Source organism: Saccopteryx bilineata, chromosome 3, assembly GCF_036850765.1.
Source record: "Saccopteryx bilineata isolate mSacBil1 chromosome 3, mSacBil1_pri_phased_curated, whole genome shotgun sequence".
In the NCBI taxonomy this organism is placed as follows: domain Eukaryota; kingdom Metazoa; phylum Chordata; class Mammalia; order Chiroptera; family Emballonuridae; genus Saccopteryx; species Saccopteryx bilineata.
The window spans coordinates 311,004,353-311,060,886 of NC_089492.1; the positions used below are offsets into that span (position 1 = coordinate 311,004,353).

The 56,534-nt window shown below is 47.4% G+C and overlaps 2 protein-coding genes, 1 long non-coding RNA gene, 1 other non-coding gene and 1 pseudogene across 9 annotated transcripts in view; 2 read left to right on the top strand and 3 right to left on the bottom strand.

The window, feature by feature from the left end:
- Positions 1 to 4,327: 4,327 nt before the first annotated feature.
- Positions 4,328 to 18,028, top strand: CRX (cone-rod homeobox). 4 transcript variants are annotated; one of them, XM_066271674.1, is made up of 7 exons: positions 4,328 to 5,478; positions 5,777 to 6,007; positions 6,323 to 6,420; positions 7,770 to 7,861; positions 13,025 to 13,159; positions 13,994 to 14,145; positions 15,138 to 18,028. In XM_066271674.1, the coding sequence occupies exons 5-7, from the start codon at positions 13,060 to 13,062 to the stop codon at positions 15,783 to 15,785; spliced, it is 900 nt and encodes a 299-aa protein (XP_066127771.1). In that variant the 5' UTR covers positions 4,328 to 5,478; positions 5,777 to 6,007; positions 6,323 to 6,420; positions 7,770 to 7,861; positions 13,025 to 13,059; the 3' UTR covers positions 15,786 to 18,028. The 4 variants fall into 4 exon arrangements, with proteins under 4 accessions (XP_066127771.1, XP_066127770.1, XP_066127769.1 ...); XM_066271673.1 differs by lacking the exon at positions 6,323 to 6,420; XM_066271672.1 differs by lacking the exons at positions 5,777 to 6,007; positions 6,323 to 6,420 and having other exon boundaries at positions 12,983 to 13,159.
- On the bottom strand, positions 10,550 to 10,680 carry LOC136332606 (U4 spliceosomal RNA; annotated as a pseudogene).
- Positions 18,029 to 31,664: 13,636 nt separating the features above from the next.
- LOC136332680 (U6 spliceosomal RNA) lies at positions 31,665 to 31,771 on the bottom strand. The gene has a single exon (XR_010730846.1). It is a non-coding gene; the product is annotated as a U6 spliceosomal RNA (small nuclear RNA).
- A 1,901-nt stretch (positions 31,772 to 33,672) lies between these two features.
- LOC136330190 (tetrapeptide repeat homeobox protein 2-like) lies at positions 33,673 to 35,489 on the top strand. Its single transcript, XM_066266684.1, has 3 exons — positions 33,673 to 33,697; positions 34,271 to 34,440; positions 34,893 to 35,489. Exons 1-3 carry the CDS (start codon positions 33,673 to 33,675, stop codon positions 35,487 to 35,489), a joined length of 792 nt encoding a protein of 263 aa, XP_066122781.1.
- Positions 35,490 to 55,779: 20,290 nt separating this feature from the next.
- LOC136332229 (uncharacterized) overlaps positions 55,780 to 56,534 on the bottom strand; it is a 5,253-nt gene continuing 4,498 nt past the window's right edge. For all 3 annotated transcript variants that reach the window (XR_010730609.1, XR_010730608.1, XR_010730607.1), the window contains exon 6: positions 55,780 to 56,153. This is a non-coding gene — a long non-coding RNA (uncharacterized lncRNA). The remainder of the gene's footprint in view (positions 56,154 to 56,534) is intronic.

A 56,534-nucleotide genomic window follows, 5' to 3' on the forward strand; every position in this document is an offset into this window, starting at 1 on the left:
CCCAGTCAAGGCACATATGAGAAGCAACTACTACTATGAGTTGATGCTTCTGACTCCTCCCCTTCCCTCTTTCTCTCTCTCTCCTCTTTCTAAAAGTCAATAAATACAATCTTTAAGAAAAAAAGTTGTTTAGAGTTTTGATTGTCTCTGAAGGCAGAAAGTTAGTCTTTATTAAACATGTATGCTGCCAAAGCCAAGGTAGCTGCATAAGCCAAAGTCCGATTACTGTGGCTAGGTGCAGGTATTCTCTGTAGGGCCCTTGAACTATTTGTGGTTTGCTTGAGCCCAAGGTCACTGGCTTGAGTGAGGAATCACTGGCTTGAATGGAACCCCCTGGTCAAGGCACATATGAGAAGCAATCAATGAACAACTAAGGTGCCACACGATGAGTTGATATTTCTTATCTTTCTCCCTTCCTGTCTGTCTGTCCCTCCTCTAAAAAATAAACAAAACAATCGCTTCTCGACCTTTTGCCTAAGATCAAGTGTAAAAAATAAATAAACAAATAAATCACGATAAAGAGTGTAGCATTTTAAAGATAAAATGTTACTAGCACGATAAGCTAGTAACATTGTCATTTATTATTATCAAGTATTACCTACTGTACACAATTGTATGCCTTTACATGACTGATTGTGCAGTAGGCTTGTTTACACCGGCATCACCACAAACAGGTAAGGAGTTGCACTATCACGTTAAGAGGGCTACAATATTACTAGGTGATAGGAATTTTTCGCTCTTTTATAAGCTATGGGACCACTGTCTTATATGCAGATCATTGTTGACCGAAACATTGTTATAGGTACTATGCCTATACCTAGGACTGAAATTACTGGATCAACTTATAGAAATAATAGTTCAGCTTTACAGAAAAGAGCGAAGCAGTTCTCCAGAGTGATTGTACCATTGTATTCCCACCAGCAAGGTATGAAAATTCCAGTTGCTCCCCAATCTCACCAACATTTGTGATGTCAGAATTTTTTCAGCTTAATCATTTTGGTGGGCATATAGTGGTATCACGTTGTGGTTTTAATTAGTATTTCCCTAATAACAAATAATGTTGAATGGTTTGGGTTTTGTTGTGTGTGTGAGTATATTGGTTATTGTATATCTCTTGTGACATGTCTGTTCTCCAACTGTTTTATTATTGAGTTAAAGGATTTTTATGTATTCTGAATACAGGTATAGTATTTTGCAAATACAGTTTAACACACTGTGGCTAACATTTTTTTAACCTAATGGTGCTTCTTGAAAAGTAGAATTTTTCAATTTTGATCAAATCTGATTTAACAATTTTCTATTTCATGGTTATTGCTTTCTGTGTTCTAAGAAAACTTTGCTTACTCCCCAGTCAAGAAAAAATAAAAAATTTTTAGGGGCTACATACTTAGTTTTTCACATATAGGACTATAACATATCTCAAATTAAATTTTGTGTACTGTATGAGGGAGAGATTAAGGGGGTTTTATTGTCATGGTCGTTTTTCAACATGGCCGTCCAGTTGTTCAAGCACAATTTATTGAAAAGACCTCCCTGTTAACTTGCTTTGGTACTTTGGTCAAAAATCAGTTGACCATAACATTTTGGTCAATTTCTGAACTGTCTATTCTGTTCCACCAACCTATTTGTTCTTCTGTAATAACATGCTGTCTTGATTACTGTTGCAAAACAATAAGCCTTTTGTATATCAATAAGTCTTGAAGTCACGTAGTATAAGTTCTCCAACTTGGTTTTTTTAAAATTTTTATGTATTGATTTTAAAGAGAGGGAAAGAGGTGGGGAGAAAGAAACATCAACCCTTTGTAACCACTTACTTATGCATTCGTTATTGGTTGATCCTTGTACATGCCCTAACTGAGGATTGAACCCATAACCTTAGCATATCAGCACAACACTAACCAGCTGAGCTACCTGTCCAGGGCACTCCAACTTGTTTATTTTCTTAATTGTTTTTTTGGGTTTTTGTTTTTTTTTTAGAGAGAGAGGAGTGAGAGAGAGAGACAGAGAGAGAGAGAAGGGGGAGGAGCAGGAAGCATCAACTCCCATATATGCCTTGACCAGGCAAACCCAAGGTTTCGAACCGGCGACCTCAGTGTTCCAGGTCAACGCTTTATCCCACTGCGCCACCACAGGTCAGGCCTCTTAATTGTTTTTACTATTATCAATCCTTTGAATTTCTACATAAACATTTTTTTTTTTTGTATTTTTCTGAAGCTGGAAACGGGGAGAGACAGTCAGACAGACTCCCGCATGCACTCGACCGCGATCCACCCGGCATGCCCACCAGGGGGCGACGCTCTGCCCACCAGGGGGCGATGCTCTGCCCCTCCGGGGAGTCACTCTGTTGCAACCAGAGCCACTCTAGCGCCTGGGGCAGAGGCCAAGGAGCCATCCCCAGCGCCTGGGCCATCTTTGCTCCAATGGAGCCTCGCTGCGGGAGGGGAAGAGAGAGACAAAGAGGAAGGAGAGGGGGAGGGGTGGAGAAGCAGATGGGCGCTTCTCCTGTGTGCCCTGGCTGGGAATCGAACCTGAGACTTCTACACGCCAGGCTGACGCTCTACCACTGAGCCAACCGGCCAGGGCTCTACATAAACATTTTTATTTCCACATAGACTTTTTTTGTCAGAGATAAAGAGAGATAGAGAGAGGGACAGATAGAGACAGACAGACAGGAAGGGAGAAATGATAAGCACTAGTTCTTCATTGCAGCTCCTTAGTTGTCCATTGATTGCTTTCCCGTGTGTGCTTTGATGGGGGGGGGCTACAGCGGAGGGAGTGACCCTTTGCTCAAGCCAGTGACTTTGGATTCAAGCCAGAAACCTTGGGCTTCAAGTCAGCAACCATAGGACAATGTTTATTATCCCACACTCAAGCCAGCGACCTTGTGCTTAAGCCAGAAACATCAGAGTCTCGAACCTGGGTCCTCTGCATTCCAGTCCAACACTCTATCCACTGTGCCACCACCTGGTCAGGCTCCACATAGACTTTTGAATCAGCGTATCAATTTCTATAAAAATATCTTTCTGGGCCTAACCAGGCGGTGGCACAGTGTATACAGCGTCGAACTGGGATGCGGAGGACCCAGGTTCGAAACCCTGAGGTCGCCAGCTTGAGCGCAGGCTCATCTGGTTTGAGCAAGGCTCACCAGCTTGGAGCCGAGATTGCTGGCTTGAGCAGGGGGTTCTTGGTCTGCTGAAGGCCCATGGTCAGGGCACATATGAGAAGGCAATCCATGGACAGCTAGGGTGTCGCAGCGGAAAACTGATGATTGATGCTTCTCATCTCTCTTCGTTCCTGTCTGTCCCTATCTGTCCCTCTCTCTGACTCTCTGTCTCTGAAAAAAAAAAAAAAAAGAACAATAAAAATGTCTAAAGAAAATGCTTTAAAAAAAAAAAGAAAAAATATCTTTCTGGGATTTTGATTGGAATTGTAGTTAATCTAAAGATTAGTTTGAGAAGGATAAACATCTTAACAATTATCATTGAGTATTCCCATCCATGAACATGGTATATTTCATCATTGACTTGAGTCTTCTTTAATTTCTCCCAGCAGTGTTTTGTGGTTTTCAACAGGACCATTCTCTGAAAGAAGTGATGATAGGATTTAGGGTGGATTGGACATAGGAGGTGAGGAAAAAGTAGGGAGGGGAAAGTAAATGCCAAGATTTCTTCCTGAGTCACTGGGTATAGAGGAAAAAAATATTTGCTCCAGGGTACCCACCGGGGATTTGAACCTCAGGCTCTGATTGACCTCAGTCCACATGCATGACCTTGTGAAGCCCACCTTTCCACACCCTCCCACTCTGGGGGAACTCTGAGCCCCAGAGCCAATTAGTGCCAAAATTCCAGGAGGAGGCAATGCAGAGTAGCTGACACCTTCCCCCATGAGCCTGCAAGGACCTGTTTGCTCTCCCCTCTTCCTTCATGGCTGTCTTTCCTTCCCTGCTCTGATGGGCCAGGAGATCTGTTATAGGAAGGATTCTCCCAGCAAGTAGCCTCCTGACGGGTCACTGAGGGTCAGACAGCCCCTCCCTCTCTCCCTGTCACCCCTGGTTCTTCAAGCTAATGAGACCTGCCCTGATTCCCCGGCCAGGCTGCTGGCCTTAATCTCTCCTAGCAGGGGTTTGGGGGGAGGCCAAGAAAGAAAGGGCCCCTTATGGTGAGACACAAGGACCCAGCCACAAGGCAGGATTAGCATGATCTCATGCACACATGTGTGTGTGTGCGTGTGTGTGTGCAGGTGTGTGTTTGGGTATATGGAGAAGTAGAACAGGCCCATGTGGGGACCAGGAGCTCAGGGAGGTATTAATATTTAGAGAGAAAGAGAGAGAGAAGAAAACACAGAAGGCAAAAGAGCCAAGGACAATCCGAACAGAAGTACCTACATAGGGAGAAAGACATGAAGAGAAAGGTAGAGAGAGAGAGAGGAAGAAGCAGGGCAAAGAGAAAGAAACAGGAAGGGAGATTAGATGTTAGGAGGTTGGATAAAGAAGGACAGAGGTACTGAGGGTCAGCTGGAGTTACAGGGAGAGGTGGACAGACAAGGAGACAGGGACAGAGCGACGCAGAGGCTGAGAGAGACAGAGACACACAGATGCCAAAACCAAAGCACAGACAAACCGAGTCACGAAGAGAGAAAGAGAACGAGAGACAGAGAACTAGAGAGACCGAAACGGAAATACAGGTAACTCAGTCAATACAGGGACAGAGAGGAGCAGGGGCAGAGAATGAGAGAGGGGAACACAGGCAAATTGGCAGAAGGGGCATGATCTGAGGCCCAAAGAAAAGAGAAACTGAGGCATAGAAATCCCAAACAAAGACCAATGGCATGGAGAAAGAGAGAGAGAGAGAAGAGAGGAAGAAGTGTGAAAAGTTAATGTCCAAAGACAAAGACACAAGAAGGTCAGAAATGAGAGTGATGGAAGCTGAGGTCAAAAAAGAGAGAAAAAGGGAAACGGAGGCAGATGAGAGAACAAGGGGGCAGAGCAGAGATGAACTAATCGGCGGACAGACTGTTGGGTGGAGAAAGGGTGACCCAGGAGAGGGACTGCGAAAGCCCTGCTTCCTCATTTTTCAAGTGATCTCTCCAGGACACCCAGCATTTTCCTCCTTCCTCTTTCATGAGACAATAGCCAAAGCTGGAGGGATGCCAGTTAGACCTAAGGAAGAACTTCCATGAAGAGTGGCAGCTCCTGGTCAGAGACAGGAGCAGGGGCCTCCCTTCCCCATCAGCCCTAATTGCCAAGATGTCATGGTGGGGAGAGGAGGGGATTAGGCGGACAGATGCCCTGCCCCCTCCCAGCCAATGTCACCTCCTGGCGCCCAGTCCAGTCCCCCACCCGGGCCAGGATTACCCTCCGAGATCCAGGCCACACGGCAAATGACATCACTGGTGGCTGGGGCTTAAAATCTCCCCATGTGAAGGGACCCATTTCCTTCAGCCTCCGCCATCTGACAGCCCTGTCCCTCCTTCCTGAAGGTGAGTGTCTGCTGGGGCATTGAAGGGGATGGAAGGTGGGGAAGACGTGAGAGAGGGGACAGTAAGGGGCAGAAGTTGGGTTCATTTTTTTCAAGACTTCTCAGTGTCTGGCGCAGGGGCTAATGAGTGTGTGATGATTGCAGAACAATGCCACATGGAACAGAGGTTCCATGCTGACATCTGGGGACACTGCTGGGTTGTGACTGCAAAAGGAGAGAATGAGGGTAGACAGGCCCCCAGATAGGGGACCCTGGAGGATTCAGGGGCAGTGACGTGACCAAGCTCCCTCCGCTTCCAGGGCTGGGGCCTCTCAGCCGTTTGAAGGCACCTGGCACACCTCCCAGTGGATTTCCTTTAAAACTCATCACTGCCTGAAACCTTCTCATCATTTGTGTGTTTATTCACTAACTGCCCGTCTCCCCACTGAACCTTGACTTCCTCCCACGCCAGGCATGTAGTTGGAATGCCTAAATATTTGTTGAAAAGATGGATGGATGACAGAAATAGAATTGAGGCGACACGCATAGAGGTTTGTGGCTGCAGCAGGAGGGAGGGAGGGGAGGCTGAGAGATGCCCAAGGGGACAGAGAATTGGACAATTTGGGGATCACAATTCTGGCGAACTGCTTACATGGGAACTTCATTGCTCCTAGAGGCTCTGGCTTTCCCATGTCCCAGTGGCACCTGCATCTCAGACCCTTGTCCCCCTTGATGGAGGGGCCCATGGGGGCTGCAGAGATCTGAAAAGGAGGACCTTGAACGAGGCTGAGATGGGGCAGTCGTGCCAAGGCTGATGTGAGGCTGCCTGAATCTGGGTTTAAAGGCTGCCCTTTCTCACTGTGCAGCCTTGGTCCTTCATGTGACTTCTCTGGGCCTCAGTTTCCTCATCTGCAAAGTGTGGACAATGACAAGTTGCCACAATGACTCAGTCGGATGATCACAGGTAGATTTGAGGGTCAAGGGCAGGGCTGTGGGGCCTGAGATATTTGGGTTATATTCCTGGTTGTGCCACACACACCTCGTGTGACGTCAAGAACTGACAGAACCACACTCAGCCTCAGTTTCCTCATCTGAGAAATGGATGTCTTAGCTCTGTGGGGTCATGGAGGCATGTGGCTTGCTGATCAGGAAGGCACAGGCTCAGGGGACAGGTGCTAGCTCAGCCTTGGCTCTGCCACTGACATGCGGGATGGGACTGGGGACTCTCGGAGCCTCAGTTTCCTCCTCTGTGAAGTGGGATGGTAATAGGAAGTTTTCACTATGTTACTGTTCCCCAAGATATTATTCCCGAGGCCCTGGGTGCAGTGTCTGAGCACCTGGGGACTCCAACAGGGGGTCATGTCCTGGTTGTCAGCTGCCTGACCTCGGGCAGCACCATCCGCCCGACCCTCCGGCTCCATTTCCCCACCTGTCCAATGGGATGACCTCCCCAAGTACCCACAGGTGGGCGCGAGCCTTCCAGCCTCACCTGTCAGAGCACTTGCCCAGGCAGGAACCTGGAGCTCAGGGGTTAGCCCCCAGGGCAGGGACAGTGGTCTCCCTCTCCTTACTCCATGGGATCATGAAGCATCACAGCCTTGAAATGTGCCTGGCAGGATGCTAACAGGGTCGCTGTCAGGCTCATCATAAATGCTCAACAAAGGTAAACACTGTTGTCTACGCTCCTTCAGATCAGACACACGAAGCCTTTGACTGAGTGTCTGCTGAGGAAAGAAGTTCTAAGGTTCCGGTATCATGAGCTTCCCAATCTCGGTGCCCAACCTGGATGTCTGCTATTGTCTTGTTGTCTGCTCTTATCAGGAGTCTGAGGAGTGGAGGTCATTATCATTATCAGCTGCTTGATCTGGAGTGAGCTGCTTCCTCCCCTGAGGCTCAGATTCCCCACCTACAGGGTGGAATCACCCAGGGAGAGAGTTCTAGTCTTTCCAGAAGGCCAGGTTAACAGGATTACCTGGTGTGCGATGCCAGAGTGAAGACATCGGAAGTGGATACTTTTATTCTACGCTCTACAAATCGTCCCAAGCACACAATTCACGGTTCTCCGTTTCCACTCTCTCTAGAGGTTCCAATGGAACATCATCGCTCCCTGGAAGAAGAGAGAGAGGACACAGGGAGCCCCGCTGGGGGCTGGGAGAACAGGGTATCAGGAATTCTCCAGGGTTGGAATCCCCTGTCCCCACTCACAGCCGGTGTGTGTGTGACCCTGGGCAAATCACGGGGCCTGAGCCTGAAGATGTTGTCAGCTGTAAATTGGGAACATAATACATAGTAATATAGTTTCTGCCTCCCTAGGTTGTGCTGAGGACTTGGTGACATCCTGTACAGAGAAGGCTTGGCTGTGAGTTATCTATGACTGTGTAACAAATCACCCCCAAACTTTGAAGGTAAAAACAATAAGTCTTTATGATGGCATACAGTTTCTGAGGGACGAGAACCCAGGAGCTGTGTGACTGTATGATTCTGGCTCGGGGTGTTCAGATGTCAGCCAGGGCTGCAGTGATTTGAATTCTTGACTGGGGGGCTCATCCCCGTGGCTGGTGGCCAGAGGCCTCAGTTCCTCTGCATAGACCTCCCCATAGGATGGCTTGAGCGTCCCCAGAGAGAGAGCCAGCCTCGGAAGTCACACGGCTATTTCTATGATGTCTTGTTGGTCGCATGAGTCAGCCTGGCTCAGTGGGAAGGACAACGCAAGGGTACGAAGATTATTGGGCACTGCCTAGGATTCCAATAGATTCTTATAATATCATGGTGCTGTGGCTTTTATTATTATTATCAGCACTGAGCCTCCCCATGACTTTCCATCGGGTCCTACATAATCTTAGTCCACTTGGTCCTTGATTAGTTCCAGTCTCCCTGGACACCTTGTTTCTCCTTCAACGAGATAAACCCAATTCCAGCCTCCAGGCCTCTGCCCTTGCTGTTCCCTCTGCCTGGAAAAGCCTGGACCCTGAGATCTTGCCAATGCTGACACGGAATCCTTCCCTGGGCAGTTCCAGGGTCACCCCCTTCCTGAGAGCTCTTCCCTGATCTGAATTTGCTGCCTTGCTGTCACCCCACACCCCATCATTATCATAATACCCTTATTTAATTTCCTCAGAGGTGCTGAAACTCTCTGGAAGCAGTTTGATTTTCTAAGAAAATTCACTTTCACTGTTTCTCTGACCTGAACCTGGAAGTTCACTCCCATGAGAACAGAGATGCTGTGTGTCTTATTTCTTGTTATATCCCGAGTTCTCAGAGCAGGGTAAACTCTTGAAAAATATTTACCCAATAGACAGTAGAACCTCCACTTGTGATAAATAGAACTCTCCCGCCCAAATGAGAGACGAAAGGGACAAGGCAGAGAGGAAAGAATGGGGTAGGAGCTGAAATAAATGTCATCCATTTTTTTAATTAAAAAAATGTTTAATTGATTGTTTTTAGAGAGACAGAGAGAGGGAGGGAAAGAAAGAAAGAGAGAAGGAAGCATTCACTTGCTGTTCCACTTAGTTATGTATTCATTGGTCACTTCCCGTATGACTGGGGATGGAGTTTCAGGACAATGCTCTAACCCACCAAGCTAACCTGCCAGGACCTCCATTTTCTTTTTTTTTTTTTTTTTTTTGCATTTTTCTGAAGCTGGAAACGGGGAGAGACAGTCAGACAGACTCCCGCATGCGCCCGACCGGGATCCACCGGCACGCCCACCAGGGGGCGATGCTCTGCCCATCCTGGGCGTCGCCATGTTGCGACCAGAGCCACTCTAGCGCCTGGGGCAGAGGCCACAGAGCCATCCCCAGCGCCCGGGCCATCTTTGCTCCAATGGAGCCTTGGCTGCGGGAGGGGAAGAGAGAGACAGAGAGGAAGGCGCGGCGGAGGGGTGGAGAAGCAAGTGGGCGCTACTCCTGTGTGCCCTGGCCGGGAATCAAACCCGGGTCCTCCGCACACTAGGCCGACGCTCTACCGCTGAGCCAACCGGCCAGGGCCAGGACCTCCATTTTTAATTCATTTATTATTTTTATTTTTATTAAGTAAGAGGCAGGGAGGCAGAGACAGACTCCTACATGCGCTTCCACTGGGATCCACCTGGCAAGCCGCTACCAGGCAAGGCTCTGCCCGGCTGGGCCACAGCTCCACTGCTTGGCAACAGAGCTATTTTAGCGTCTAAGGCAAGACCGTGGAGCCATCCTCAGCACCCAGGGGCCAACTTTGCTCCAATCATTTGAGTAATGGCTGTAGGAGGGGAAGAGAAAGAGAGAGAGAGATTGGAGGGCGGGGAGAAGCACATGGTCGCTTCTCCTGTGTGCCCTGACCAGGAATCTAGTCTGGGATGCTCTACCGCTGAGCCAAACAGCCAGGGCCTTTATTCATTTAATTTTTCAAATATTTATTGGTGGTGCAGGAAGACATAGCAGGGACGGAAATATACATAGTCCCTGCACTCAGGAAGCTGACAGAGTTGGGGAAACAGACAGTAAACAAACTTATAAATGTGTTATATTCAAAGAGTAATGTCTTGAAAAACAGGAGAGAGAAAATGTGTGTGTGCGTGTGTGAGAGAGAGGAACATTCAGTTGAGGGTGTGGGATGGTGTCCCTGGGAAGTTATGTTTGGGCTGAAACCTGTGGCGGAGGAGTTCACTGGTGAGGGGACTTCAGGTGGGGGGCGCGGGCGACAAGCACTCCTGGCCCAGGAACAGCTGTGTGTGTGTCCGGAGCAGCTGCGAGTTTCTGAGGCATCTTAATGAAGGCCACGGCGACCCATGGAAAGGCTCTCATTTTTTTTAGAGTTTATTGTTGGTTTTACTTTTGAAAAGGTTACAGTATATATGGTTAAAAGTTATCCAAACTATAAAAACAGGGTATGAATACAGCACACCTCTCCAGAGGCAGCCATGTTTACCGTCTCTTGTGTCTTTCTTGGAAACATCCTATGCCTAGAACAGCATATATAATAATGATGGTGATGATGATGATATTAATAATAATAATAAAATCATTGCCTTGTTTTTACAATTGGAGCATTTTTAATTAAATTTTATTGGGTGGCATTGGTCATTGCCTTCTTTTAAAAATATAAATGCCTAGGCTATATACCTGAAAGTAATATATTGAATGTCAACTGTAAGTGAAAATTTTTTCAAGGTTGTTTTTTTTTTTTCAATTAGCAACTATAGGGCCTCAGATAAACCTGATTGACTGCAATACTGCCACTGCACAAAGATTTTATTCAATTGTTTTAAATAAAATAAAATAGTAAAAATTACAAATGGCAGCATGCTATGTGGACTGCTCAGCACCATATTTTCTTCTTTGAATATATAATACATGTGGCCCTGGCTGGTGGCTCAGTGGATAGAGCATCAGCCAAGTGTATGGACGTCCCCAGTTTGATTCCCAGTCAGGGCACACAGGAGAAGCAACCATCTGCTTCTCCCCCGCCCCCTGCCTCTTTCTCTCCTTCTTCCCCTCCCACAGCCAGTGGCTCCATTGGTTCCAGTGTGGCTCCATGTGCTGAAGATACCACCATTGAAGGGCATCAGTCTCAGGCACTAAAAATAGCTTGATACTCAAGCATCAGCCCCAAATGGGGTTGCTGGGTGGATCCCAGTCAGGGCACATGCAGGAGTCTGCCTCACTATCTCCCCTCCTCTCACCTAATATATTATATATATATAATATATTGAATATGTATGTATTACATAATTTATGTCATATATATTTTGGTAGTATATGGTCTCTCAAACATATACACACTCACACACCCCTGTTTTAAAATTGTAATTTTAAAATATTCAGAAACCTCTCAGACCATATATAACAAATACAGGTCAAAGATTTATTTAAGTCATTGGGAACCAGCCATTTCTGAGAGGAATTCAAGAAACAAAAATAAATACAGTTACGTGCCCATCTAATCACTCATACATACAATTACACAAACGTGCATAGACCCATCCCTAAGTCCCTTCATCTAATCATTCATACTGACACAGATACATTCATCTATCCAATCCAATATATACGTACAGCTCGATAGGACAAAAATGGGCATAGAGCCTGACCAGGCAGTGGCACAGTGAATAGAGCATCAGACTGGGATGCAGAAAACCCAGGTTCGAGACCCCGAGGTCGCCAGCTTAAGCAAGGGCTCATCTGGTTTGAGCATAAAGCTCACCAGCTTGAGCCCAAGCTCGCTGGCTCGAGCAAAGGGTTACTTGGTCTGCTGAAGGTCCACGGTCAAGGCACATATGAGAAAGTAATCAATGAACAATTGAGGTGTTGCAGCGCGCAATGAAAACTAATGATTGATGTCTCTCATCTCTCCATTCCTGTCTGTCTGTCCCTGTCTATCCCTCTCTCTGACTCTCTCTCTGTAAAAAAGTAAAGAAAGAAAGAAAGCAAGCAATCAGTGAACAACTAAGGTGCCGCAACAAAGAATTGATGCTTCTCATCCCTCTCCCTTCCTGTTTTTCTGTCCCTATCTGTCCCTCTCTCTGTCTCTGTCACACACACACACACACACACACACACACAAAAAAAAAAAATAATAATAATAATAATAAGCATAAAGAAAAGGTCATCAGGCTGCATGATTTGGGTCTGGAAGAATCCCCCGTGTATGCTGCCAGCTTAATGAATAAAACTCCTCAAAATTCAAAAAAAAAAAAGAAAGAAAGAAAAGGTCATCACTCAGACTGTTTTTTTTTTTTTTTTTTTTTGTTTTTTTTTTTGGATAGATTTTAGCAAGAAAGGCAGGGAGAGAGAGACGGGGACATCAATCTGTTCCTGTATGTGCCCTGACTGGGGATCAAACCAGCAACCTCTGAGCTTCCAGAAAGTGCTCTAACCAACCAAGCTATCCAGACAGGCCTCAGACGTTTTAATGTGAGCTTCCCTTAGGGTGACCAACCAGACTGGTATGTATGGGACTCTTCCAGGCTTGGCCCTGAAAGTTCCACGCGTCTAGAAATCCCTCCGTCCCAGGCCAACTCAGACAGCTGGTCACTCAACTCCCCCTGATTCTGCGAGAGACTGAACATCTTTCCCAGGGTCCTAGAAGCAAAGATTTTGGAGAGGGAAGTGGCAGAACTGGATTTTTGTGAGGGACAGAGCAGAAAGAATAGCTTTTACCGACGATGTCCATTACAGCCTCAGCTCTACTGTATAGACAGGCTCGGTGAAGCTGTCTATACAGTGGGCCATGTGTATAGGTGGAGAAACTGAGGCACAGAGTCCCAAGATCACATACCTTAGAAAAGATTGAGGCAAGGCCTAACCTATGGTGGCACAGTGGATAAAGTGTCAATCTGGAATGCTGAGGTCGGCAGTTCTAAACCCTGGGCTTGCCTGGTCAAGGCACATACAACAAACAACAAGCAAGCAATAAACAACTAAAGTGAAGCAACTGAGTTGATACTTCTCGCTCCCCGCCCCCTATCCTCTCTCTGTAAAATCAGTATGTAAAATCTTAAAAAAAAAAAGACAGAGGCGGGATTTGAACTTACGCCTTCCTGTCACCACCAGGTAGCGGGGGAGTGTGTGAACTGCATCCACCTTCTCTTGCAGGCCCACTGACCTGGGCCTCAGCGTCCCCGAAGATCATGATGGCGTATATGAACCCGGGGCCCCACTATTCCGTCAACGCCTTGGCTCTGAGCGGCCCCAGTGTCGATTTGATGCACCAAGCTGTGTCCTATCCAAGTGAGTACAGTCCTTCTCCCTGCCACCCAGGCTGGCCTCCACCTTTTGGGGCCTCTGGAGTCCCTTGCCCTCAGGAGGAAGGTGGAGGGATGACATCAGGGCCATACACAAATCCAAAACACTACTTCATGTCACTTGGAGGAAAGTATATGGATATTCATAGAAATTCAGGATTGTGGTTCTTTCTGGAGTGAAGGAGGGGGGACCCAGGAGGATCCCCATCTGTCAGCAATGCTGTATTTCTAAGAGAAGTGAGCTCTCCATTTTTTGTGTGTGGCATTATTATTTTTTTATTATTATTAGAGGAAAGGGAAGAGAAATAGAAAGAAGCATCAACTCACTGTTCCACCTAATTGTGTCATTGATTGCTTCTTATATGTGCCCTAACCAGGGCTCAAACGGGCACCCTCAGTGCTCCAGGGTGGGGCTCTAGCCATTGTGCCACCCACTAGGGCTGGTGACATTATTTTTTAGCTGTTTTAGTTTTTTTGTTACATTGAATATTATGAACCTACCACTTTGATAGGCTAGAAATGGTTAAATATCCACAATGTCATGTTTTAGTGCCTAAGAAATTGTGGAAAGGGGGCAAAAAAACCAAATTCGTACACCTCCTTAAAAGGCTAGGGCCAGTTCTCCTCAGGTGAAATGTGAGCCCTAAAATGACAGGCAAAAAGGGACCCACTCCCAGGGGCGCAGAGAAGTCTAGAGATCAGATCAGATGACCACCCAGGAAGGGCTTCCTGGGGTCCCATGCACCCTCAGGGCCTCACACCAATTGAAGAAGAGAATTGAAGGCCACCTGAGAGTCCCCTTTCCCTGTCCCCCACCCAGGCGCCCCGAGAAAGCAGCGGCGGGAGCGGACCACCTTCACCCGGAGCCAGCTGGAGGAGCTGGAGGCTCTGTTTGCCAAGACCCAGTACCCGGATGTGTACGCCCGCGAGGAGGTGGCGCTGAAGATCAATCTGCCTGAGTCCAGGGTTCAGGTGGGAGGTTCTGGTTCTTGGGCCACTCCCTTCCATCCTGGGGTCCAGAATGATGGGAGGAAGGAGAGGTCACAGAGTGACAGTGACAGCCAAAAAATGCCCTAAAAATCCTTCACACACACACACACACACACACACACACACACACACACCCTGAGCTTGTCTCTTACCACTCCCCCTACTCCAGCCAACTGGCCCCTGGTTCTACCTCTAACATGCCTGCCAAGCACACTCCTGCCTCAGGACCTTTGTATGCACTATTCCCCCTACATGGAATATTTATTCCTCATCATCTTGTTCAAGATCTTTACCAACCAATTAAGTCACCTTGTCAGTCAATGAGACCTACATCAACAGTCAAATTTATAGTTGCAGTCTTTCCCCTCCCAACTCTACTGCTCCCCCTTGTCCTGCCCAATCGATTCTTTCATAGTATTTATCACCTTCTAAAATACTATGTGATTTACTAGCTTATTGGTTATTTATAATTTGTCTCTCTCAACTCAAATGTCAGCTTCACTGATGGAGAAGACAGTTAATGTACAGTTATTATTAACAGAGTGAATGGATGAATGTATTTACATGTGTGCTTGTATGATTGTGTATATCTGATGATTAGATAGATAAATGTGTGCATGTATGTACAGTTATATATATATGTGTGTATGACTATGTATGTATTGAATGGGTGAATGTATATATGTGTATATGAATGATTTGATGATGGATGGGTATATGTGTGCTGGCATGAATGTGTATATGTACAATTGTATGTATGAATGATTGAATGAGTGGACAGATGGATGGATGGATGGGTGGGTGGGTGATGGGTGGACAAATGAATGGAGGAATGAATGGAGTGCTCCATAACGAACCACAAACAGAGAGGTGACCCCGGCCTGTCTCACCAGTAAGCAACATCATTCCTGAGTGCCATGCGGGCTCCCTGACCTCCTCCCCCCTCCCCCACCCGCTCTCTCCTCTTTCCCCAGGTCTGGTTCAAGAACCGCAGGGCTAAGTGTAGACAGCAGCGGCAGCAGCAGAAGCAGCAGCAGCAGCCCCCAGGGGCCCAAGCCAAGGCTCGTCCTGCCAAGAGGAAGGCAGGCACCTCTCCAAGGCCCTCCACTGATATCTGTGCAGACCCCCTGGGCATCTCAGATTCCTACAGCCCCCCTCTGCCCAGCCTCTCAGGCTCCCCTACCACAGCGGTGGCCACTGTGTCCATTTGGAGTCCAGCCTCAGAGTCCCCTTTGCCGGAGGCCCAGCGGGCTGGGCTGGTGGCCTCAGGGCCTTCTCTGACCTCGGCACCCTACGCCATGACCTACACCCCTGCCTCTGCTTTCTGCTCTTCCCCCTCTGCCTACGGGTCTCCCAGCTCCTACTTCAGTGGTCTGGATCCCTACCTGTCCCCCATGGTGCCCCAGTTGGGAGGCCCGGCTCTCAGCCCCCTGTCGGGTCCCTCCATGGGACCCTCCCTGGCCCAGTCCCCCACCTCCCTGTCAGGCCAGAGCTATGGCGCCTACAGCCCTGTGGACAGCTTGGAATTCAAAGACCCCACAGGCACCTGGAAATTCGCCTACAACCCCATGGATCCTCTGGACTACAAGGATCAGAGTGCCTGGAAGTTTCAGATCTTGTAGAAGCAAGTCTCCTCCATCTCCCTCCATCTCTTGCTAAAATCTGCCTCCCTGAAGCTTAGATAGGCGGCAGCTGTGAAGAAGCTGCAGGAGCCAGCCATCCTGCCAAAGGTTGCAGCCATTTCGGCTTCATGAGCAGCTTAGCTCAACACAGTCCCCCCATTTCCCCCGGGAGACGGCCTCCTCCCTCTCCTGGGGCGGCTGAGCGGGGCTCAGTGGTTCCCTCCACCCAGCTCCAGTTCACACCGACTCTGACTGGCACTTCCAACCATAAGCTCCAGACTCCAGGAACTGGTGCCAAGAGCTTGCCCTGGGATGAAAGGGTACCAAACTTGCCGTGGACTCGGGGGTGATGTTTGGGTCGGAACTGAGATGCCCTTGAACAAACCAGTAGGGAGGCTCGATTCCTTAACTTTCTATGTGGACGCTTCTTTAGCATGTGGCTAGAGATCCTTCTAGAACTTCCAAAGACAGACCTGAAGAATCCCCATCATGGAAACTTAGGCCAATTATACAGTTAAATCAAGGACAATTATTCGACAATTTTAACTGATTTCACAAATGTCCGGTTTACATGGTAGGCTTAGGGGCCTGTTTGCTTATATTTAGCATCTATTTGTTTTTAGTATCTTCTTAAAAACACTTCATTTTTCAACCACTCTTTCAGACAGTAGGAATGAACACATCTGGTAGAAGAATGGAGGCAACTTGCCTGTTCCACGTCTATTTCTTTTTTTCCTTTTGTTTTAGGGTTGTCTAAAGGTGAAGTTCATCCAAACATTGGAGGAATTGTGGTAGTTGCAAGGGGTGTATCATCTATAGTTGTGGGTATTTTAAAGAGAAGAGGGGGTGAACAAGCTTCCCACCTATAAATATAGAAAAGCCGGGGTGGGGGAGAAGAGAAACGAATTTGGAAGTAGGCCCACATTTCCACAGACAATCCCTCTTTTAGATTTTTTGCTTGCAGTTTCCATTGCGTGATTGAACAGCAGCGTTTGGCCTGAGGACATCTTCCTGGGGCAGCACCATATTGCTTTTAATACAGCTTGACCTGGCAGAGACAGCACTGTGAGAATTCTAAGGAGTCAGGCATTTTGATACCCTTGGAAGCTGGTGCGTTGGCCTCTGCCTCCTCAGCCTGACTTCTCCTTTCATTCCCAGCTTAGGAGAGGCAGGAGCCAGGAGTCTTTCACCTGTGGGTTTCACAAGGCACAGGTGAAAGAAAGTGGGGTGGGAAGGCAGTGGTGTGCTGGTAGATGGCTAATAAGTGGTTCCTCAGGAAGAGGAAGAGCCCTGATTTGTAGTGCTTGCCAATTTCCATGGTGTAAATACTCCCATTATGTCTAAATTCAAGGCACCAATCTGAGGTCACCAAACTTAGGGTTGGGAAGAGATGCATGTAATCTGTGCTTATAAGCCAGTAGGAGTTGGCTCCAGGACCCCAGAGAAGGGAAGGGGTCAGGAGGAAGCCACAGTGTGAAGAGAGGCTGAAAGGCATCAGATGATGTTTCTGGGTTCAGGCCAAGAAAGGTTCCCACATCCTGAACCCCGAGGGGCACAGTGTGATCAGTAGAGCCCACACAGATGGTTTACTCAACACACCACTTGGTCATCTCTTGTGAGCCTGAGTTTATGACATTAAACCCAAGAGAGGCCCAGAATCCAGAGTGGGACGCTGATAAACAGGAGTGCAGGATGGGGGATCCAGACAAAATTCACAGGGGAGGGTGGGCGGAGACAACACTGTGCTCTAGATGAGTGCCCAAGTTGGGACGCGAATGCGTTATTAGTTACTCATTTTGTAGACACTCCACACTCGGGGCTGGGGTCCCGAGTGTAAACAGGACTCCGGTTCCCCATCCACGGGGCAGGGCATGGCTGTGCAAGCGATTCAAAGGCAGTTTGATATAAGGGGTCCAGGGAGGGCTTGATCTTCTGAAGGACGGAAGGCAATAGAGGCTGAGGACACAAGGAACTCCTATCATGCGGTCTTCCAAGGCTGCTCGAGGAGTTTGAAAGAGAGAGGAACGGAATCTGTTCATGAAATTCCTGGAGTGGCCGCCTAACCAGCTGTCAATGAAGATGGCAAAGGGTCTACTTTCCAAAGCCAGGAGGAGTGACAAGGGAAGTGGGGACAAAAGGAAGGGGCCACAGACCTTCTGTCCTCCCCTATCCCCTCCCTGGAACTTCAGGTCCTCCTTCCCTGGCCTCCTTTGGACTGACAGTGATTAAAATGTTGAATCCTGCTTAACGTCTGGGTGATTGTTTTTATTTCCATAGATGGGCAGACAGGAAAGACGCACACAGGGATTGCCCTGTCCCTTCCCTCTGTCCTCACCTTCTGCACCTGGGGGTTTGGGCTCACTCACGTGCTTCCTCCATTTTCCTTGCTATCTCCCTAAAGCCAGTGAAGCAGCAACATGGGCTCCGGTGACCTGCCTCCACCCGCTGTGGCCTCGCTGCCTCAGTGGCCTCCATACTTCCTGCCTCAGTGGCCTCCATACTTCCTGCCTCAGTGGCCGTGTGAGGGTGGAGCCCCCCATCCATCTCTGCAGCTTCACCCTGCACCCTTTCTCCTTGCACCTCTCATCCTCGATCATATTCACTTCCCACCATTCCTCTCCAATCTCTTCTTTCTCTGTCTCTCTTCCTCTGGACTGTCCCTCAGGCTCCCAGGTCCCTGTGATTTTCTTCTGTATTTTTGTCTTTTTCTTTCTTTCTCCTCATTCCCTTTGCCTCTGAATGTCTATTTCTCCACTTCTAAGTCCCTGCTTCTGTCCCTCCCGATTGCAGGGATTGAGCACAGTACTGATGGGGTCAGACAGACTTCTCCACGCCTGGTGCAGCCACTGCTGGGCATATGACCTTGAGCCATTCATTTTCCCCTGCCTCAGTTTCCCCACATGGGGCATCGAGAAGGCTTGTTTTGAGAGAATTAAATGAGATTTTTATATTAAGTAAGTGGTTCTGAATACTGGTCCACATGAAGAGGTCAATATACATTTACTTCATTTTGTGATTAAAATACATATCTCATAAAATTTGCCATTTTTTTTACCATTTTACATAATGCCATTCAGTGGTACTAAGTACATTCAAAGAAGAAGTCAGACACAAAGGCCACACACTGTAGGTTCCCATTTCTCTGAAATGTCCAGAACAGGCAAACCCACAGGGACAGAAAGCAGATGAGTGGCTGCCAGGGGCTGGGAGAGGGGGATGCGAAGTGGCTGCTTAATGGGTCCAGGGGCTTCTATTCAGCTGACAAAAAAAGTTCTGAAATTAGATAGTGACCCAACAAGTCCACTCCTAAATATATACCCCAAAGAACTGAAAACAGATATTTAAACAAAAATTCGTACACTCACGTTCTGGCTGTGCTATTCACAGTAACCAAGAGATGAAAACAACCCAAATGCTCATCAACCGATGAACAGGTGGGCAAACGTGGGGGATCCGACAAAGGAATATTACTGAGCCTTTAAAAGAAATGAAGCTCTGACACCTGCTACAGCATGGTTGGCCTTTGAGGACACCATGCTAAACGTTTATCTTAACCTAATTTAAAAAATGTTTAGCCCTGGCCAGTTGGCTCAGTGGCAGAGCATTGGCCTGGCACGTGGAAGTCCCACGTTTGATTCCCCATCAGGGCACACAGGAGAAGCAACCATCTGCTTCTCCACCCCTCCTCCCTGCCCCCACTCTTCCCTTCCCACAGCCATGGCTGGAATGCTTCCAGCAAAGTTGACCCCAGGTGCTGAGATGGCTCCATGACTTCACCTCAGGTGCTGAAATAGCTTGGTTGCTGAGCTATGGAGCAGAGGCCCAGATGGGCAGAACATTGCCGGGTAAGGGGCTTGCTGGGTAGATCCAGGTCAGGGCGCATGTGGGAGTCTGTCTCTGCCTCCCCGCCTCTCTTGGTTGATTTTTTTTGAAAGAGAGAGAGACACATCGATTTGTTGTTCCACTTATCCATGCATTCATTGGTTGATTCTTGGATGTGCCCTGATTGAGGATTGAACCTCTAGCGTTGGTGGTGTATCAAGATGATGATTTTTTTTTTTACTGACCTTGTACTTGTGCCATTCATAGCAACTTTATTCATAATAGCCTCAGACTGGAGACTACCCAAATGTCCGTCAACACATAAATGGATACACAGATTGGGGTGCATCCAGACAATGGAATAAAGTCCCCAGCAATAAAAAGCAATGAGCGCTTGACCAGGCGGTGGCGCAGTGGATAGAGCATCAGACTGGGATGCCGAGGACCCAGGTTCGAGACCCCAACGTCACCAGCTTGAGAGCGGGCTCATCTGGTTTGAGCAAAAGCTCACCAGCTTGGACTCAAGGTCGCTGGCTTGAGCAAGGGGTTACTCGGTCTGCTGAAGGCCCGCAGTCAAGGCACATATGAGAAAGCAATCAATGAACAACTAAGGTGTCACAATGAAAAACTAATGATTGATGCTTCTCATCTCTCTCCGTTCCTGTCTGTCTGTCCCTGTCTATCCCTCTCTCTGACTCTCTCTCTGTCTCTGTAAAAAAAAAAAAAAAAGCAATGAGCTGGCAAACAGAGCATGGGCGACCAGCACAGTAACAAGAGAGAGAATCCTCCCTCACAGCGGCACACACCCTACAATTCCATGTATATGAAATTCTAGAAAAGTGGAGTTGTAGAGGCAGGGAGCGAACAGTGGTTGCCAGGAAGCGGGGTCAGTAGGCAGAAGTCACCACAAGGAAGTCCTCTGTATCTTGACTATGACGATGGTTCCATGACTGTGTACAATTGCTCAAACTCACCAAACTGTACACTCCAAGTGGGTGGATTGTATAGAACATATACCTCAATAAATCAAATGGGGGAAAAAGGAAGAAAAATTTACTAAGTAGGTGCTATTTGCCAAACACCTTTGAAAGCCAATTCTAATCCTTACTTCTCAGAACCCACCAGACACATGCTGCTATATTCAGATGGATGCTATTATTATTCCCATTTCCGAGATCACAAAACAGAGGCAGAGGAAGGTCAGGGAACCTGCCCAACGTCCACAACTAGGAAGAGGTGGAACTGGGGTTTCTGAGTATCTTGTTGGGATGCAGCGCCCGGACCACTCGGCGTGTCCCCCACCCCCCAACCCTCGGCCCCGCCCTTCAGTCTTGCTTCTCTCTCCAGGTTTCTCCTTTCCCTGACACGCGGGCACACAGAGGACGCAGGACGGAGTGTTTTTCCGTTCTCTTTTCCTCTCTCCATCTACCCCCTCACCCCCTTGTCTTCGTCCTCCCTCCTGTCCCTCCTGGTCTCTGAACCCTTCCCTGGCTGTTTTCTCTGTCCCTGAACAGGACTAATTTAGCAAATGCCCCAATCCTCTTACCCAGACGGCCCAGCCTCAGCAGAACCGCAGGGGAATTAGCGCGGATTAGGTTCGCACGCCTGACTCGCGGGGGAGGGGACTCCGCGGTCACGTCCGAGTTTTCACTGTGATGCCCTCCTATTCCCCTGCCCTCCACGTAAACTCATGCCCGGGGCACACAGTGATAACAAAATCACCGCCAAACTGCCTGGCAAGCCCTTATCAGGAGCCGGGCCCTGTAAGCACGACCCTTGTAATTTCGCCCTCTTTGAATATTCAGATCCCTGCCCCCTCACTCCGCCCACCCCGTTCTTGGTCAGGAGGGGTCCAGGCGCTTTCCCAAGACAATTCCGCCCCAGCTCTCCGGGGCATCTAGGGTTAACTATGAAGACACTGAGGCTGGGAGGTGAGAATGGAATGGCGGAATGGCCCTGGGGCCACCCAGCCTTGAGGGCAACTCCTGTTTGGTGACTTTAAAGATGAATTTCTCAGCACCTTCGAAATATGGAGGAGGAAAGAGAGAGGGGGACCTAGACAGGGTGAAAACAGAGAGAAAATAAATTCCAAAAAGGAGGAATAGGATTAGGTAGGTAAAGAAAAGAGTAAAGAGGCCCTGGCCAGTTAGCTCAATGGTAGAGGGTTGGGCATGTGGATGTCCTGGGTTTGATTCTGGGTCAGGGCACACAGGAGAAGCAATGATCTGCCTCTCCACCACCCACCTCCCCTTCTCTCTCTGTCTCTCTCTCTCTTCCCCTTCCAGCTCTTAGGCAGGGCAGGGCAGGGTGCTGAGGATGGCTCTGTGGAGACTTCGCCTCAGGCGCTAAAAATAGCTGGGTTGTGGCCCCAGATAGGCAGAGCATCAGCACCAGATGAGGGTTGCAGAGTGAATCCAGGAGTCTGTCCCTCTATATCCCCTCCTCTCAGTTGGAAAAGAAGGGGGGGGGATCTTAAGAAAAAAGAAAAGAAAAAGACAAGACGGTTGTTTGTAGCAAGGTCAACTGTGTATTTAACTTCTTGATCAGATATATAATTGTTCATCTTTTAAACTCTTTCAGAAAGTCTTATTTCTCAAGAAATTTGTCCATCTCCTCTAAGTTGTCAAATTTTTTGGCATACATTTGTTCATAATATTCCAACTTGAGTGTCATTTGTCTAGCAGTGGCAGTCAACATGGTCCCTACCGCCCACTAGTGGGCGTTCCAGCTTTCATGGTGGGTGGTAGCAGAGCAACCAAAGTATAAATAAAAAGATAGATTTAGCCTGACCTGTGGTGGCGCAATGGATAAAGCGTCGACCTGGAAATGCTGAGGTCGCCGGTTCAAAACCCTGGGCTTGCCTGGTCAAGGCACATATGGGAGTTGATGCTTCCTGCTCCTCTCCTTCTCTCTCTCTGTTTCTCTCTCTCTCTCTCTCCCTCCCTCTCTCCTTTCTAAAATTAATAAATAAAATAAAAATAATAAAAAAATAATGCTTTAAAGATAGATTTAACTATAGTAAGTTGTTTTATAAAGATTTATTCTGCCAAACAGCAAAAATCCAACAGAAAGTACTTGGTAAATAATTATTATTATATGCTTTAACTTGCTGTAACTCTGCTTTATAAATTTTATAAAGTAAAGTTACTTCCCTACTTTATAAATCACCATTACTGTGGAACTGGTAGGCAATTAGAAAATTTTACTACTAACAGAGATACAAAAGTGGGCAGTAGTTATAAAAAGGTTGACTACCCCTGGTCTAGAGCATTAAATGGTATATCAGCCTCAGGACCTGCTATATTGAGTAAGGACCCCCTGCCCTGGGGCAATTGACCAGACAGTAAAAGGTCACACCTGTAGAGCCAATGAATATTCTTTGGTGCCTGACCTGTGGTGGCACAGTGGATAAAGCGTCAACCTGGAAACAGTGAGGTTGCTGGTTCAAAACCCTGGCTTGCCTGGTCAAGGCACATATGGGAGTTGATGCTTCCTGCTCTTCCCCCTTCTCTCTCTATCTCTCTCTCCCCCCACTTCTCTCTAAAATGAATAAATAAAAAAATATATATTCTTTAGGATCCTCCCCTGTGACCTCTACTCTTTTTAATTGACTTTTTAAAGAGACAGAGCCAGGGAAGAAGAGAGAGACAGGGAGAGGGAAGCATTCATTTGTTGTTCCACTTAATTGTGCACTCATTTGTCACTTCTTTTTTTTTGTATTTTTCTGAAACTGGAAACGGGGAGAGACAGTCAGACAGACTCCCGCATGCGCCCTACCGGGATCCACCCAGCACGCCCACCAGGGGGCGATGCTCTGCCCCTGGGGGGGGGGGGTCGCTCTGCCGCAACCAGAGCACTCCAGCGCCTGGGGCAGAGGCCAAGGAGCCATCCCCAGCGCCTGGGCCATCCCTGCTCCAATGGAGCCCCGGCTGCGGGAGGGGAAGAGAGAGACAGAGAGGAAGGAGGGGGTAGGGTGGAGAAGCAAATGGGCGCCTCTCCCATGTGCCCTGGCCAGGAATCGAACCCGGGTCCCCCGCACACCAGGCCGACGCTCCACCGCTGAGCCAACCAGCCAGGGCCCATTTGTCACTTCTTGTATGTTCCCTTACTCAGGATCAAACCCACAACCTTGGTGCTATGGGAGGACACTCTGACAGACTGAACTAATGGCCACAGCATAAAATCTCCATTGTTAAAAGCCCATAGGATGCAGGACCTAGTACACTCTCCCTTATTTCCTGGAGCATTCTCAAGCCTTTTCCCTCCCCCTCTGCCCCCAAGAGCATTTCTCTCTCTCTCCAACCCCTTCCAAGTTCCTCTTCTTTGGCCTCCGTAATTTGTTACCTAAAGCCCATTTCTTCTACCTTGTGATTTTCTAAAAAAAACTTCTTATAAAGAAAAATGATATATCAGTTAAGGAGAAAGACTAAAATCAAACATTATAAACATCATCTCAAGAAATTAGAACAGAGGGAAGAAAAATCAAAGATGAGAACAGAAAATGGTAAATAAACTAAAAAAATATGCACAATAGAAAAAAACAACAAAGACATGTTTTGTTAAAAACTAATAAAATTGCCTGACCTGTGGTGGCACAGTGGTTAGAGTATCGACCCGGAATGCTGAGGTCGCCGGTTCGAAACCCCGGCTTGCTCCCTCAAGGCGCACACAAGAAGAAACTGTTACAAGTTGATGCTTCCCGCTCCTCCTCTGCTTTCTTTCTCTTTGTCCTCTCTCTAACATCAATAAATACAATAGTTAATTTTTTTTAAAAAAGACATTAAGGTTGGTAAGAGGATATTATGTACAATTTTATGTCAAGAAATTTGAAAATTTAGATGACAAATCCTTAGCAAAATACAGCTTATCAAGATACAATTAACCATGGCAAACATGCACACAAAATGGAAAAGCTATTGAAGAAGAGCCATTCATAATTAAAATTTTTCACACAAAGAACCCTACATGACCATTTGGCTTCCTCAGAGAATCTAATATAACAATTAAGAAAGGAATTACACAGATCTTATGCAAACTTTCAGGGCCCTGAAAGAGAGAAAACATTTCTCATTTTATTTCATGAGGCCTGCATAACCTTGATATCAAAAACCTGGCGCCTGACCAGGCAGTGGCACAGTGGATAGAGTGTCGGACTGGTATGCGGAGGACCCGGGTTCGAAACCCCGAAGTTGCCAGCTTGAGCGCAGGCTTATCTGGTTTGAGCTCAGGCTCACCAGCTTGAGCATAAGGTCGCTGGCTCGAGCAAGGGGTCACTTGGTCTGCTGTAGCCCCCCAGCCGAGGCACATATGAGAAAGCAATCAATGAACAACTAAGGAGCCACAACGAAGAATTGATGTTTCTCATCTCTCTCCCTTCCTGTCTGTCTGTCCCTATCTGTCCCTCTCTATGACTCTCTCTCTGTCTCTGCCACACACACACACACACACACACACACACACAAAAAAAAAAAAAACTTGGCAAGAACATTAGAGTCAAAGGAAATTATAGGGCATGAACTCAGATATCCAAGTCCCAGATAAAATATTACCAAATGGAATTGAGCATATCTGACCTACGGGAGGGTGATATATCCTGACCAGGTTGAGTTTATGTCAGAAATAAGATCTCAGGGATGCAAGAATGGTAATATTTAAAAACCAAGGAAGGTTACTTGTCATATTATTAATCATAAAGAGAAAATCATATCATCTTAGTATACGTAGGGGAAGCATTTAATAAAACTCAAAAATCAACTTTTGATTAAAAATAACAAACTTTTTTAAAATAACAAACTTAGAAATAAGGAAGAAAAGTGAATTCCTTAATTTGAGGAAGGATGTCTGCAGAATAATCCTACAGGGAACATCATGTTTGACGTTGGAATGTTGAAAGATTTTCTTCTGCTACTGGGACCACCTAGTACTCACACTTCCCCTCATCACTATACTGAAGGCCCATGCAATCGAGAAAGAGAAGGAAATAAAGGGTATAATGGTTTTGAAAGAAAGAAAACTATCATTTTTTACAGATGACATGACTGTTTAGGTATAAAATCCAAAAGAATTTATGGGTAATTATTTAACATTAATATGATAATTCCACAAGGTACTGGCTACAAGTCAGTAGAACAAGAACAGATTTTTTCTTTCTTTTTCTTTCTTTCTTTCTTTCTTTCTTTCTTTCTTTCCTAACTGAAAGGAGGGGAGATAGTGAGACAGACTCCCACATGTCTGGAGTCTACCCAGGATTGATGCTTAAACCAATGGAGCCACTGGCTGTGGGAGGAAAAGAGAAAGAGAAGGTAGGGGGAGGGAGGGGAAGAAAAGTGGATGGTCCCTTCTCATTTGTGCCCTGAGTGGGAATTGAACCCCGGACATTTGCACGCCAGGCCAACATTCTATCCATTGAGCAAACCAGCCAAGGCCATGGGTTATTTTTTTATATTTTTATTTTTTCCAGCCACAAACAATTAGGAAATAAATTTTAAATAAAAAACCTGATACAATTTACAATAATATCAAGTACTTTGGGGGAAAAATTTAACAAAATTTGTGTGTGATCTCTACATAGAAAACTCTATGATGTAACAGGAAACAAATTTTTTAATCGACCATAATGAATGAAAAAGGTGTTTAACTTCACTAGTCACAAGGAAAATACAAACACAATGATTTTCCGCTCCATAGCCATCAACGTGGTTAAAATTAGAAGATAGACAATGCTGAGTTTTGGTGAGGATATGAAAGCAACTTTGGAAATCTAGTAAGCATTATTTACTACATTTGAGCAAATGCCTCCTCTGTGGTCCAGAAATCCCACTCCTAGGAATAGGCAACAGAAATGCGTACATACGTGTGTCAGAAGACAGCCACAAGATGTTCATAGCATCATTGTTTATAATAATTCAAACCAGAACCAACCCAGATGCACACCAACCAATGAGACTGGCTAAATTCATGGTGCTTTATCATGTAACGGCAAACCTCATAGACATCAGAGCACAAATAGCACGTTGCTAAAGCAACAGGGTTGAGTCTCACGAACAACGATTAATGGAAGAGAGCGAACACAAAGGAAGACATGTTCTATTGATTCTACGCATGTAAAGTTCAGAAACAGGTGAAACAAGCCCGTAGTATTAGAAGGAAAGCAGGATAGTGATTACCTTTGTTGGGTTGGGGCTGGGGCAGCGTGAAGGAGCTTCAGCGTTGCTGGAAATACTGTTTCTCACTCTGGGAGGTGGACATGGGTGTGTTCACTTTGTGATAACTTGTTGATTAGTGCATTTTTCTCAGCCAATGTTATACTTCAGTGAAACGTTTCTTTTCCTTTTTAATGTTTCTCTGCAAATGAGACTGAAGCCCGTTTTCCCAGGGAGGACAGAAAGAGGCCCAGATAGGCCGGACATCTTTCAGAGAAAGCCCCACACCCAGAGCAGTAAATGGGTGGTGTCACTTCCCCTGAGTCCACCCGAGGCTCAGATCAACTGGGGGGGGGGGACTCCTCATTCCCAAAGGAAGGGAAAGAGGCCCAGAGGTTTCCCAAAAAGGAACCAACTTTTTAAAAAGACAATAGACCTCATTTTATTTCATATACATACATTTCCATCACAAATAACTGCACTGTGGGAAATTCGCGATGAAGGAGTGCCTTGCAGATCCTCCCAGCCCACAGCGCCCTTCCACGCACTGCCGCTCCTAGGAGCTTCTTGTGTGTTTTCCTAGGTGCAGGCTGTGCATATGGGAGCAAACAATAACCTTTGTCCTCTTTTCAGGTTTCTACATTTCCTTGCATCTCTTTCTGTTTCTCAAGTTTGGTTCAAGAAAACTGTTCTCAGAACTAGCTGGGATATAGATGATAGATAGATGGATGGATAGATAGATAGATAGATAGATAGCCAGGTGAGTAGATAATGCAAAAATACATGAATGGATGGATGGACAGAATGATATATAATCTTTAAAACAATATTGGAGCCTGACCAGTGGTGGCACAGAGGCCCTGGTTCCAGGTTCAAAAGCTGGTTGTCAGCTTGAGCACCAGCTTACCAGCTTGAGTGCAGGGTCGCCAGCGTGAGTGTGGGATCATAGACATGATCCCATGGTCACTGGCTTGAGCCCCAAGGTCGCTGGCTTGAGCAAGGGGGTCACTGGCTCAGCTGGAGCCCCCAGTCAAAGAACATGTGAGAAACAATCAATGATGCAACTACAAGTTGACGCTTCTCATCTCTCTCCCTTCCTGTCTGTCTGTCTCTCTCGAAAACAGACAATGTTGGAATGTGTAAAATGGATAATTGGGGGCAGGAGGTACAATTTTGGAAGGCACAAAAGTAGAGAGAAAATTTATATGGAATGGAATGATGGGGCCACCAAGAGTCTTCTGAGGGATAGACAACTGTGTCCTGTCTACCAAGCCTGTCATCACAGAGGCAGACACATGCAGGCTACAGAGTTTGTGCAGACAGAGGGAGGAACTAAGGGTAGAGAAATGCAGCCAGCTGAGACCCCTGTTAATAATTACAAAGCACTTAGAATAGTGCCTGGCACATAAGAAAAAAGTTTGAACCTCTCTCTTTCTCTTTCTCTTTCTCTTTCTCTCTCTCTTTTCCCCTTACTTTTTTTTCTCTCTTCCATTCCCTCTATCTAATTTACCTTTTTTGTGTTTGCCTTTGTTTCTCACATCTGTCTGTCTTGTAATAACCAACACTGGAGCCAACCCAGATGCACAGCAGCTGGAAACTGGCTGAGTTGGTGGGGACACACCACGTAACGGCAGACAGCACAGACATCGGCACGCAGACAGACCACTGCTTGGCTCTCTCTTATTTTCCCTCCCTCTTTATCTCTCTGTTTTCTAGGAATAACATTAGAGTTCTTACATGCCCTGCACAATCTGGCCCTGGTCCACCCCTCTATTGGTCCCCTCTGTCCAGTGGGCCTTTTCCAGCCCCTAAAACAGGGGTCCCCAAACTTTTTACACAGGGGGCCAGTTCACTGTCCCTCAGACCGTTGGAGGGCCGGACTATAAAAAAAACTATGAACAAATTCCTATGCACACTGCACATATCTTATTTTAAAGTAAAAAAACAAAACGAGAACAAATACAATATTTAAAATAAAGAACAAGTAAATTTAAATCAACAAACTGACCAGTATTTCAATGGGAACTATGCTCCTCTCACTGACCACCAATGAAAGAGGTGCCCCTTCCAGAAGTGCGGCGGGGGCCAGATAAATGGCCTCAGGGGGCCGCATGTGGCCCGCGGACCGTAGTTTGGGGACCCCTGCCCTAAAACAATCCAAGTTCTGGGGCCAAGGTGGGCGAGGTGAACTGTCACTTATAGCAGTGTGTAAGTCTCAAAGTGTGACACCCCATTTAGATCAGCAGTATCAGCATCACCTGTGAAGTAGTTAGAAATGCAAATTTGAAGGCTCCACCCGTGAATCTACTAAATCTGGGGGTGAGACCCAGTAATCTGGGTTTCAACCAACTCTCAGGGGTTCTGATAGCCACTGGGATGTGAAAATTGTGGGCCAGGGGGTGGTAGGGAGAGAGGCTGCTTTCCAGGAACAATGTTTGATCAGCATCCCCGACAGGGTGGAAACCAGGCAGAGCACCAGCAGTTTTGCCCTGGGACAAACCTTGGAGACAGGGTGGGTTTTCTCAGCTGTTGTGACAGTTTCTCTCCTGATCAGATGTCTATCTCCAGGTGGGTGTGAGGGAGAGATGACTTAATCCCATTAAATGGGTGGGGAAACCCAGGCCTGAGCGGGAGGAGGTTTCATCCAAGGTCAAACAGCTGACAGTGATTAAGGACCTCACTGTTCAAGGGAGTTTGCTAAACACAAGGAGAACAGCAGTCCAACAGCCAGGAACTGGCCAGACACTGGGGGGCCGAGCCTGGGTGCCCTCCTGCTGACTATGAACAATTCCACAAACACAAATGGACAGGGTCAGGCTTCCATCCTGCTGAAGCAACCTCCCAGTAATCATGTCTGAACAGAGAGAGAAACACATTGTTAAGGTGACCAATCGTCCTCCTTTAGGGAAGACAGTCCTTTTGTAAGTTCTGTCCTCCTTCAAAAAGTGTCCTCTACATGTCCTCCTTTTTGATATTGGGAGACTAATCTGTAAATGTCTGTATTTGATCGATGCAGAATCAACCCTGTGATGTGATGTATTTGTACTTTTTTCTAAATGAGTACTTTTTTCTTATAATAATTATTAAAAATTAATAGGCATATAAGCATAATTATAATATAAAATATTACAAATGTTTTTAATTTTTTAATTATTTTTATTTATTTATTCATTTTAGAGAAGAGAGACAGAGAGAGAAATGGGGGGGAGAAAGAGAGAAGGGGGAGGAGCAGGAAGCATCAACTCCCATATGTGCCTTGACCAGGCAAGCCCAGGGTTTTGAACCAGCGACCTCAGCGTTCCAGGTCTCCAGGTCGGCGCTTGATCCACTGTGCCACCACAGGTCACGCCAAATGTTTTTATTATGCATTTATCATATTATAGTATGTTATTGTTGCAATGAATAAAATATTTTATTTACAATATTGTTTTCTTCAATTTATTTTTGTCCTCCTTTCCATTGTAAAAAAGTTGGTTACCTTAACATTGTCCAAACCTCAAGAGTATGTCCCCCTTCCAGACTGACTCAAGTGACGCTTTCTATACAAACTACACTCTAGCCACACTCCGCTCTTCATTCTTCTCACCTTCCTGATGAGATACCCAATCATGGAACTACCCCCATTTCCTGATGACACTCAACCCAGAGCAGAGTCACCTTTTTTTATTTTATTTTTTATTTATTCATTTTAGAGAGGAGAAGGAGAGACAGAGAGAGAGAGAGAGGGAGAGAGAGGAGAGAAGCTGGAAGCATCAACTCCCACATGTGCACTGACCAGGCAAGCCCAGGGCTTCAAACCGGCGACCTCAGCACTTCCAGGTCGACGCCCCATCCACTGCGCCACCACAGGTCAGGCGAGTCACCTTTTTTTAAATTGGTGGTAAAACATACAGAACATGCAACGTACCATTTTGACCATTTCTAAGTGCACAGCTCAGTGGCATTAAGTATGTTCACACTGTTGCAGACCAGCCGCCTCCAGGACTTTCCCCCATCTCAAACTGCAGCTCTGTTTCCATTAAACACTAACTCCCACACCCTGCCCCGTGCCCCAGGCCCAGGGAACTTTAAAATCTCTTTTCTTTCTTCCTTTTTTTTTTTTTATTTTTTTAAGAATTTTTTTTATTTATTGATTTTTAGAGAGAGAGGAGTGAGAGAGAAAGAAAGAGAGAGAGAAGGGGGAGGAGCAGGAAGCATCAACTCCCATATGTGCCTTGACCAGGCAAGCCCAGGGTTTTGAACCGGCAACCTTAGTGTTCCAGGTCAATGCTTTATCCCACTGCGCCACCACAGGTCAGGCCTCTTTCTTCCTTTAAAAAAAAAAATTAAAAAAAAAAAAAAAATATATATATATATATATATATTTTAAGATTTTTATTTATTTATTTATTTTTATTTTAGAGGAGAGAAAGAGAGAAAAATGGGGTGGAGAGGACCCAGAAGCATCAACTCATAGTTGTTTCTCATATGTGTCTTGGCAAGGCAAGCCCGAGGTTTCGAACCAGTGACCTCAACATTCCAGGTTTACGCTCCATCCACTGTGCCGCAACAGGCCAGGCCTTTTTTTTTCTTTTAAAGAAATATGAGCCTGACCAGGCAGTGGTGCAGTGGATAGAGCATCGGACTGGGATGCAGAAGGACCCAGGTTCGAGACCCCAAGGTCGCCAGCTTGAGCGCGGGCTCATCTGGTTTGAGCAAAAAGCTCACCAGCTTGAACCCAAGGTCACTGGCTCGAGCAAAGGGTTACTCGGCCTGCTGAAGGCCCACAGTCAAGGCACATATGAGAAAGCAATCAATGAACAACTAAGGTGTCGCAACGAAAAACTGATGATTGATGCTTCTCATCTCTCTCCGTTCCTGTCTGTCCCTGTCTATTCCTCTCTCTGACTCTCTCTCTGTCCCTGTTAAAAGAAAAGAAAATATGGAATGCTTCCTGAATTTGCGTGTCATCCTTGTACAGGGGCCAAGCTAATCTTCTCTCTATCATTTCCATTTTAGTATACGTGCTGCCAAAGCGAGCACCAAGTCTAATCTATTTTCTGTCTCTATGAATTTGCCTATTCTAGATTTTTCATAGAAGTGGAATCATGCACTATCCATCCTCTCTGACTTATTTCACTTAGCATCATACTTTCCAGGCTCACCCACGGTGCACTGTGTGTCAGAACCACCTTCCTCCATGAGGCTGAATCATGTTTCACTGTATGCATGGATCACCTTCTGTTTCTCCGTTCATCTATCAGTGGAAACTTTTTTTATTGATTTTAATGAGAATGGAAAGGAGAGAGAGAGAAGGAAACATCGATGTGTTCCTGTTTGTGCCCTGATCAGGGAGGGATTGAACAGCAACCTCTGCACTTTGGGGCAATGATCTAACCAACCAAGCCACTTGGCCAGGGCAGTCTGTGGAAACTGACACTGTTCCTACTTCTTGTCTATTGTGAATCATGCTGCTATGAATATGGGTGTACTAGCATCTGTTTGGCCCTAAATGTCACTCTCTGAACCTTCCCGACACCATCACACACAAGCCCAAACCTTGTACAGTTTTTCTCAAACACCCTCCGCTGAGACACCTCCAGGGTTTCCATGGTGTGTTTCCCCTCATCGCACAGAGACAATAAACCCAAATTTGCTCAACTACTGGTATATCCCCCTAATGGTTTATGTCAGAAGGACGCTGACAGATATCACCAAGTCTGTCTCAGAAACCAGCCTACACTCCAAGATGGACAGCCAGGTCCCTTGTTCTCTCAGCCACCAGCCCCAGGTCTGGCCCTTCTTCTTGTCTTCTGCCAATCAAATCATCAAAATATTACACTTAATTTCCTTTCTATAGCAAAGAGAAGGAGGCCTCTAGTCACATTTCTTCTCTAGTCACATTTTAGAGACAAGGAAACTGCCGGGTTATGCCTGTTGACATCAGGGCCATCATCTGTCCTGGAGACCAGCGTGTTCTCAAGAAGCCGAAAAATGCCAGGTTATGGCAGAATGCCTCCGCCACAGGAAGAGGCAGTCGAGGGTGTGAGGCCAATCTAATGAGATCTCTTTGCTTTGTTTCCTTTTGTGTTAGATCACCTAGTTAATTGTCACTCACATTGATTACAGTAAAAGTCCCCTGGGATGAGCATTGTAAGTTGTACTCTCCTCCGACTTGAGCCCCCACCAGACCCTGGACAAGCGAGGAGTCTGGTCTGAGGTTTAGTCGCGGGTCTATGGAGCTCAGAGGGGTTGGGGTCAGTGACCAGTGACACACAGACCAGACTCAGTTCATTCATTCACAAGGGAAATAGGCAAACTGTTCGCTTGCACCCCCAGCCCACCTTCATCTCATTGGAAAACCAGCCCGACTCCAGTCCATGGTCAGGGCCAGCATGTCTGCACTCTCCCCACCCCAGGACCTGGGACAACCTGGGGAATGGACTGCAGAAGTGAGAGTGGCCTCTGGGGACCTGGGAGGAGGCAGGTGGACGGTGGGAAAGATGGGACTTCTAGGTTTGAGAAAGGAGAGAATGACCTCTGGGCACTGGCTGGCTGGCTGGAGGGACCATTTTTCTACAATGAGGACCCCTCACCCACACAATGTCCGTCACCCACACAATGTGGGGTTTCCTTGAACTCGATCCCCCTGGGGGCGGGGCCAAGGCTGTCTTGCCACTGGCGTTTCCCAGCACCCAGGACAGGGAGGGGGGGCGCAGTAGCTGCTCAATGAAAGGATTAATCTATGATTCACAGCTCCTGCAGGGAGCAGGCTCAGGGCAGGGCAAGGGCGGGTGGTCCCAGGACCCTTAGGGCTGTCAGGGGTGAGCTCCACCCTGAGGTGATATTTAAGACCCAGGCTTGGCTGGTTCCTCGCAGTCCTTAAGACCTCTGAAGAGGCTGAGGATAGAGGCTCAAGAGTAGTGGACCCAGCAGCATCCAGAATGCAGGAACCTGAGTTTCCCGAGGGTGAGTGGGGCCGGCTGTGAGGGGACAGGGAGATGGAGATAGGGAAGCCACTGTGGGGCTGTGCGAGTGGGACCTTGTGGCCGAGACTGGGAGTCATCTGGGCACCCAGACGAGGGCCAGCTTGTGACGGGGGGCCTTAGAGAGTTTGAGGATGGAATTACATTTGGGGGACGAGTTGAGCAGAGGGTCTAACACAGAGTAGCCTCTTGCGAGTGTCAGGATGGCTTCAGTCATCCTTGAATGGAGGGGTGGTGAGGGCTAGGTGAGGCGGAAGCCCACCTGGGCACCAGCTTGCAGCCTTCTCAGGCTCTGGGCCCTGTTACAATAATACAGGCCCTGTTATCATGCCCATTTCAAAGATGTGGACACTGAGGCCTAGACAGGTCAGGGGCCGGGGCAGGACGGTGGAGGGTCAGGGCTGCGGGTCCAGATGCCCCACTCCTACCCACAGCGCTGCCTCCCATCCTCAGGCCTGGCCCCCCACCTGCTCACCGCTGACCCAGGCAGGGCCGGAGGGGCCTGGCGGGTTGGGACTGTCTGTGGGCTCCTCTGACCTGTTTTCCCTTCGGCCAGGTTTCTCACCGTCCCTAGGACCCCCAAAGAGAAAGCGGCAGCAGCGCACGATGTACAGCGCAGAACAGAGGCAGGAGCTGGAGGAATTCTTTGCGAGCAAGCTTTATCCGACCTACGAGGAACGCGAGGCCCTGGCAGCCAAGCTAAACCTTCAAGAGAACCAAGTGCAGGTACCGCTCCCCCCAAACCCCTCCCACTGCAGCACGGGGAGACCGAGGCCAGAGGAGCCGAGTAATACCCCGGGTCACACCTCCAGCAAGAGGTCACCCGTGCGGAGTCAAGGCTGAGCCCTGAGTGCGCCTCAACCCTGTGTGGTACAAAGCAGTCAACACGGTCCAGCCCGGACTGATGATGCCCTCGGTCTCCCCGTGCCTAGAGCTCAGGGCCTCTGTCCCGGGGACCCTCTCGGGAAGACCTCTTCCTGCCCTGGGTGTCCACGCCTTGCCCTCCTGCCCTCTGGGTCACCCCAGAGGCCATGGAAACCATGGCCCCTAATTGGGTCTGAGGGCGGACAGGGAGGTGTGAGGCTGGCCCTTCTCACCTGAGCAGCCTCACACCTGGGCAAAGGTGGGCGCTCCAAACTTCTGTCCTCTTACACTTGCTCGCTGTCCTCTCTCCCCAGTTGTGGTTTAAGAACCGCAGGGCCAAACACAATAGGCTGCTGGGACTGACCAAGAAGAAAGGCCGGGGTGCCCGCGCTGCACCCCAGGGCCCTGGAGTCTGCACGTCTGCGCCTCCCCCTGCCCCTGCGGGCCTCGTGTTCCCCGAGGACCCGGTGCTCCCCGTGGGCCCTGTGTTCTCTGGTGACCCCATACGCCTTGCGGGCCCTGTGTTCCCCGAGGACCCTGTATTCTCCGGAGACCCCGTGTTCCCTGGGGTCCCTGCGCTCTCCGAGGACACAGGTTTCTGCAGCGCCACTCCGCCCAGCGCCTTAGGAGTCGTCCCAGCAGCGGAACCCGGCGTCTCCAGCCACAGCCAGGCCCGGTGGGACCCTGCGCAGGGCGCCCAGACCATGGTCCCGGTTGTACCAGCTCCGGCCCCTGCTCCAGTCTGGCCTCGGGGCTCCTACACCTCCAATCTCTCTCCAGACCCCCTTGTGACCACTGGTTTCACAGAGCTCTTGGAGGGACCCTCCTCGTCCTTCTCATCTGACTACCAAGAGGGAGATGACTCTGTGAGTGCGGACAATTCGAGCTCCAAGATGTTACTGATTCTATAGGACTTTCTGTCCCCTACAAGTCCTTCTGATCCCGCGGGGCCAGGGGAGACTAGGGTGCCCCTGGGCAGTGCGTGAGCCCACGCGGGTGTGGGAAGCGGTGGCCCGCGGTTCTTGACAGCGGGCTTCTCTTTTACAGCGCGAATGCACCTCCCTTCACCCGACCTGGCAAGATGGCATTTGCTATGTTCACTGTGTGGCCACCACCTGTCCCGCTGCTCTTATGTCCCTGCAGCGTTAGTTAGGATTCACGTGACATTTGTGTGGGTTTTCAGGTCTAGGAATGAATTGCCACGAACTTTTCAAACGTCTTAGGCCAGCCTTATTGCCCAGCACTTCTCCTGTCAGCGTCCTCTTAAAGATTTTATTTACAGAGAGGGGGAACTGAGAAGTTTCAACTCATAGCTGCTTCACTTTAGTTGTTCGTTGATTGCTTGCTGTATGTGCTTGACCAGGCAAGCCCCGGGATTTTGAACCGGTGACCCCAGTGTTTGGGGTCAGTGCTTTCTCCCCTGCACCACCACAGGCCAGGCAGGAATGTGAAACCTTTTCATGTCTGCTGATCTGATTTTGTGGCTTCGTTGTAATTTACATATTTATTTCCCTGGAGGTGAAGAAGTTAAGCCCTTCTCATCGATTAATTGGACAATAAGAATACTCATAACATATCTATTTTAAATTTTTTTTTCTTGGTTTATTTGAATTTTTTCTTATATTTCTAAGCAATGAATGTATTGGAACATTTTTCATTTGTATTTTTTATAAGTAGAATTTCTTGATTTTTTTTTTTTTTTTCTTTTAAGCTGGGGACCGTGAAACAAGGAAGAGCTTGGGATAGAAGAAACAACAGGAGAGAGCCCCGGGGGGGCCGCCCGCGCTCACTGGGAAGTCAGAGAGAAGGGGCCCTGGAGGCAGGTGCAAGGGGTGAGCCCCGGCAGAGCTGCCGCTGCCCACTGCTCCCCTGGGTTCAAGTCTTGTGGGGTCCTTTAGCTTAGGAGATGCACACCTGTGGGGTAAGTGAGGGGAGAAGGGAAAGGTGCAGGTGTGCTAGAAATTTCTTGATTTTAGTGTCTATTTCAGTGCTTCTCATTATCTGTTATGTTTGTCATTTTCGTCAGTAGCAAACTGATACGCTGTAAAGTACATTTATTAATGAAAATTTAAAATGACTTTGAAAAGATAAGTTTCACTTTCAAATTGGTATAAACGTTCATAAGTTCCATATTCAATATGTCTCCTTTCCTGGTTGCAAATTGGGTTTTTTTGTTTGTTTTTACAGAGTCAGAGTCAGAGAGGGATAGACAGACAGGAACGGAGAGAGATGAGAAGCATCAATTATTAGTTTTTCGTTGCGACACCTTAGTTGTTCATTGATTGCTTTCTCATGTACCTTGACCGCGGGCCTTCAGCAGACTGAGCAACCCCTCGCTCTAGCCAGAGACCTTGGGTCCAAGCTGGTGAGCTTTATGCTCAAGCCAGATGAACCCACGCTCAAGCTGGCATCCTCAGGGTCTCGAACCTGGGTCCTAGTGCATCCCAGTCCAATGCTCTATCCACTGTGCCACCGCCTGGTCAGGCGCAAATTGGTTTTTAATACATCTAGAAATAATTGTATATGGTGTGAAGTACGGATTCCATTTTCTGGCATCTTTTTATTTTAATTTGTTGTGTTAACATGGATTCAAGTGGCCCACTCAATATATCACCCTCATCCCCCAACCACATGCCCCCTGTTACACTCATTTGCCCCCCTCCCTCTAACTCCCTCTCCTCTTCCCTCTGGGATTTGCTGTCCTGTTATCTGTATCTCTGTGTTATGTATATGTAATTTCCCTAATCCCTTCACCTTTTCTGATCCTATCTCCTCATCCCCCTTCCCTCAAACAGCTGTTCCTCTGCTTTCTGTGACCCCGCCTCTGCCTCTATTTTATTCCTGAGTTCACCTTGTTCGTTAGATTACACATATCAGTGAGATCATATATTTTTCTTTCTCTACCTGGCTTATTTCACTTAGCATAATACTTTCTAGGTCCACCCATGCTGTTGCAAAAGGAAAGAGTTCCTTCTTTTTCACAGCTGTGTAGTATTTCATTGTGTATATGTACCACAGCTTTTTAATCCACTCGTCCACTGATGGACAGTTGGGCTGTTCCTAGATCTTCGCTATTGTAAACAATGCTGCAATAAACACGAGGTTCATTTCTTCTTTTGAATCAGTGATTTGGTATTCTTAGGATCTACTTGTTTTGGGGGGGGGGGTTGTAGGGTTTTTTTCTCATGGATTTCCAACTGTCAATTTATGGAGAGACTGGTTATTTATCATAAGTCAAGAGGCCATTTAACCATAAACCAAAAATATATGAGAGATATTCAAGAAATAAAGAAAAAGGGAATTCAAACATAACACTACAGACAGGCATTAACATACAAGAGGAGAGAGCAATAGAATAAGAAAGTAACAGTAGAACTATAAAAAAATAAGAAAACAAAAACTACAAACCTAGCAATAATTCCTTTAAATGTAAATTGATTAAGTGCTCCAAAAGACCAATGGGTAGAGAAGCTGTAGCGCACATATACAACAATATCACCATTTGCGACAACATGGATTGACTTGGAGGATATTATGCTATTTTTTGGTGGTTTTTTTTGTTTTTTGTTGTTTTTTACAGAGACAGAGTGAGTCAGAGAGAAGGATAGACAGGGACAGACAGACAGGAATGGAGAAAGATGAGAAGCATCAATCACTAGTTTTTCATTACGCGTTGCAACACCTTCGTTGTTCATTGATTGCTTTCTTAAATGTGCCTTGACCGCAGGCCTTCAGCAGATCGAGTAGCCCCTTGCTGGAGCCAGCAACCTTGGGTTCAAGCTGGTAGGCTTTTGCTCAAACCAAATGAGTCCGTGCTCAAGCTGGTGACCTCGGGGTCTTGAACCTGGGTCCTCCACATCCCAGTCCGATGCTCTATCCACTGCGCCACCGCCTGGTCAGGCGGTATTATGCTATTAAGTGAAATAAGTCAGACAAGGACACATACCTATATCACTTATATGTGGAATCTAGTGAAACAGGCAGACGAAATAAATGAACAAAACAGACTCATGCAGAGAATAAATGGTTGCCAAATGAAAGGGGGTTGAGGGACTGGGTGAGGGGAAAAAAAGATCAAGATGGTCAGATTGGCAGATACAAAGTAGTCACGGGGATGTAAAGCATAGCATAGGAAATAACAGTCAACAAATTGTAGTAGTTATGGGATTACTTTATAAATTGTATAAATGCCTAATCACTATGTTGTACACCTGAAACTAATATAATATTGAATATCAACTGTAATTGAAAAAATTTTAATAAAATATCAAGGATCCAGTAACATAAATTGTTATCAAAAAGTCTGTATTATGGGTACACGGTCTCTGTAAACCACCAACTACTACTACTCCTTCTGTCTCCAGCTTCCTCTGCCGCCCCCTTGTGGCTGTTCCAGCCCCTGGCTCTCCCACAAGCCGGTTCTCTGACCCTGTCCTGGTCCCATTTAGCAAATGCCCCAATCCTCTTAGGCCTGGCCAGCCTCAGCAAAATATAGGGAGAATTAGCAGGGATTTGGAGGGACATGTGACAGGCTGTAGCTGAGGGGTAAGCACAACTGCAGGATATATGAGATCCCTCCTCCTGCTTATATCAGAGAGACCCTGGTAGAAATGTGCATAGGAAAACACACGGAGACCCTGCAAGGAGACAGAGGGGCAGTGAGGGGAGAAGACCAAGGGTCAGAGAGAAGGAATACAGAGGGGCAGATAGAAGGGGAAACAGGGGCAGCCTGACCAGGCAGTGGCGCAGTGGATAGAGCATCGGACTGGGACGCAGAGGACCCAGGTTCAAGACCCTAAGGTCGCCAGCTTGAGCGCGGGCTCATCTGGTTTGAGCAAAGCTCACCAGCTTGAGCCCAAGGTCACTGGCTTGAGCAAGGGGTCACTCAGTCTGCTGTAGCCCCCCTGGGTCAAGGCACATATGAGAAAGCAATCAATGAACAACTAAGGAGCCGCAATGAAGAATTGATGTTTCTCATCTCTCCCTTCCTGTCTGTCCCTATCTGTCCCTCTCTCTGACTCTGTCTTCTCTGTCACACACACACACACACACACACACACACACACACAAAGGGGGAAACAGGGGCAGAGAGGGAAGAGTTTAGGGGACAAGAAGAAGGGGAAACTGAGGCATCAGAAAACTGACCTCAGAACAGGCAGGGTGCCCCAGCATAGGTCACTTCCCATGTGACAGCAGGCCATATACTCTAATAGCTTTACAAAATGTCCTTTAAGGCCGACAGCCTAATCCCTTGCCGACAGGAGGTCACAACAAATATCAGAGCGTTTGGTACATTTCTGAGAAGCCAGCAAACATCTGAGCTGACGTGAACCAGCCGCCCAGCTGGCAAGCACGGTCCTCCACCCCGGCCCTGGCATGCTAGGCCAAACCCATCTGCTTCTTGGACTATTCGGACATGTGGACAGCTGGATGTCCATGAGACTTTGGGTAACGATCCCACCTTCTCCACGCATGTGGGTCTGAATCACATGGAGTGTGCCGTTTACACACTCAGCACAGAGCCCGAGTCAGAGAGTCCGTAAGAGGTCTTACCATTCTGCCACCAGACCCCTCCCCCGTCTCTCCTCCCTCCCCTAATCTCCCTCTCACACCTGTCTGTGCTGTGTATACCCGGGCTGCCTCTTCCCTCTCCTGCTCTGGTCTCTCTCCCTCCCCCTCAGCCTCTGGGCTCCCCCAGCCAGCTTCCCTGGCCTTGACCTAGTCTGACTCACCACCTGCCCCCACCTTCCTAGGCCAGGCCAGCATCTGCAGGATCTCAGCCAGGTCAGAGGAGAGCTGAATGGGCAGATGAGTGCAAAACCCTTTCCGAGCCCCTGCTCGCATATTCTTATGCCTCCTGTGGCAAGAAATTGCCACAGCCTTGGTGGCTGTAAGACTGTGGGTGCTGTCGGAGTCTCTGGAGTCCCCTCCCCCAATCTAAGGCTCCCCCGGGGAGCAGCTCTCAGGAGGAGAGGGCAAAGTGGCAGGAGGCGGTATCTCATCTCTGATTTATCCGCAGTGCCCTGGGCAGAGGATGGAATGCGTAGTAAATGTTCACACACACCCTTGGTTGTATTTGCATTTTTAATCAAAAATTAAAATCAGTTTGTCTCCAAACTCATCAAGTTGTATTCAATTTTTTGTTTTGTTTGCTTGTTTTGAGAGAGGGAGAGAGGAAGGGAGAGAGAGAGAGAGAGAGAGAGAGAGAGAGAGAGAGAGAGAAAGAGAGACATCAACTAGTTGTTCCACTTAGTTGTGCACACATTGATTGCTTCTCATATATGTGCCCTGACTGAGAATCCACAACCTCGGGATCGAACCAGCGACTCCCGCACTCCTGGATGACGTTCTATCCACTGAGCCACTGACCAGGGCTCCACTTTTGTACTTACAGTTTTTTGTTTTTAAATGAGAGGAAGGGAGATACAGAGACAGACTCCCGCACATGCCCTGACTGGGATCCATCTGGCAACCCTGTCTGGGGCCGTGCTCTCCCCATCTGGAACCGTTTCAGAGATATTTTTAGCGTCTGAAATGGAGGCTTCACAGAGTCATCCTCAGCGCCCAGGGCCAACGTGCTAGAATCAATCGAATCAATCAAATCAATCGAGCCAGGCCATGGGAGGAGAAGTGGGGAGGGTGGAGAAGCAGATGGTCACTTTTCCTGTGTGCCCTGACTCGGAATCAAACCCAAGACTTCCACACACTGAGTTGATGCTCCACCACTTAGCCAACCCACCAGGGCCTACTTACAGCTTTTTATATATCTATCATACCTCAATAAAGTGGTTTGGGGTTTTTTTGTTGCTTTTTTTTTTTTTTTTTAAGCATACCATCTGACAGGCGGCTCAGCTGCAATACATCAGCCTGAATTGGACTCTTTTACAGTGAAGCAGTTTATATTAATGTTTTCATTGCTTCCAGCAGACACTGGCTTTAATGTGCTATGCCAGCTGCCCTCTGGCTACTTATTAGGCTCCCCCCATCAGTTGCCTTTTCCTTTAAGCATTTACTTCAAAAAAAAATTATTTAGAAATAAAAGGGAGAGAAACATCTACTTGTTGTTCCACTTATTCATGTACTCACTGGTTGTTTCTTGTATGTGCCCTGACCCAGGATCAAACCTACAACCTTGTCATATCCAGATGATGCTCTAACCAACTGAGCTACCTGGCCAGGGATTCTTTGTCTGTTTTCTGACCTTCTCCTTCCTCTTTCCCTTACTCTGTCTTGGAATCTCATGTCTTAGTCTTTGTATCTCTTTCACCCTGAGTGTCTGTAATGTGGAGTAATTCAGAGCTGGACAAGTTCCCGGCAATACCAGGTGTCTGCTGTGTGACCTGAAGTAGGGCACTGCACCTCTCTGAGACTCAGCAGTCTTGTCTATAAAGTGGGGATTAAAACATATAACAGGCTGCACATAGTGACTTCCTTCCAAAGAGTACAGAATGGAAAGGAGGAGAAAAGAGTCAAGAAACCCAACAGACACTCCCTTAGCCAGGCATCTGAGTACAAGTGCTAGATATGATCTGATGAAAGTGATACTCTCGCCTGACCTGTGGTGGCGCAGTGGATAAAGTGTCAACCTGGAAATGCTGAGGTTGCCAGTTCAAAACCCTGGGCTTGACTGGTCAAGGCACATAGGGGAGTTGATGCTTTCTGCTCCTCCCCCCTTCTCTCTCTCTCTCTCCCCTCTCTATAATAAATAAATAAAATCTTTAAAAAAAAAAAAAAAAGAAAAGGACAGCCCATATCTATTTCTGGCAACATGATACTGGAGGTGCCAGTCAGCATATAGAAAAGGAAGAAAAAAAAAAAAAAAAGAAAGTGATACTCTCTATGGTTTTCCTCCCCCAAACCCATAACTCCAGTGGAATCTTGAGAAAAACACTCAACAAATTCCAATAGAGTGGCATTCTACAAACTACCTGAGCAGTACTACTCAAGTGTCAAAGTCATCAAAAACGAGGGAAGTCTGAGAAATTGCCACAGCCAAGAGAAGTCTAAGGAGACACAATGACTCAACATAACATGGTCCTGAGTGGGATTCTGGGGCAGAAAAAAGACATTGGGTCAAAACTGAGCCAGGTGGCTCAGTGGATCGTCCTGGAGCACCCGAGGTTGTGGGGTCCCCAATCAGGACACGTACAAGAAGCAATCAATGAGTCCACAACTAAATGGAACAACTAAGTGGAACAATGAGTTGATGCTTCTCCCTCTCTCTCTCAAATCAATGAAAACATTTTTAAAAATAAAATAGTTAATTTTTAAAAACTAAGGAAATCTGACTAAACTAAAGGCTTTAGTTCATAATAGTGAATCAATATAGGTTCATGAATTAAAACCAAAGGATCGTAATAATGTCAGATGTTCTTTCTTTCTTTTTTTTTTGACAGAGGCAGAGTGACTCAGAGAGAAGGATAGATAGGGACAGACAGACAGGAAGGGAGAGAAATGAGAAGCATCAATTTATTGTTGCGGCACCTTAGTTGTTCACTGGTTGCTTTCTCATATGTGCCTTGACCAGCGGGCTACAACAGACCAAGTGACCCCTTGCTCAAGCCAGTGACCTTGGGCTCAAGCTGGTGAGTTTTGCTCAAACCAGATGAACCTGCACTCAAGCTGGTGACCTCGGGGTCTCGAACCTGGGTCTTCCAGGTCCCAGTCCAATGCTCTATCCACTGCGCCACCACCTGATCAGGCAACGTCAGATGTTAATAAAAGTGAAAACTGGGTGCGGGATATGAGAATCCTCTGTACTTGCTTGTCCATTTTTCTGTCAATCTGAAGTCTTTCTTAAAAATTGAGTCTACTTTTTAAAAAATTAAAATTATCAAATTGAGGCATAGAAAGTTATACAGGACAATTCCCTGGTTTTTTGTTTTGTTTTTGACAGAGACAGAGAGTGGGACAGAGACAGACAGGAAGAGAGATGAGAAGCTCCGATTCTTCCTTGTGGCATCTTCATTGTTCAGTGATTGCTTTCTCATGTGTGCCTTGACCAGGGGGCTCCAGCAGAGCGAGTGACCCCTTGCTCAAGCCAGCGACCTTGAGCTCAAGTCGGATGAGCCCGCGCTCAGGCCAGTGACCTCCGGGTTTGGATCCTGGCTCCTCCGCGTCCCAGTACAACACTCTATCCACTGCGCCACCGCCTGGTCAGGCCCCTGTTTTTCTTTCAACTCAGTGTCCTCACATAATTACCTATATGAAGTTTAGGGAGGAGTCCGTGGAATCCCGCACGTACAGTTCTCTGCGCAATGACTAGTTTACGCGGCTTAAGTTTTTCTTGTGTCTCTCCGTTCCTCCAACCCTCTCTTCCCCATGCCCTATTCATTTGTATTACTCAGACCTCTTCAGTATACTTAATCTCTTTTTTTAAAAGATTTTATTTATAGATTTTTTTTTTTTTTTTTTTTTTTTTTTTGAGAGAGAGGAGAGAGAGAGAAAAAGCGGTGTGGGGGAGGAGCAGGAAGCACCAAGTCATAGTAGTTGCTTCTCGTATGCGCCTTGATTGCGCAAGCCCCGGTTTAGATCTGGGACCTCAGCATTCCAGGCCAATGCTCCATCTACTGCGCCACCACAGGTCAGGCTACTTTACCTTGTTTTTTAAATGTACGCGTCAGGTGACTGTGTAAATATTGTTGATACTCAGAGCCAGGGGGCGTGTTCCTTCTTTTAATACCTTCCCTCCCTGGTTCTCCCCCTTCTCTCTGCTCCTTCGTCGCCAACGTCCCGCTTCCTCTGCCGCCCCCTTGCGGCCATCCGGGCCCCTGGGTCTCCCACGCGGGTTCTCTGACCCAGCAGATGCTCCAATCCTCTTAGGCCCGCCAGCCTGGGCAGAACAGAGAGAAAATTAGATCAGACAGCGGGGACGGAAGGCGGGACACGTGACAAGTTCTGAAGGAAAGGGAGGGTGGACAGCACTAGGACTGCCAGGATATAACGGAAGCTTCCCCTGTTTATCTGACAGACCCCGGTACAGACGGACCCAGAGGCACGCCGAGGAGAGAGGGAAGACCCAGGAGCTCGAGACCGGAGGGGTTAGGCTGGGTCTCTCCCACCCACAGGGGTGGGCAGTGTTGGGTGTCTTGACTGCTGGGGGCCAGGAGACTTCGTTACATCTCATCGAGATGTTTAGGGACATAGATCATTGTCTCAGATATCATTTCCCTCTCACAGTCACCCAAATTTGGGAGCAAAAGTCTGACTCCAGGTCTGAGGCAGAAAAAGTCAAGAGGAGCCGCTCCTGAGCACCCTGCCACACCAAAAATGCAAACCTCAGAGATCGCTGGGGTTACGTCTGAGGGCCCGGGACCAACTTGAAACCGAAGGGGGAATTTTTGCGCTTTATACAAGGAACGTCTGCAACGGGCTGAAAGACATCAACTCATATTGCAGATGAGTTTGCAGTGGACCTGCAAAAAGGAAGAAAAAGGAAGTAGAGAAAATTGCTGAGGCTCTGATATAATATTCCAAACTTTGCTAAATTGAGAGGAACCAGCCTGCCCTGTGGTGGCACAATGGATAGAGCATGGACCTGGAATGCTGAGGTCGCGGGTTCCAAACCCTGGGCTTGCTGGGTAAAGGTGCATATAAGAAGCAATGAACAATTAAAGTGAAGCAACTATGATCTTGCTCCCTCCCTTTCTCCCTCCAACTCTCTCTAAAATCAATAAATAAAATCTTTAAAAAGAAGGAGAAAAAAAAGAATCATGCCCTGGCTAAATAGTTTGGTTGGTTAGAGTGCCATCTTGATAAGAAAAGGTTGAGGGTTCAATCCCTGGTCAGGGCACATACAGGAACAGATCAATGTTTCTATCTCTCTATCTCTCTCTCTCTCCCTTGTCCTCTCTCTAGAATCAATAAATACATTTGTTAATGCAAAAGAAGAAGAAGAACAACAACCAAGTATTTCTCTTGCCTTTTCTTTGAAGATGGTAATTCAGTGTAAACAAATGTTAACAGGAGAAGTTATGGCCAATAAAGAAGGAATATGGAATCAGGAAATCTTTTTTAAATCCCCTGTAAAATAAGGGGTCCAGTTCAGTGCTACCCGATAGAGCTTTCTGTAATGATGGAAATATCCTGTAAGTAGGCTGGCCAATACGATAGCCACTGGCCACAAATGGCTTTTGGACAGATAAAATGTGGCCATTGTGATTGAACAACTGAATTTTTAGTTTTGTATCTTTTTTTTTTTTTTTTTACAGGGACAGAGAGAGAGTCAGATAGAAGGATAGATAGGGACAGACAGACAGGAACGGAGAGAGATGAGAGCATCAATCATCAGTTTCTTGTTGCGACACCGTAGTTGTTCATTGATTGCTTTATCATATGTGCCACGACCACGGGCCTTCAGCAGACCGAGTAATCCCCCCGCTTGAGCCAGTGACCTTGGGTCCATGCTAGTGAGCTTTTTGCTCAAGCCAGATGAGCCCGCGCTCAAGCTGGCAACCCCCGGGTCTCGAACCTGGGTCCTTCCGCATCCCAGTTCGACGCTCTATCCACTGCACCACCGCCTGGTCAGGCTAGTTTTGTATCATTTTAATTTAAATAGCCACCTGCGGTTAGTAGCTACTATATTTTTAAATTAATTCCTAGGCCTGACCTGTGGTGGTGCAGTGGATAAAGTGTCGACCTAGAATGCTGAGGTCGCCAGTTTGAAACCCTGGGCTTGCCTGGTCAAGGCACATATGGGAGTTGATGCTTCCTGCTCCTCCCCCTTCTCTCTCTCTCTCTCTCTCTCTCTCTCTTTCTCTCTTTCCTTTCTCTAAAATGAATAGATTAAAAAAGAGAAAAATATTTTTAAAAATTAATTCTTAGAAAGGGGAATAGAAAGAGAGATATTTGTTGTTCCACTTATTTATGAATTCATTGATTGACTCCTGCATGTGCCCTGACTGGGGATTGAAGCTACAACCTTAGCATATGGAGCTCTAACCAACTGAGCTACCAGGCCAGGGTAGTAGCTACTCTATTGGATCATGCAGGTGGATGGTCACCATCGGACCTGCTGTTCTCAACCTTGGGTGCACACTGAAACAACCTGGAAGGGGGAGACTTTTCAAATAAAGACTCTTATGGATCTTTATAGCAGCTTTGCTCACAGTTGCCAAGACTTGGAAGCAAGCAAGATATCCTTCAGCAGGTGACGGAGAAATAAACTGCGGTCCATCCAAACAGTGGAATGCTATTCAGCATTAAACAGAAATGGGCTATCAAACTGTGAAAGACACAGAGGAACCTTAACTGCATATACGAGGTGAAGGAAGCCAGTCAAACCGGGGGTCAAACCAGCAGGCTATGTATTACAGCCCTGGCCGGTTGGCTCAGTGGTAGAGTGTCGGCCCAGTGTGTGAAAGTTCCGGGTTCGATTCCCAGCCAGGGAACATAAGAGAAGCATCCATCTGCTTCTCCACCCTTCTCCCTCTCCTTTCTCTCTGTCTCTCTCTTCCCCTCCCACAGCCAAGGCTCCATTGAGCAAAGCTGGACCAGGCGCTGAGGATAGCTCCATGGCCTCCGCCTCAGGTGCTAGAACGGCTCCAGTTGCAATGGAGCAATGCCCCAGATGGGCAGAACATCACCCCCTGGTAGGCATGCTGGGTGGATCCCAGTCAGGCGCATGCAGGAGTCTGTCTGTCTGCCCCCCCCCCGTTTCTCACTTGGTAAAAATACCAAAAAAAAAGGCTATATATTATATGATTCTATCTACATAATACTCTGGAAAAAGCAAAACTATGGAGACAGTAAAAGGAGCAGGGGTTGCCAGGGGTTCACGGGAAAGAAATAAACAGGCAGAACACAGAGGGCGTTTAGGGCAATGAAACTGCTTCATATGATGCTGTCACAGTGAACACAAATCAGTCCACGTGTGTCCAAACCCAGAGAACATACAGACCAAGAGCGAGCCCTGATGTGAACTCTGGACTCTGAGTGACAATGATGTGTCCGTGTACCTCCAGCGTCCCACTCGGGTGAGGATGTTGACCATACGGGAGGCTGTGCATGTGGGGTAGGTGGATGGGAAATCTCCTTTCTCCTCAGTTTGGCCGTAAGTGTGAAACTAGCCCTGGCCGGGTAGTTCAGTTGGTTAGAGCATCGTCCTGATGCACCAAGGCTGCAGGTTCAATCTTCAGTCAGGGCACAGACAAGAATCTCTCTCCCATCTTGTCTCTCTAAAATAAAAAAATAAATTAAAAAAATTTAAACTGCTCTTAAAAAATTAAGTTTATTTTACAAAAAAATCGGGAAAAAATAGGGACCCTATGACTGATGGTTCTGAATTAATTAGCATGACTGTGGCCTGAGCATTGAGAGGGTTTGTTTGTTTGTTAGTTGTTTTTTTTTTTCTTTTTATTTGTAGCGCGCACGAGAGAGAGAGAGAGAGAGAGAGAGAGAGAGAGAGAGAGAGAAAGAGAGAGATAAGAACATCGATCTGTCCTGTGTGTGCCCTGACCAGGGATCAAACCGGCAACCACATGCAATAACCAACCGAGCTATCAGGCCAGGGCAGTTTTTTTGTTTTTTCAAGTAAAAGGAAAGAGCGAGAAAATGGAAAGGAGGAGTGAGAAAGCATCAACTCATAGTAGTTGCTTCTCATATGTGCCTTGACCAGGCAAGCCCCAGGGTCTCGAACCAGCAACCTCAGCCTTCCAGGTTGATGCTTCATCCACTGTGCCACCACAGGGAGGTGCACTGAGAGGGTTTAACTTTCTCCCCAGGCGATTCCACTCAGGTGAGGACGTTGACAATATGGGAGGCAGCCAGGGTTAAGAACCACCGCATTTAGAACTGTTAGAAAGCTTTGTGACCAGGGAGGATAACAACTTCCTAAGACAGTTATTTCTAAATAATAGAACAAAATAAGAAGGAAATTGAGGACAGGTGCAGAGTGAAAAGACACCACAGGAACATACAGGCCGAATGCAATGCGTCAATCTCATCTGGGATCGCACTCAAACAAACCAACTATAAAAAGACATCTCTTTGAAAATAAAAGAGATTAAAAAACGGGCCAAGAATTATATGATATTCAGAAATTACTACTAATTTTGTTAGATGCTATAATGATCTTATAGTTATAGAAAAAATAAAATTTAATCCAAAAGAATGAAAAACAGGTTCTTGAACAAAAACTTATACACGAATGTTCATACAATACTATTAACAATAGCCAAGAGGTGGATACAACCCAGATGCCATCAATTGATGACTAGATAAACAAACTGGGGCAGCCATACAGTGGAGTATTATTCAGCCATAAAAAGGGATGATGTTGGCCCTGACCGGTTGGCTCAGTGGTAGAGCGTCAGCCTGGTGTGCAGGAGTCCCGAGTTCGATTCCGGCCAGGGCACACAGGAGAAGCACCCATCTGCTTCTCCACCCCTCCCCCTCTCTTTTCTCTCTATCTCTCTCTTTCCCTCCCACAGCCAAGGTTCCATTGGAGCAAAGTTGGCCCAGGCGCTGAGGGTGGCTCTATGGCCTCTGCCTCAGGTGCTAGAATGGCCCTGGTTGCAACAGAGCAACGCCCCAGATGGGCATAGCATCACCCCCTGGTGGATATGCCGGGTGGATCCCAGTCGGACGCATGTGGGAGTCTGACTGCCTCCCCGTTTCCAACTTCAGAAAAATACAAAAAAAAAAAAGGGGGATGCTGTTGCCTGACCAGGTGGTGGTGCAGTGGATAGAGTCAAACTGGGATGCAGGGGACCCAGGTTCAAAACCCCGAGGTCACCAGCTTGAGCGCAGGCTCATCTGGTTTGAGCAAGGCTCACCAGCTTGAGCCCAAGGTCGCTGGTTTGAGCAAGGGGTCACTCAGTCTGCTGTGGCCCCTAGTCAAAGCACATATGAGAAAGCAATCAATGAAAAACTAAGGAGATTAAAATACTACAACAAAGAATTGATGCTTCTCATCTCTCTCCCTTCCGGTCTGTCTCTCTCTGTCTCTGTCCCTGTCAAAAAAAAAGGGGGAGTGCTGTCTAACATAAGCTACAATGTAGGGAACCTTGAAAACATCATTCTAAGTGAAAGAGTCCAGACACAAAAGTCCACATATTTATGATTCCATTATGACGTGTCCAGTATAGATAAGTCTATAGAGATGGAATGGAATAGTGGTTACCAGAGGCTGGGGGGAGGGGAGAATGGGGAGTGACAGTTTAACGGGTTAAAGGTTTCGTTTTGGAGGGATGAAGTACTCTAGAACTAGAAAGGGATAATAGTTAAACAGCACTGGGAATGTACTAAAATGTATTAACCATGCGCTTTAAGGTGGCTCAAATGTCAGCTTTATGTTACATGTATTTTACCTCAATAACAGAAAATGGCAGGAGGACAGGCACAAAAGGAGAGCGTGTTTGCAGGATACCTTCCTCCCTCCTGCTTTAAACACAGATGCACTGGCTGGAGCTGTAGTGGCCATCTTGCTACCACGGAGCAAAAGCCAAACAGAGGAAACCCCAACAAGCTAAAGAAAGGTGAGAGAATGAAAAGATAGGAAAATTCTGCCTGACCAGGTGGTAGCGCAGTGGATGGGGCATTGGCCTGGGATGCCTAGGACACAGATTTGAAACCCAGAAGTCGCCGGCTTGAGCGTGGGATCATAGACATAACCCCCTGGTCATTGACTCAAGCCCAAGGTTTCTGGCCTGAGCAAGGAGTCACTGGCTCAGCTGAAGCACCCCCCACACACACCGTCAGGGCACATATGAGAAAGCAATCAATGAACAACTAAATTGCCATAACTATGTATTGATGCCTCTCATTTTTCCCCTTCCTGTCTGTCCCTGTCTATCCCTCTTTTTTCATGTACACATGCTAAAAAAAAAGAAAAGAAAAAGAAAAAATCTAAAACTTTGACTACACTGTTGCACTGAATATCAACCTCAAGATTCTTTTTTCTTTTCTTTTCTTTTCTTTTTTTTTTTTTTGACAGAGAGAGAGTAGGACAGACAGGAAGGGAGAGAGATGAGAAGCATCAATTCTTAGATGTTCATTGATTTCTTTCTCATATGTACCTTGACCAGGGGACTGCAGCAGAGCTGAGTGACCCCTTACTCAAGCCAGCGACCTTGGGCTTCAAGCCAGTGACCTCTGGGCTTTAGCCAGCAACCTCGGGGTCATGTCTATGATCCCACGCTCAAGCCACTGACCCCGCACTCAAGCTGGTGAGTCCCGCTCAAGCTGGATGAGCCTGCGCTCAAGCTGGCGACCTTGGGGTTTCGAACTGGGTCCTCCATGTCCCAGTCCAACACTCTATCCACTGTGCCACCACCTGGTCAGGCACAACCTAAAGATTTTTTGTTTTTTCCAACCTCAAGATTCTTAACAATAAATATCCTTGAAATTTAAAATGTGGGAGGAGCTGCCTGTTATGAAGCAAAGTGGAGTAGCTGCAGGGTAGGGCCAGGGGGAGAGGAGAACTCAGTGTTTCACCTGGGCCAGTTAGCTCGGTCAGTGGTTGGATTGTTATCCAGAGACACCAAGGTTGTGGATTTGATCCCTGGTCAGGGCACCTATGGAAAGTAACCAGTAAATGCCTAAATAAGTGGAACAACTAATGAATCCTTTTCTCCCTCTCTCTGTCTCTCTAAAATCAATTTAAAAGAAAACAAAAATTTTTTTCCATTGATTTGAGAGAGAGGGTGGGAGAAAGAGAAGCATCAACTGTTGATCCCCTTAGTTGCTCCATATAGTTGTGCATTCACTGATTATTTCTCACATGTGCCCTGACCCAGGGTTGAACCCACAACCTTGGTACACCATGACCACCTTCTATCCACTGAGCCACCAGGCCAGAGCAAAAAAGCAGTTCCTGAGTCAAGAAGGGAAGATGTCTTGATGCTACAAAGATCTGGAACCCTGGCTAGATAGCTCAGCTGGTTAGAGTATCATCTTAAAGCTCAGAGATTGCTGGTTCGGTCCTTGGTCAGGGCACATACAGGAAGAGATTTTCCTGTCTCTCTCCTGTTCTCTCCCTTTTTCTCTCTAAAATCAATAAAGTAAACATAAAAAAATTTGAGATCAAGAGTGGGTAAACGTTGTACCTGCCTCCTCCCACAATCACATCAAAATGACAACTAAATTATAGGACGAGCAGCCTGGCGAGCCATCTGACAACTAGCTGAACAGGATTCCTGTAACTAAGGATAGATGCGGAACAGGCTGGTCTCACTCATGGATGGCGGTTAAGACTTGAGAAGGATGCCTTCACTGCAGAGGTCCCTCGAGGAGAGAGGCATCCCAAGGGCATTGAGGGCAAAATTTCCCATTCTGCACATGACCCTGGTCATGCCTGATCCTAGCCTGGGGTTGCTTTGGTCCCCCACACTCATTATTTTGCTTCTGCCACCAAATCTTTACCCAGAGAGGTGGGGTCACTTGTCTGTGGTCCCACAGCCAGCAAGGAATGAAAGAATTTGAGATATATTTTAATCTTTTTTTTTTTTTTTTTTGGAAAAGCATCATGTCACCAAGCCAAAGACAGTGACTCCCTTGACTACACTAAATCTTGTGATTCTATGGCGATGCAGAGACCCTATAGGTCTTCCCTGTGATTTTAGGTGATCCAGGAAGTTGTAGTTCTCAGGTTGGCCGCGAGATGGCGCTATTGGAAAAAGAATTTACTCTGTCCCCAGTTTAGGCCCTAAATTTTTATTCTAGCTGAATTCTCTTAGCTTGAAGGTGTGAATTGTCTTGGTTAAGTCAAAGTAAGATTGTAACACTTTATTTTTCTCCTCCACCCATAAAGTAAAAAATAAAACACAGTGGTAGATATTTCTAGGGCTCTCCTCCCATTCCTGAATACAGCATTTTATACAAATAAAATTCTGTGTTTTAGTGATTTGATTATATTTTTTTCAGGGAGGTAGATATTATTATTATTATTATTATTATTTTGTATTTTTCTGAAGCTGGAAACAGGGAGAGACAGTCAGACAGACTCCCGCAAGCGCCCGACTGGGATCCACCCGGCACGCCCACCAGGGGGAGACGCTCTACCCACCAGGGGGCAATGCTCTGCCCATCCGGGGCGTCGCTATGTTGCGACCAGAGCCATTCTAGCGCCTGAAGCAGAGGCCACAGAGCCATCCCCAGCGCCCGGGCCATCTTTGCTCCAATGGAGCCTTGGCTGCGGGAGGGGAAGAGAGAGACAGAGAGGAAGGAGAGGGGGAGGGGTGGAGAAGCAGATGGGCACTTCTCCTGTGTGCTCTGGCCGGGAATCGAACCCGGGACTTCTGCACGCCAGGCCGACGCTCTACCACTGAGCCAACCGGCCAGGGCCAGGGTGGGTAGGTAGATATATATAAGATATAAACAGCCTAGCCTGACCTGTGGTGGCGCAGTGGATAAAGCGTTTGCCTGGAAGCGCTGAGGTTGCCGGTTCGAAACCCTGGGCTTGCCTGGTCAGGGCACATATGGGAGTTGATGCTTCCAGCTCCTCCCTCCTTCTCTCTCTCTGTCTCTCCCTCTATGTCTCTCTCCCTCTCTCTCTCCTCTCTAAAAATGAATAAATTAAAATAAATAAATAAAAAAATTAAAAAAAAAAAAAAAAAAAAAAACAGCCTAACCAGGCGGTGGCGCAGTGGATAGAGCGTCGGACTGGGATGCGGAAAACCCAGGTTTGAGAGCCCTAGGTCGCCAGCTTAAGCGGAGGCTCATCTGGTTTGAGCAAAGCTCACCAGCTTGGACCCAAGGTTGCTGGCTCAAGCAAGGGGTTACTCGGTCTGCTGAAGGCCCGTGGTCAAGACACATATGAGAAAGCAATCAACGAACAACTAAGGTGTGGCAACGAAAAACTGATGATTGATGCTTCTCATCTCTCTTCGTTCCTGCCTATCTGACCCTATCTATCCCTCTCTCTGACTCTCTCTCTGTCTCTGTAAAAAAATAAATAAAAATTAAATATATATATATAAACAACCCTCAGAGAAAGGACTTTTTAAAGACCTATTTCCAATTTTTTTAAAGATTTTATCTATTAGGCCCTGGCTAGTTGGCTCAGTGGTAGAGCGTCAGCCCGGAGTGCGGAAGTCCCAGGTCCGATTCCCAGTCAGGGCACAAAGGAGAAGCACCCATCTGCTTCTCCACCCTTCCCCCTCTCCTTTCTCTCTATCTCTCTCTTTCCCTCCTGCAGCCAAGCCTCCATTGGAGCAAAGTTGGCCCAGATGGCTCCATGGCCTCTGCCTCAGGCAGTAAAATGGCTCCTGCAGCAATGGAGCAATGCCCCAGATGAGCAGAGCATCACCCCACCCCCGGTGAGCACACTGGGTGGATCCAGTCGGGTGTATGCAGGAGTCTATCTAACTGCCTCCCCACTTCTAACTTCGGGGGAAAAAATACAAAAAATAAAAGATTTTATCTACTGATTTTAGAGAGAGGAGAGAAGGGTTGGTGAGGGTGGGAAGCATCAACTGGTTCCTTCTTACATGTGCCTTGACCAGACAAGCCCAGGGTTTCAAACCAGCAACCTCAGCATTCCAGGTCAACATTTTATCTACAGAGCCACCACAGGTCAGGTGATCTATTACTGATTTTGAAAATACCTTTACTTATTAGTAGCCACCAGGACCTACCCTTTGTAACATGAATCACAGCTTTGTGGCCCGTGTCACCCCAAATCAGCTGGGGTGGTGAGCTATCAAAACAGAATTCTCAAAATATTACCTGGCTAAGGTGTGTTTGAACAGAAACAGGACGAACAAACGTGGCCAGACTCCCATCACTCCTACAGTCTTGCCACATAAAATATTAATCAGTGGGTCTATGGGACCTCTAGTCCGGAATATCATTGTGGCAGATGGGGCAGAGTTTGGTGTCACGTGACTCCAACGCGTTGCTGGAGGGCGTCCCCTCCTCAGCATGGCTGGCCCTAGCAGCTGACCCAGAACAGTGACATGATGTGGTGGCTGATGGCTCAGTTCCTCCTTAAGCTTCCTCGAAGGACCACCTTCCTTGATGGTGCTAGAGAGGGCTCATCCAACCCAACCAATCCTTATGTAGCTGTCAAGGTCTAAAGCCTCTTCTGGGACGCAAGTCCCCTTGAGCTGTGATCCAGCAGTGTGACTTGCTTCAGCAGCAGGTGGAAAGCAGGAAGCCACGTGCACAGGGGCTGGAGTAGTGCTCTTTTACCAAAGCGAGAGCAGCCCGGCCGGCCTGTGGTCCCAGAGCCTGGTGCTAACGGGCAGCTCAGAGGCCCTGGGAGCGGCAGGGCCAGTCTCTAGCCCTGGAGTCTCTCCCAGTGCCACTGTGGCCCCCTGCTGGTAGAACCACCAGCCACCCAGAGGCAGAGGGACACTGCCCGCAACACAACACCTCCTCCCTGAAAAGTGTCATAATGGGACAAATTAAGCTTCCCTCCCTCCCAAATTCACATAATGAAAACGAAACTGCCAAGAACTCAGAATGTGAGTCTGGACATAGGATCTTTAAAGAGGTAATCAAATTAAAATGAGGCCTTTAAAGTGGGCCCTATTCCAATCTGACTGGTGCCTTTAAAAAAAATTTTTTTTTACTTTATTGGTGTGACATTAATTAATAAAGTTATATAGGTTTCAAGTGTTCAATTCTATAATAAATCGTATTGTTTTGTGTTCCCCACCCTGTCGAGCCCCTTCCCATTACCCACTACCTCCCTTTACCCTCTCTTCCCCGCACTCGCTTCCCTCGTGAAACCCCCACCCACATTGTTGTGTCTGAGTTGACTAGTGTGCTATAAAAGGAAATTTGGACACATACGGGTCACCAGGGTGCATATATAATATATGCAGAGATCACATGAGGACAGAGCGAGAAGGCAAACAGCTGCAAGACAGGCAGAGGCCTCAGAAGAAAGCCAAACCCGCCACACCTCTTTCTCAGCCTTCCAGCCTCCAGAAACCTGAGGAAGTAAATAGCCATTGTTTGGGCCACCTGGTCTGTGCCATGTTGTCATGGTAACCCTAGCAAACTAGCACAAGTGTCAGAGACTTTGAATTATTGGCAAGACTTATTTGGACAAATGATCCGGGAGTCTGGGTCTCATTTAAATTCATATCACGACTGCATGTTTCCATCTGCCTATCCTCAGAGCTGCTATAAAGTGCTTATTAATTAGCACAGCATCTGGCACCAGAGAACTCAATCCCTGGCGGCTACCTTCCTGGAATGGAGACGGAAGGGGGAAGGGTTTCCAGGAGTAAAATGGACAAATGCAGACACAGGCACGTCTGTTAAATTTATTCAGCATGTATTGACGGTGTACTGTTGCAAACATGGCTGAAATCTGAGCCTCAAGCATCCGGCTCCCTCTCTGAGCTCCCTTGAGAAGGAAGCCCTGAGCAGGGCCATCTCACACACCAGAGGGGACACAGGGAGGCACGGGGGACTACAGGAGATGGTGAAAAGTGGAGGGGAGGGGGGGTAGCATTCCAGGGAGACACACACACACTCCCACACACACACAGGCAAAGACCAGGGGCATCGACCTCTGCCCCGCCTGGCGGCCGCAGAACATCAGGGAAAGACCCCGCGTGGAGACATTTCAGTCCATCCCATCATGAAGCGTCTGCCAAGAGGGCTGGGCCAAGGTCACTGGACTGTGCAGAGAGAAGAGGTGGGGAGGGGGTCAGGTGGGCCAGCTCTGTGCCTGCTGCCACACCCTGGGCCGGCTGGGCCGGCGGGGGTACAGTCCACATGACCTCACTGGGAATTCCCAACTGGTCGATCCTGGCCCTGCCCCAGACACTCTTCCTTTGCTGACTTTTTTTTTTTTTTTTTTTCTGAAGCTGGAAACGGGGAGAGACAGTCAGACAGACTCCCGCATGCGCCCGACCCGGGATCCACCCGGCACGTGCACCAGGGGGCGACGCTCTGCCCACCAGGGGGTGATGCTCTGCCCCTCTGGGGCATCACTCTGCCGCAACCAGAGCCACTCCAGCGCCCGGGGCAGAGGCCATAGAGCCATCCCCAGCGCCCGG

Bases quoted from the DNA above. Each gene is read 5' to 3' on its own strand.
- CRX (XM_066271674.1), top strand. From the start codon at position 13,060: ATGATGGCGTATATGAACCCGGGGCCCCACTATTCCGTCAACGCCTTG. The intron at 13,160-13,993 runs GTGAGTACAGTC...TCCCCCACCCAG, and splicing joins CCAAGCTGTGTCCTATCCAA to GCGCCCCGAGAAAGCAGCGG. The intron at 14,146-15,137 runs GTGGGAGGTTCT...CTCTTTCCCCAG, and splicing joins TGCCTGAGTCCAGGGTTCAG to GTCTGGTTCAAGAACCGCAG.
- LOC136330190 (XM_066266684.1), top strand. From the start codon at position 33,673: ATGCAGGAACCTGAGTTTCCCGAGG. The intron at 33,698-34,270 runs GTGAGTGGGGCC...CCCTTCGGCCAG, and splicing joins GGAACCTGAGTTTCCCGAGG to GTTTCTCACCGTCCCTAGGA. The intron at 34,441-34,892 runs GTACCGCTCCCC...CTCTCTCCCCAG, and splicing joins TTCAAGAGAACCAAGTGCAG to TTGTGGTTTAAGAACCGCAG.